At 40.9% G+C, this 59,002-nt stretch overlaps 2 protein-coding genes across 2 annotated transcripts; one reads left to right on the top strand and one right to left on the bottom strand.

The window, feature by feature from the left end:
- Window positions 1-486: 486 nt before the first annotated feature.
- Window positions 487-43,947, bottom strand: iqgap1 (IQ motif containing GTPase activating protein 1). Its single transcript, XM_030077183.1, has 37 exons — window positions 43,761-43,947; window positions 41,776-41,878; window positions 26,115-26,271; window positions 25,199-25,276; window positions 24,434-24,510; window positions 23,106-23,173; window positions 22,475-22,588; window positions 22,045-22,223; window positions 21,372-21,459; window positions 21,092-21,249; window positions 20,807-20,891; window positions 20,545-20,708; window positions 19,334-19,494; window positions 19,093-19,217; window positions 18,528-18,691; window positions 12,542-12,632; window positions 12,223-12,390; window positions 11,476-11,618; window positions 11,222-11,392; window positions 10,950-11,033; window positions 10,795-10,866; window positions 10,351-10,420; window positions 9,798-10,162; window positions 9,456-9,619; window positions 9,015-9,239; window positions 8,430-8,570; window positions 8,211-8,295; window positions 7,194-7,426; window positions 6,836-6,968; window positions 6,531-6,633; window positions 5,785-5,920; window positions 5,573-5,660; window positions 4,388-4,597; window positions 4,105-4,271; window positions 3,502-3,624; window positions 2,649-2,757; window positions 487-2,543 (listed from the first exon to the last, which is right to left on the bottom strand). The coding sequence occupies exons 1-37, from the start codon at window positions 43,804-43,806 to the stop codon at window positions 2,430-2,432; spliced, it is 4,962 nt and encodes a 1,653-aa protein (XP_029933043.1). The 5' UTR covers window positions 43,807-43,947; the 3' UTR covers window positions 487-2,429.
- cartl (cocaine- and amphetamine-regulated transcript-like) lies at window positions 43,588-50,236 on the top strand. Its single transcript, XM_030077324.1, has 4 exons — window positions 43,588-43,739; window positions 48,580-48,857; window positions 49,200-49,274; window positions 49,914-50,236. Exons 2-4 carry the CDS (start codon window positions 48,720-48,722, stop codon window positions 50,019-50,021), a joined length of 321 nt encoding a protein of 106 aa, XP_029933184.1. The 5' UTR covers window positions 43,588-43,739; window positions 48,580-48,719; the 3' UTR covers window positions 50,022-50,236.
- The last annotated feature ends 8,766 nt before the right edge of the window (window positions 50,237-59,002 follow it).

Genomic DNA, 59,002 nt, shown 5'->3' with positions numbered 1-59,002 from the left:
ACCAGCTGCAGCAGTGTTGGTCCTGTACTCTGACCTTCCTGAAGGGTGGGGCAAGTGAAAATAGATTTTCCCTACAGGGAATCAATACAATTTCACATTACCATCTAGGCTTGTAACATGCCCGTGTTATAAGTCCATTATTATGCACATTTAGAAGAATACACTCATACATTATGGGAAATATTTTATTTACTATGATTCTTGCTTCAGCATTACATTTGGGCCGACCTACACTGGATAGCTCTTTGAAAATCCAACCTGGAATGACACTTTTCCGTGTAGGGGAAATATGTTTGCGTCTATACAGCTTTATTCTAAAACAAGTAAAATATATTTAATGGACTGTAAATCCGAGCAAACAACACAAAGAGAGCCTACGTTAAAGGGAACAGTGTCTACCTCTTATCACAGAAGCTTCACAAGACAGAAAATCAACATCTTGTTCCATTAATCACCATGGAATATCATTTAAGGCCACTTCTCTTGATACAAAAAATATATTAAAAAAAAAAAAGTGTAGAGTGACATCTACTGGACCCACAAGACTAATTAACCATAATACTGCACATGCTCAAAGGGCTGAGAAGCTCCCTTACATGATCTGTCCTTAGTTTTGCAAACAACTACAGTATAATGTGAACTGACAATATATAAAATATAAATAAGGACAGGATTGTTGAATCTGTTCAACATAAGACATTTTAAAACAAATCTCTGTATTCAACGTTCTTCTTAAACTATCCCCTAGTTCCCATCCTATGGCTTAAAGATTCGCAGACATTAAGTCAGGCTTTGTTAACTAAACTGCAGTTGTAAGTGTGATGATCATCTGTGTTTCATTTATACAGGATAAACAGTCATCTAAGAAAGCCAAATGAATGAGCACACTTGCACAGCTGTGTGTGCTTCGAATGAGAGTCAAGTCCTGTCTCCTCTCTGCTGAATGTTAGTAGACCAGCAGAGGCATGAGAGGAAAGGTGAGAGGGGACCAGGAGGAGAAATGCACTGTGGGTGAGTTCTGGGTACCAGGGCTGCAGCAATGGCCAGATCAGTTGAGTCCAAGACAAGCCAAGATCATGACTTGGCATATCAGAATGAAGGTCTACGGAAAGCAATTAGTGCCAGCAGGAGCAGGATTTCAATGGCCCAAATGTGAATTTGTCATACTGCTCACATTTCACTATCCTATTTAAAATAAAACACTTTCCCAAAAAGCCACTGACTTCAAAAGCAACTTTAATGTCTTGAAATAAAATGATTTCTGAATTTAACTATCCTTGCATATTCAGTTGTCTCAATTGCAGATTGAGCTGAGACACATTCAGATAAGGAAAAGCAAATGAGCAATGATTCAAACCAACATCAGAGAGCATACTACTAACAACTAATTTTCACTCACTAACCTAATCTCCTAACTGTATGCCAGGTCAGAGAGTGAAGACCTGACTGGCCACCAGTAGAGATGGTCCCTGGATGTCTCTCGGAGAGCTCAATCTCAAGTATTAAGCCATTATAATTCAATTTCAAATTGTGCTATGCAAGTAATAAAAATGAATTAATTTTTGGAAATTCACTATGACACTTTTGGCACAAATGTCTTTCCATAGATTTCAGAATGGGAGGGGTTGTATTGAATCCAAATCAAGACTGAGACAGGAGTGAGTCAAGTATTACTACAAACCAGTAGCTGAAACAGTGGGCAAATACGTGAAAAATATTCATGACACTCCAGTGTTTTCAAACTAAAATACACAATGAAGGGGATGGAGTGCATTTTATGTTTTTCTAAATGCTTCCAGCTGTTTATGCATTGGTCTCCATTAGAATCACTAAATCAAATACAAAAAAAATTCCAAGAGGACAAAGATAAGTTTGGTCCAAGACCAAGCCAAGAGTTGCAAGATGCAGCCTCAGGTACTACAGGCCTGCTGTGCAGTGTGACAGGACCTTGGTATTGGTGAAGGAGATGGTACAATCAAGCCTTTATCAGTCAGATAAGCAGATAAACTAACAGCTAAAAAAAAAAAGAAATAAAATGTGATCTCTTTACATAAAACATACAAGTTCTACAAGTAATCAAGCCCATGCACAAGGTATTTGTAATATTCCAAGCAAATAATAAATCTTAAACCTTTGACCGCATCGCAGTCATAAAAAAAAAAAAAAAAAAAAAAAGACAGTAAGCAAAAAGATTCCAGCAGGCTTTTGTGGTGTGCTGACTGGCACACTGGACCATTTCATTAACAAAGCACATATGTTAATGCTTTTAATAAAAAATAATGCACATAAATTTGCATTAGAACATAAGAGAAGTGCAGAAGGAAATATCTAGGAAAACCAGAATGGTGTGAGTCAGGGCTTTCAGCAATCCTCTGTAAGTGGATGATCTCTTTCAAACAGTGTCTGTAGCCCCTCCCTCCTCTGTTCTTCTATTTTCCATAAAATTTCTTGTTGAGCAGGAAAATGAGCAGGTTGACATTTATGGTGGCCCTGTCAAAGAGCTTCATTACTGCCACACCTTCATACTGCAGCTGGAGAAGATCCTGAATGAGAAAAATAAGGGGAAATTAAAGGACCATCAAATCACTATTCCAGCTTACAATGACCTAATGTGTAATGTATTAAAAGAAAAGAAAAAAAAATAATACCTGATATTCTAATTGTAACGTCTCCAAGTGCACACCCATGAACTTGGCCTTAACATCAAACACTCCAACAGTCTCTGATGGCGAAATCTCAAAAATAACATTTTTGAACCTGAGAAGGGAGAAGAATAAAGAGGAGAGAGGTGAGAGAATAACTTTAGGATAGTTAATCATCCAGACAGCAGACCTCAAAGTTTAGATGCTAGATGATGTTGTGTAGAGCAGCACAGCAGGCAGCCAAACAGCAACCTGGTTAATAGTCCAGTAATTTTAGGCCAAAATTGGGGTCAACCTAGGACAAATTGCAAGAGAAGCAAACTCTACTGATTTTGTGTCCTCAGTTTGTCCTGAGTGAGGGAAAAAAAGTCCCAAGAAATCCCACTGGTGGAAAGTTTTGAAAATCACCTATTTATGACCACATATTACCAAAAAACACTGTTTTTAACACACAGGGGAAAGGCGTTCAAAATTTTACTTTCAGATATCTATAAAAATTCACAAGTTGATTACACACACAAAGACAAGAAAAAAAGTCAATTACAAGTTCTTTGACTTATTCTGTTTACACATGCATATCACACATTATCTGATTTGACATGTGCTAATAAGGAATATAAGGAATAAATGCCAGAAGAGACATTTAAACAGTGAATTAAAAGGTTACTATATATATAGCTCAGAGAGAGCGTACAGTAGCCAGTTTGAATGAACAACCAAAGAAACCAAGGTGTTCAAATGTGAGTGTCTGAAAAGGTTACTGGCCAGTGTGGTGGGAGAGCCTTACTGGTATGTCCACCAAGGACAAATTAGTCGCTTTAAATTGGAGGATAAGTGTTTCACTGATTGAAAAACTCACTGATTAGTCTGCAGATCCTCTATTTCAATCAGCACGCCCTTCTCATGGAGGCGAGAGGCGGTGTATTTCTGTGAGACCTGCTTGCTCTTCTTGGCCTTGTTGTCGCCTGGTTTCTTAGACAACCTGGAGGGAGAAAAAATAAGTGTACAACACCATAAAAAATCTAACCAGATGCACAATCCCACTATTTCTAAACTGGACTACATTGTATACACCTCTGAATAGCTTTTGTAGCAGGAATGATAATTATTTTTAGCACTCTGGCCTTCATCTTCATTCAACCTTTACCCGCTGTCAGGTATACTGATTTGTAGTTTATTTAGAGGATTTCTTGGACACACTGTAACTTGCTGTGCAGCTTTTTAATATGAATATAACTTGATTATTGGTTTTCAGCTATGAACCCTTAACACCCCATGTGAAATGGAAGTGCACTAATCCAATGGCTTTCAAACCAACAGTGCTCGCTGTCTTGAGGACCACAATTTAAAACCACTGCAAATGTCAAAACCTTTAATTCTCCATTGAATTTATGTGCCTTCACCCACTGAGCCACCATGACACCCCGAGTGTGAGATCTTTTAAGATTAAAAGGCCACTCACTTGCCCTTGCTGGCCAAGTTATCCATACATGTTTTGATGTACTGATTGTAGTAATCAATCTGCACATTGTAAAACTTGGTCTTTGAATTGAGGGCAGCATTGGTCTGCTGGAGTTTCACCAACTCCGCTTTCCTGCGCTGACGATACCGCCGCTGATTTCTGATATCCTGTAATACACACAAGAACACACATACACCATTGCAATGAAAAGAGGTGGGTGTTTTTACGATAAACACACATCTAATCTAATCTAATATTTAAAAACCTGATTGCTCATTTTTACCTTGGCTATGTCATTGATGAGGTCCTGATAGCGGTTCTCAGGGTGAACCTTTCCCAGCTCTGCCAGCCTCTGCAGGTTACTCTTGATCTTATCCTTCTTCCCCTGCAGTGTTAGGCTGTCATCCACCACTGGTTTGGCCTGCTTCATCTTCTCTGGAGTCTTGGCATCCCGGATGGCCCTTCTCTGCATGGCACGCTGGTACTCCACTTCCTGTCAGACAGGGAGTCATAGTAGATGTATAATTTCAGTTTAGGAGGCGCTATATGAGAAGCTCTATTCTAGTGATTCTATATAATATCTCTAAAATCTGGGCAAGCAGAACTTTTTCACAGCAGGAATTTTTACATAGCCATGTAATAGCCATGTAAAACAGAGGTGTCACTAAGGACATTAGAGAAGATTCTGCTCCATTTAGGTCTAACAAAGCCAGGGTCCTGGTGTTGTGCATGCAGGCTCACTGGAAAGTCTCCTGTACACTTAAATGGAACAGAACCTCAATTAATGTCTTTAGTAACACCTGTGTTTACCTGCCATTTGGCTGCTGTGTTGAGAAAAGGGTCTGTACAGTCTATATTATATGTGTTTGAGCTCTGTTAGCCAAGACATTTAATTATTTAGCAACAATCAAAATAAAATGTAACTGAAGAATGAAAATTAAAAAAAAAAAAAAAATTGAATTTAATGTATTTTACTTCATGAAAAAAAGTGTACATTCAGGTAAGGCTCTGTGTAACACAGAGTTCTGGCATTGTTCACAAAACCCATTCATATTTTCCCTACAGATTTTGGACTGCATGCAAAATGACGCAAATGTTGATTTACAGCTTAAAACATTATGCCAGACTTTGGCTTACTGTTGCGGGACACAGGAACTCTGAAAACTTAAGCTCTGTTTTCACTGCAACAATACCCTCTTTCTGTGTTGTGCTGTAAAGCAATCTGGCATATCCCTCCAATTCCAACCCGACAGCTCACAACGTTACAAGCTATGTGGAGGCTGGTTGAGGCTGACAGTCTTCTTGGCAACGGTCTTGTTTACAGTCATTATGTAAATGAATCTAAATTAATGTGATAATGATTTAGTGATGTTAAACAGCTAAAAGAAGCAGCTTTAATTTTTGTTCTAGGTCAGTAATATCAGCAGGATAGTTCCCTTGTTGTCCCTAAACCCCCCCAGTTCCTGACCTGCTCTTGGCTGGCTGTAGACTCCAGGATCTCAGTCAGTGTCTCCCCGGGCTGGAACCGGATCACATCCACAATAAGCCTCTTGGTACTGGAGCGAGGTGATAAGAAACACAGAGATGTAAGCATAACTCATATCAAGGTAAATCAGGTCTGTGAAAAATCCACATTTACGTGTAACCATCAATTGGACTTCAACCTATAGTGTGCCTTACTTGAGTAGGAGGGTCCTGGCATCCACCTCAGCGTTGGCCTCACCAGGGACATCAAATTTGTTGGTGAGTGTGAGTGAAACCTCAGTCTTGCCCATCAGCTCTTTGCTGGGGTCATCAGGGGGCAGAGGACTTTCACCTAAGCATCGAATACAGCAATCATTTTAATTTGGTGAGTTTAAATGATAAAATTAAATTGCTGTAAGTCAGTTTGTAAACCATTCCACCAAACCCAACATGTTGCATATGTTGCCTTCATGAGAGTGTGATGAAGGTAACATCTGATACATGCTGCTTCCAAAACCAATGACTGGCACCTTTTTGGGTGTGCATTTTTTGAAGAAGCAAATAATAGGTCAGTGGAGTGAGTTCAGAAAATTGCATCCTGTTATTGTGATGAAGTCAGACCAGGACAAGATAACACGTGTGTCGTATCACAATGTTGTGATATTCAAAATCCTAGATGAAATCTGGTTTCATAACACAATATCGCTATAATATTGATATTTCGCCCAGCTGTATGGGAAAGCGGTTAAAACAAAAGTTGGTGTTACAAATGATGTATTATTTTGTGTTATTATAATGTATTATTTCACAGTTAACTAAATTTAATTAAGAAAAAGACTGATTTTAGGCTGGGTGTCCAAACCTAATTTTCTATTCCTCTGTCAGTCATGTGTTTGTTAGCATGATTGGTTTGAATGGAACAACACTAACTATGAAATTATTCCCTGCTGCACCCTACTCACCGATGAGGGACTCTACAGTGGGCACCTCTCCCAGGTCCTCTAGCAGCTCGTGGATCGGGTCATTGTGCTCTGGAGCAATAGCATCCTGATGGTCCAATAGCAGCTAAAAGGGAAGCAGTACACAGTAGAACAAATTAGTCACAGAAGACAAAAAACTCTCAGAAGAAGCTCAAAATGAAGAACTTAGATACTGAATGACATGACTTATTGGGTGTGTGCATGTTAGCATGCAGGAGGAGTGATTTAGGAAAGACAGAAGGAGAGTGAGGTGTGTAAGGCTGAGGTGTGTGAGGCTTCAAACTCACTGTGTGAGTGTTGATAATCTCTCCAATAGAGATGTAGATGACAGGTTTGGTGAGGGTGACTAAATCAGAGTACTGATCCACATTGAACTTATCTTCCAGGGATGGAACGTCACACGCTGCCAGGAAGAAACGCCTGTGGTGGAAGATGCAACCATAAATTAATATGGAACAAGACAGCTGCAAACAGTGAAAAAGGAAAACAAAGGGAGAAAAACAATGGAAAAATTCTATCAGACAAACTATACTACATCAACGTTAGACTTCAGAAGTGCAGTGTCAAGACATAATGACATGACTATGGGTTGAGCAACATCATGCAATAAAAAGAAAACCAGTCAGGTGAGAAGAGGACTCAGACCTGAACTTCTGATAGGAGGCAGTGAGGTACTCATTGATGGGGTTGAGATGTGCGTTGTCACCCAGGAACATCTTATTGGAGGCGGCGTGCTGCAGCATCTTGGCAATAGATCCCAGGTTTCGTCGCTGGTCTGTGGTCAGCTGACCACCGGCTGATAGTTCAATGATGTCGAAGGCATCGGGCGCCACAATGGCTGGATTCATGTAGCGGTAATACAAAAGGTTCCCCACAATCTGAAAGGTCAAAAATTAAAATATTCAGTTTCTTCATAGTTAAATCAAAGTTTAATTGAAAACTGAAGCACTCGCTGTTTTTATGCTTTTGGAGCCCTTCGTTGAGTTAAAAAATGTTAACGAGCATAATATGTCACAGTATTGAGCAATCCACCCCTCAAAGTAGGTTAGAATTATGAATGGGACTAACTAAAATTGCTACATGATGCACTCATCAGCAACTGAGATACAGTGCAACACAGTTACAAGAATCAAGAGTTAATCCTCAGTGGCTCATCACCATGACTATTAATTAAACTTGTGTTACATAGGGGTTGCATGTTTTTATCATACACAAAATTGCCGTCATTTTCATCTGTTTTGCTGCCTCTCTATTGTAAAACCGTCACATTAATCGTCAGTGAAAGGAGTTGAGATTATAGTCCCTAGTAGGGATTACTGAGACTCAAGAAAGAGTTTCTGAGCATGTTAGGACATAGATTAGGCAGGAAAAGGAGAAGAGCCAGGAGAGTGGCATGGCTCACCTTTGTCAGCAGGCAGAGAGTAGAGCAACCCAACACAGAGAGGCTGGAGCTTGTTGGCAAGGAGTAAAGAGCAGAGCGGGAGAAACAAACACAAGTGAAAGAAGTAAGACACAGGGCAGGGGTAGAAAAGCAGGGCAAGACAAGGAGAAAGACAGAATAAACTTTCAGTGAAGAGGAGGTAAGAGGAGCAATGCTTGTCCAATCCGCTAGGATAAAAACCAGAGTAATTAATATCAGTTTCAGTGAATTTAGAGGCAAACCTTGAGCAGCTCATCCTCTGTGGCATCAGGAAACTTCTCATGGAGCGTGTCCTTCAGTACCTTGGAGATGAAACGCATCCCATATCTGAAAGGAACACACAACACAATGTAAGACATGCAAAGTTTGATCAAGAAAAAAAATAGACCAGCTGACTGGAATTGGGGAGTCTACAAAAAGTTGATCTGTACAGACAATAATGTTGGAAGTGAAGAACTTACGGAATTTTATCCACTGAAACGACTATAGCAGACAGGAACTTGTCAGTGACCATCCTCATGTTCTTGATGGAGGCCTCCAGTCTTGTCCTGACCTCTTCATGGCTCATCGCCTGCTCTGGAGTCACGTCATAAGGTAGCTTACTGTTAGGGACAGAGGAGAAAGAAAAGGGGAATAGGAAAACCAGAGGAGAGGCAGAGTGAAAATGAGAAAAGACAGCATTGTTTTATTTTTCTGATACCAGCTTGCTTTCAAAAGGTCCTGGCAATGACTGACGACCACAGCAAAGCGTAAACTGTCAGTTACGTCCATTTTTCAAGCACTCTCACATTATGGGATGAAGATTAAGTACCCAAGCAATTGTGAATTCCACAATGCGCAATGGCAAAGTGTTTTCAAAACTTCGTTGAGATATACAAGAAATGGAATTGCTGACACTGAGCAAACGATGTCCTGATACAATGAAAAAAAACTAGAAAAAGATATAGGAAAGTCAACAAGCATAACAGTAAAAGTGGTGTTGCTTGAGAAACCAGCAGACGGGATCAGTGACGTCCAGAATGCCACAAATGTCCTTTAGGCCTTACCTGGCCTCTCCAGTCTGTGTCTCCATCTGGTTGACCCAGCTCTTGTAAATGTCCACAGGGTCTGTCTTGATGTTCAGGGTTTTGTCATCCATAATCTCCTTGACAACCGGTGCCAGGATCTGCCGCAATGCATTCTGACCTCGTGCACCTCTGTTGAAACTCACAACCATCTTGATGACTGTGGGGTTTCCTGTGACAATCTCCTGGATCTGGTCCACTTTGGATCTGTGGACAAATGTTAACGGCAACATTCAAATTTGTTACCACGTATTCATGATCATGATATAAACTCTAATCAGGCTTAAGATGCCTTGTAAATTTACTGTGCACCTTATCTTCATAATTTGGATAGCCAATAGTAATTGTGTTTGGGAAAACCAATTGTCATTTACTCTTTTGGTAACTGTCTTTTGTGTAAACAATGTCAGATGTGGTTCTCACTTTATTTCTTCCTGCAGGGCAGTTTTAAAGAGCTTGAGCAGCAGGTACTCTTCTCTTTGGTTAGAAGCGTAGTTATAGAGGGTGAAGATTACAGAGTCCATGAACTTGGTAGATTTATTCTGTGGCATCTGGAAGATCAGCTTGGCAAGATATGTGGGGTTTGTCTGAAAGGACACAGAGCTCTGGTTACAAAAGATAAAAAAAAAACTGACAGCTAAATATTAAGAAAGCTGTACAAAACAATAATTTCCAATTGCACATGGATAGTAATTATCCCAAAATCCTGAGAAAAACAAGATGGCATTCACTGTCTCCTCGTGATATGAAAGAACAGAGACAGACCTGCAAGAGGTAGAAGAGGTGCTGGTAGGCCTCCAGTTTGATCCTCTTCTCCTTGCTGAGGGCTTTGAGGCCTCCCTTCTGCTTGTTCATCATCATCAGGTTGGACAGCTCGCCCTTGTTCTTCTTGGTCAGCTTCTTGCTGTGGGAGACCACCTCCTGCAGCGTGATCTTGTTCTTCACCAGCAGGCCAATCTTGATGTCCATCAGGTTCAGGTCGTTCTCCAGCTGCTGATTGGAGCGGATGTTTGTGACTACCTCCTCGCGGAGTTTCATCAGGTCCAGTTCCTCCTGGAAGTCTTGGTCACTGTGGTCTAGCAGGTGGACGAACTTCCGTACCACCGCCATTGGAGGATTGTCAGCGTTGACTAAGAGAGGAAGGCAGTTATCATGAAAGCAGTGGGTGTGATGGACATCAACTTGAATACAGATTTCTTTTTGAGTGTTTTTTTTTTTTTTTTTTTTTTTAAGTCAAGCCAGTACCAAAATTTTGAGACCCATTCAGAGAGAAAAGTGATAAAGTCTGTTTGACCACAGTCTTTGAAATTCTACTTACTCAGTGTCTTGTAGTCATCCCTGGCCTTGTTGGCTCGGATGAAAGCCTGAATCTTCACCACGTCATCAATCTGAAGAGTAAAACAGTGATTACTTAGCTGATTAATAGTCCATGATATCACAGTGCCACAGTAACCCAGTGTGAGTCAGTGAGGAAATGACTTGAGACATTTTAGAATGCTTAATGAGCAATCTGCCACACTGAAATCCCAAAGGATCAAGAGCAAATGTCAGTGGATGTGTCAAGGGAAATTTGTGTACAGGCAACACGACTTTGTGCTTTCATTAGCCTATTTACCAGGCAATTTCTTTATTTTGAGTGCTGAATTTGTGTTCTAAAATGAACAAAACTGTCTCTTAATTCTGATAAACTGACCGAAACTGAAGTAGCAGCAGTAAAAGTACTTTTATGTGACCAGGCTTGAGGCAACTGTACTGTACTTACATGATCTTTGAAATACTTTAGACGGTCTTTATATTTCTTGCGAGCTTGGTGCATCCGAACCATTGCTTGGATCTGTGATAAAATAAAATAAAGCCTTGGGTATCAGCTGTAAAAATACCACGTACGATATTAAAGGCATCAAGTGAGCCTTTTACCTTGACAGCATCTTCACTGTGGTCTTTCAAATACTGCTTGCGTTGTTTGAAATTCTTCCTCTGCTGGTAGCCTTTCCAATGGGCCTGAGAGAGAGAGATCAAGAAAAGTGAGACTTCACAGCAGCAATTTTATGTCCTAATAGCAGATATCAAACTGTAGCTGACCCTGAGGACATTAAGCACACACAAAAGGTTTAATTCTGTATTTTCTGTCACTGCTTACTATAACATAAGATTATTTCAGAGATGATGATGGATGGGGTTGACTTCACCTGTATGCATGTAACAGCTGGGTCTTGGGATTTCAGGAAGTTCATTCGTTCCTTAAGGCCATTCCTCACCAAGTAGCCACGGCAACGAGCTTGCAGCTTAGTAATTAGACTCTCATTGGCTAGCCACAGCTGCTCTCGATTGTAGGCTGTGGTTACCCCAGAAACCACTGACTGAAGGGGACAATAGTACAACTAGTTAAACATGCTTGTGAAAGGTTACGTGCATCCATTGTTGGACTAGTCCAGCAGCTTACCTGGATGTCTTCCTTGTTGAGTTGGGTGTTGTTTTGGAGGAAATTCTCTGGCTCCACCCAGGTACCCTCACCTGTCTTCACATTATAGTAGTAGTTGTGTCCGCCCTTCACCCAGTGTTTCACCCACTCACTACCATTATCACCTGGAGAGAGCACCATGAAAAAGACATAAACTTGTATCCCGTACAAATAATGCAGGCATCAGCTGAGCCAGTAAAAAGATGCATCATTCTTCAACAAAATTCAACAACTTCCATCCAAATCGTACAAATGGGGTCCAATATATTACATTTGAGTTTGAAATTCTGATATTTAATTATCGTGACTTTATTGGGCTAATCAGAGTGATCTCTAAGGACAGCTGGATGTGTGTAGCATGTTTCATGTCAGTAAGTTTACAATGTTGGAGTTAAAGGCTTTCAAAGTTTAACATTTTGACCTGTAAACATTTTGCTCAAACATGCCAGTCAATCTATGGTTTTATACACCAGAACCTAGTGCCAAAATGAATTATCCATCCAAATTTGTGAAAATTGGATCAGTGGTGGTTGAGATTCCTTACAACACCTCCATTACATTGCATCACACCTTCAAGTTTCGCCAAAATCAGGACACAAGAGCACAAACCCAACCATTTTAAACTTATGGGTGACAATAACTACTGCATGCAACTACTGATAAAACTGATTTGTCCCTCCCCTCGTTCATCAATCCATCTATCCATCCATGCACGCAACACTCTCTCACCTTCTTTCTTCTTCTCATCTTTGATCTTGGCCAGGTCATCCTGGTAAGTCTGGGCACACTCAGAGGTGACCCCATACAGTCCTGCCGCAGGGTTACGGAGAGCACCCAGGGTCTTAGCCGTATCGCCGCTATCAACTGCCTCATTGATGGCCTGGATGGACTGGGAGACTGCACAGACACAAACACAGACATTAGCCTTCAATGCACTATAATGTCACGGATATGGGGAGAGAAAGGGAGGGGGTTCTTCCATGCCATACACAGTATGTACTGTATGCACAACAGGTCAGATAAAATGGATGTTAGTGTGTATTCTTACACTGTACGGCCTCCTGAGTGTCCTTGTTAGCATTCAGTATGGCGTCCTGGATTTCATCCAGCCACAGCACAGCAGAAGGATCCTGGGTTTCCTGGAAGGACACGGGAAAATATGTTGATAAACACAACAGTCCAGAGCATGCATACACACAGACATACACATATACAAACACACGCTAATATAATTGCAGGACACCATCTCTCCTCTAATTGGCTCAGGACTGTATCTGTGTTGGAAACAATGTGACTCTACCAATCTGTATATTTTGTCCTCATAAGGAAGGTTTCACACCAAAGTTAAAACTCTCCTGGTGGTCACTGTTAGATAATTAGAATATCAAGATTATGACATCTGCAAAAGACATAATTTAGCTAAGAATTATTTATAAATATATTATTCATATATGAGCAAACACATAATGTAAAATTACATTATTTGTTTCTCTCAAGGAGAATATGCATAGACATACATTATTTGTTATGCCATATTGTGTAAAGTTATGACATAATAAAACGTTATTCTGATTCTAAAATAAGTGGATGTTTTGTATTCAACAATGCATAATTTCCATGTTGGTGGTAAAAACACAGAGAACCTAATACTGTGCATGAGAAAACCAAAGCACAGAAGTAGGCTGTGATGGTTTTTTTTTTTTTTTTTTTTTTATTCTTGATATTTGCAGCCTTTTGCATTTGTATATATACTTAATAAGAGAAAGAGGATTCTCAGCTTGCCTCATCTTCTTCGACACTTGGCATATAGGCATATGAATATCTTGAAAGTGTGATCAATCAATTGTGGGTTAAGCATATCCGTGATTGCAGCCACACCCTTTCCTCAAAACACAGCAAGTATCGTGGCTGCACTGCATCCTAGTCTACTCATTCTAGTCTATTGAAGCTGCTGTGAGTGGAAAATTGAGTATCTCTGCCTTTTCTACATGTACTATTGAATGTTCAATTTTTGTTCTGCTTTGCAAACGATTAAGAAATGAGTAAAAAGGCATTGAACAGCAAATGGCATCACATAAGATAAAACACAATACTTAAAAGCAGCAAATAAAATGTCATGGGTTTATATAAGATAAAATACAGTAGATTAAAAACAAAAAATTACACTCTAGCAAAAGAACACTACACATACCCAACCAGCCTCTGAATTTCAAGCATCTGTGCAAGATGCAATGTTGTCTGAGAGACTGACAAAATATGGTCACTGCTGATAATTTGTAGACAGTTGATCATTTTCTTGCTATCAAACTTGGGGAGATTTTTCCTGACGTTAATATCTACAACTGCTCACCAATCACTACAAAATCAATGTGTTTATAAGGCTACACCAAGAGGCTGACCATGAACCCAGCACTCTTCTATAACTATTATTTTGTACTGCAGTAGTACATAACTGCATGCAGATGGCAGTCTCTCTCTCTGTTTCAGTTTCTGTCTGTGTGTGAGTGTGTGTGTGTGCTTGCATGCTACCTGCTGGTGCTGCTTTCCAGAACACAGTGAAACAGGCAACGAATTTGCTGAGGGCCTCCCCCTCTCTCTTTCCCGCCCCTTCTTGTAGCGCTTAAGGCTACAGGAAGGAGGAGTGTGTGTGCATGTGTGTGTATGTGTGTGTGTGTGTGTGTGTGTGTGTGTAGGGGGCAGGGCCACACTTGGGTAGAGATACCTGATCTGAAGTTTCATATGCAAGGGGGGCAGGCAGCTAAGATCTGCAGCAGCACACACACCAAATGTAAAATGAGCTCTGTCTTCATAGTAAACAAAGCTGTACCCAGACAAGTGATAAGTATTTGTATATTTACAATAGGCGCTATAATTTGTATTTGCAGACGATGAGTCACTGCAGCTGGAGGGAGGAGCTAGACAGGGTGTGGTGCCAGAATGGGCAGGGGACTGGAGGAGGATTAGGGTGTAGTTTTCTTCAGTTCAACAAACATTGCATACACATCATGGAAATAGAGGAAGTGAAAGCTGAGGCAGCGGGTACTTTGGTAAATCATCCTTTCAGTATTTTTTCTAAGACACCGTGTCCAATATCATGATATTTATTGCCATACAAACAGTGAGCTCATACATGCTTTTAATTCCTTTGACACATAGAGTGTCGGGCAGTCACAAGGGAGCTTGTGAACACACATGCAGAACAAAACACATTATTAGACTGAAATGTATGCATCCTCAAATGACCCACTGTGTTATATTCAGCTTGTTAGTCAGCCGAGTCTGGGCAGGACTTCCTGCAATTTATCTAGGCCTCCAGCCCACAGTAAAAGCCGACTGCCTGACTGTCTTTCTTACTAACTGCTCTAATTGTACAAAGTTACTGAGGCAATGTCCAGAAATCAAAATTCAACAAATTCAACTGCAACACAACAAGCAGCATTTATTGGTCTTTCCTGACCTAACATCACCTGAAAACAGCCCTCACGCTACCCATGAATCTATGTGTTAGCCACATGGGTTCATTCTCATCAGTAGATAGCACCTCTATGAGGCTCTCCTTCCCCCAGCTGGGAAACACATGAGGTCCATCAGCCCTTTGAAATCCAACAGGAAGTTCACACTGCGCTAACCACTTCCTCTGTCTATAGCTGACCATCATACACAGTCACAACTCCAATCAGCAGCCAGAGGAAAGTGCATATGTGTGTGTGAATTGCCACTGCTCAACTGTTTGGCAAAATGCTTTAGGAGTAGTCCATCTAATACAGTGGTCAGCTTTCTGCCCATTTATGGAAGCAAATGACTGTGGCCCGACTTGTTATTTCCTATGCCTGTGAAATCACCAGGGAAATAGCTTGCTTTTTTTCTTTGCTCCTGTGTTGAATGTGTGATGGGGAAATGGAGCTCGTCAACAAACAGTCATCATGTTCCCACATGATAAATCCGAGACTTGGGATGTAACTGATGGCTGTTGACATTTGAAACAGTGTGGGCAGTCGACCAAGCATTTTGATACTAATCTTGATAAGGGACTTCACTTTATCTGTGTTTACACAGGATAAAATAAGACTGAGAACCAGAAAAGCATACACTGTGGGAGTATTTCTATTTAAAGGCTCTATCCTTCTTAGCCAAGAGAGAGAACATTTAACTCCGAGACTTTGGTTAATAAGAGCTCTAAGTTTCTGTTGAATGGTGATTAGTAATTTCCACCAGCATCCGCCAAGAGTGCAGCTCCTCCATATTCTGCTTTATGCATGTGGTAAAACCAAAACCAGTTACTCCCTTCTGACCTCACCTACAGCTCAGTTGGGCCTTTGTTTTTCCTATGTCAGGAAACTGTCCGAATATGGTGCTCTGTCTGTGACATCACATGCAAAAACACTGCATAGACGTGCACGTACAAGAACCACAACCATCACCATCACCTCACCAGGTCCTGATAACACAGGCAAATGAGTCAGAGAGAGCAGGGTACTGAAGCTCCTCTTTCTAGAGAAACATATGCCTCTATCAAAAGTAGACTGTTGAATTTTAAAATTTCCCTTTTTTTGTTGGAATCAAAGCTGGAGGTTTAATGAAAACATACAAAGAAGAGTTCTTTGAGTCAAGCATCAGAAAAGTGGAGAGTTAAAGCAAGAAAACAACAGCAGACATTGCCCATAGAGGAGACATGAGGAGGAAGTGAGTGGGGGTGAGGGGATGATCACACCATGACATCAGCGGTCTCGACGAGTCATGTGTGGCTGAGGGGTCTGAGTCACATGGAGCCTGCAACCCTAAGGGCCTGGGATCCCATTCACTATCACCAAACATTCATTACTGACAATAAAATACCAAGATATCTACGCAACACTTGGGTATTAAAATGACTGAACATTTTAAGTCTTGCTCTTTGATGTTAAATCGTTCAGTCGAGCGAATGAGGGGCTTTCTGGTGAAATAAAGGAGCCTACGTTGGCAATACTAGAGATCCTCAGGTCTTTGGAAAGAGCCTGTGTGAATGTCTGGTTGCATTTCTAAATGTGCAACCTGTCCATCTCAACAGAAGTGAAAAGACGTTACTCATTTCTGGGCTGTTTTTCACGTATTTATTTTGTTATTATATTACTTTGCTGACTGTTGATGAGCTACAGCTTTTTCAGTCGGGGCTATACAGCTCAAGACAAGACAGTTTACTGTGTCACTGTAACCTACATTTCAAAGCAAAGTTATCTTATTCACGTATACTCATGACATTATTGAATTGACCTACATTCACACTTCAGCAATCCTACGCTCTCCTTTTCCAATGTGCTTGCTACATATTAGTGAACAGCCAATTTTCTACTGGAAGTCCATAATGGCACCAGACACAGATGTTAGATTTGTGAAACAACTGCAAAGCTTCCACAGAAATGGTGAATGGCAATGTCAAAACGCTGTAAGATTAAAATTCTGTCTCAAGCTTGACAACAAAGTGTGTCCCTGCTCTTTGCTGCGTGTCTTCCCCTCTCACTCTGTCCTGTCTCTCCACTGGGAATGCCCAAAAATCTATCTTTAAAATACTTGAAAAAAAAACAAACAAACAAACAAACAAAAAAAAACAAACTCTTGTGACTCTCAAGGTGTTACGCATATGGATTCTTTGTCATTTACACCTCATAACAACAATATGTAGGTTCATTCTAATACCATTAATGCTTCTGCCTCCATTCAAACCATAATGCAAGTCATATAAAACACAAATTGCCAGATAATTTAACAATATAATTCAGCATCAAACTAAACTACTTGCAGACCACATTCCATCAAGGACCTTAACACGTAACTGTAGCCGAGCCGTGTTTGCATAAAATGACATACATTTGCATTGTGTTCGCCTAAATAATAGATATGAATGGAAAAAACAAATGTGTCCAGGAGTGACCAGGAAAATAACACAGCAGCAGGGAGATACGTGGAAATCCCCACACAACCCTTCCTTCTATGTATCTGTGTGTCTTGATCCTATTGGTTAATTAACTGGCTGATGACCACCCTTCTTGTAGACCATGTAAGGTGTAGTTTTTCATTCAGCTGTAAACAACCCTGAAGAATGACAAGTGTAACCTAAACATATTTTTTGTGTTCTTGCTCCATCATATCTGATAATATTACACTGAAAAAAGGAGCTTTATCCATGCATTAGCAAATTGCCTATGCTCAGTGACCCCTGTCCCCATACTTTGATCATGAAGGTGTGTCTTTGCTACATTAGCTAGAATTTCCCAGTTTGGAATCAATAAAGTAAATCTGTCTATCATTCTATTAGATAAAGTTTATTTTAGTTTAGTTTATCATGGAGAGTGGCCCAAACTGGGAATCACTGTCTAATCAACAGTAGTTCACCTGGACTTTTATCTTACAACGACATATGGGAGTGTATTTACAGAGCATCAGAGCTCAGACCAGCTGCCTCAAAGATAATTATTACCCCCAAGCAGGCAGTATAATGAACAGTAGACGCTTTACATAAACCCATGGTGATCTCTTATTTTGTAGGATATCTTATTTATTGTGTTTTTGTTTATGTATTCATGTTTTTTATTTATATATATAATTTAAAGGATGAGAGAGGAAGCCACATGCATTTCATTGCATTTGAAATTACATGGTACTTTTTAAGTGTATATGACAATAAACATGAACCTTGAGATTTAAGAGTGTATGTTAAATGGTAAATGGCATGCATTCCTATAACTGTTTTCTAGTCTACTGACCGCTCAAAGCACTTTACAGTGTTTGCCTCACATTCACCCATTCACACACACATTCACACACTAATGGCAGAGGCAGCCATGTAAGGTGCCAAGCTGCGCATCAAGAGCAGTTAGGGGTTCAGTGTCTTGCTCAAGGACACTTCAACATGCTCTCTGGAGGAGCCGGTCATTGAACCAGGAACCTTATGATTACCAGACAACTGACCTACCTCCTGAGCCCCACTGCCTTGTATATGTGCATGTACATATGTGTGTGTGTGTGTGTGTGTGTGTGTGTGTGTGTGTGTGTCTTACATGAGCCTTCTCTCTGCGGGCCTCTAGCAGCTTATCGTGGTAGTGCTGGGCCACAGAGGGGTCTACGTCTGTGAGCTTGGCTGACGGGTTCTGGAGGGCAGCCAGAGTCTTCTGGGGATTCCCCTCATCCAGAGCCTCATTGATCAGACCGATGGCAGCAATACCTGTAAACAGATGGACAGACGAACACAAACACAGACAGAAAAACACACACACACACACACACACACACACACACACACACACACACACACACACACACACAACATGAGTAAATGATCACACTTTGTAATATGAGGGGGAAAAACAGGAAGTTAGGAGAGGGAGGGTGACTGCACCTGTCACCAATATCAGAATATAATATCAGTCAAGATGTGATGGAAATACAGCAGGAGATTGCATTTATTTTTAAATCTGTGTTGATGTGTTCTTGAATGTTCATCTTTGTGGCAGCCAAATTAACTTTTTCAAAATAAAGATATATATTTTTTTAGATTTAGGGTTTTTAAGTATGTTAAGGTTAAGGCTCAGCCTTTGTGAGTGTGTGTGTATGTGAGTGCCTTACGTTCATGCTCTTCCTGCACAGTCAGGTTGACCTGGTCGATGCAGGCTTGAATGTCATTCCAGGTCAGATAGTCGCTGCCTTGCTCTCTGGCTGCTGCCTTCAAGCGCATCAGTTCATCCATGTACCTGCAGAACACACAGATACCACATCAATAGCCCTCTTCAACCCATTCAAATAAGTCACATAAAAAAGCAAACAGTACTCCCATAAGATGTCACAGATACCTGGTAGGTGCCCATACCTCTGTGCATATTCATCCTCCACATTACTCAGTCCAGTGACGGTGCTGGACAGCTGTTTCCAGAGGGAGGCTCTGTCTCCAACATCCAATGCCCCATTTATCAGCACCACTGATGACAGCATCTCCACTGCAACTAGCAGCTCTGGGTGGGACAAAGAGCCCTGCAGGACACACAACGTAATTTTATCTCATATGTCGGGCTGCCAAAAGACATTATTACAAAAAAATTAAGGACACCACTTTTCCATGGTGTTTTGCTTCCATAATGTTATGTATTTCAATTTGAAGTGGTACATCATGGAAATATGGAAAGTCACTAAGAACTAGATGCTACTTGGTGTGGTAAGTAAAGTCACCCACAGTAAAATGTATAATTTTAAGTCACCACAAAATCTGGATTCTTCAAAGTGAAAAAATTCTAGCTACGGGGACAAACACGTCTTAGGAAAAGGAAAGTGTTTCTGCAGCGTGGACTCCCATGCTGTTCTTCCCCATTGATGGTTTTCTTTAATTATCATGTATGCCTACTCGCATACCATGACGTAAACACTCAAAATACTGTATACTGCTTGCCATTATGTAAAAATAACGGAATTTTGACATAAAAATAGAGCTCCTAGCATTTTTTTTTCCATTTATTGTTTATTGTCTTACAAGAACAGTTCAAACTTAAATAAAATTTGTATAGTCCTCTATTCACCCACAGCCAAAAGAAGGAAATGGCCTATCCTGTTTACATGTGGCCAGCCAACAGAGTAGAGCAGGCTCTCTATTGGCTATAACTGTAAACAGGATCAGCCCATTTCCACCTTTATGATTACCAAAAAGTGCAGACCAAAACCCTGTCAGAAATCAGTTGCCAATTCATGCTGTGCTTGATAGTTGTACAAATAAATGCAGAATTTTGACTGACATGAGTGTAAGCGGATCATGATAATATTTTCATTTTGAGGTCAACTGTTGAGGCCAGATGTTTTTATGCCTATGACAACGCCGCATAAGGGAGGTGAGTGGGTTAGCAAGTATGAGCATTTGGGCTAGGTCTTCTATGCATAAGCACTTTCTTTCCTTTAAGGTCTGCATGTATGTTTTTAGATTTATTTATTTATGTATGAATGTGTGCTGCTGCAACAATGTAATGTAATTTCCTGTGAAGGATCAATAAAGTACTCATCATCAAGTAAGTATTTATGTTCAAGTCTTCTGGGTACCTCAGCGCTTTGCTGCTGCAGGCTGAGTAGTTCCCTCTGGTAGAGGTCTGCAGCGCTGGGGTAGACCTCAGGCAGCTGGGCATCAGGGTTCATCAGTTCCTCAACTGTCTTCTCTGGCACGCCCGCCCTGATGGCAGCATTGATACGCTCCACCGCCTGCAACACTACAAACACACAAAAGATGCACAAGTATAAGAAATACAGATATAGGCACAATCTTGAGACAATTCTGAGACCCGTGTGAGAAGATTTGTGAGCGTACGCTTCAGGTAGCTCTCTGAGATGTCATTGGCCAAGTCCACACCATTCTGCAGCTCCTCTCTAGTCAGAGCTTCACCTGGAGAAGACTAACAGGGAAGAAATAAGAGAGACAGTTATAATGAGACAGAGAAGCAGAGTTTTCTTAAAAAAATAAATGTGCAGTCCCACTCAGGGATTTTGCAGCAGAATGAGCATCTTTTCTGAAGAAAGTAATGATTGCAGCTTGTATTTCCTCATGACATGAAAACCTAAAAAATGACTCCACTGTATGTCAAGAGTTTCCTACCTGTTCTTTACCCTCTCGGTCAGCCAGCAGCTGTTTGAGGTAAAAGCCCTTGTTCTTGGCCTGCAGATTCTGTATGCCCATAGCCTTAAGGGCCTCACATAACTTGTCCTCGTCACCGCTCAGCAGGGCCTGCTCTGCCGCCTTCAGTGCGTTGCTCACTGTGAAGGAAGTATTGACAATTACCAACATTAAGGCAGATTTAACACACCATCAGTAACACGTTTTAAGGATCGATGAATTAACAAGCTGGTAAAACGATGTATGTGTTCACTTCACTTACAGTTGACTTTGTTGACGTTGCCCTGGATCTCAGCCTGGGTGAGAAGCTCATCGTACACATCTCTCTCTGCATCGGCATTCTCCACCAGCTGCTCCGAATGACAGCAGCAGCAAAGAGGACACAACAGTGTTATACATTACTCCTACTTAATGTTGTAACACAACAGGGTAGGAAATCAAACTTTTTTTGGGGGGTGGGGGGGTATTTGAGTCCTTTTCTGAGAAAATTTCATTCAGAAAATTACCACCCCATTTGTACCTCTTAATATTTGATTTATTTTAAATCATAATATACCACATATCCCACAATGCTGGTAACTGTTAGCAGGGCTTACATATTTTGCTTCTTTTGCTGCTAGATTTTTGGTACCAGAAGTTCTACTGCTGCAGGCTGCAACTCTGTTTTTTCTTGAACTGAACAAAATCCCTTAGTCATAGGATCCCATAAATCGCCTGTAATGGCCCACAGGGGATACAGTCTCATTTAAATGTGAATATAGGACAACTAAACAAATGAAATGTGTACGAGGTAAAAATAAAAAGGGTGCCCCAAAACATTTTTGCTCCTTTCAATTTTACTATTTATTTCTGACCCAGTAGGCCACCCTGTGAAACCCAGAACAGTATTCACCACACACTATGATCCACTGGTATGGAGGCAAAATATTTCGCACCCGTTTGCGAGAGCTGGCCACCTTCTCTCCCTTGGCATGGTAGAGAGTGTCATGGTAGTGCTGGGCAGAGCTGGGATCCAGGTTGACGAGCATGGCATTGGGGTTCTGCATTGCAGCTATGGTGCCTTCAGGTACTCCCTGATCAATGGCTTCATTGATAGCTATTACAGCAGCATGCACTGAAAGTGGAGGAGGAGAATGGTAAGGATCTGGTTTTAAATAAACGGGAAACTGTTACCGGTTAAAAATTGATGGATAATATATTCAAAAAGAGTTAGGTATCTCTTTTCAAATTGAAATGCGAAGAAGACTTAAACATTTTATGATGTATGATGGGATAACAAGAGAACCAACCAAATTACACAACAACTAGGTAGGGGATCCTGACTTTAGTCCCACCCACTCCCAATGATATCTGAGCCCTTCTTACATGCAGCTTCATCCACTGAGAGCTCATTGGCCAAAATCCCACCAATCTTGCTGAAGGCGGGCATCTGGATTCCATATTTTTCCAGCTCACTCTTCATGTTGTTGATCTCCTCCTCTGAGAGAGGGAAGATAGAGGAGAAGGAACAGATCCATGGATCACAGCAGTGAAAAAAGAGGGAGTGTGAGCGGGGCTTGCAGATGGGGGCAGGGTTAGAGAAGTGAGAGACTAGGGCCCTCAGTGGGAAAGAGAGACAGCCTGTTCCTGGCTTGTGTGTGATAATCAGATCCCCGACTCTGGCTCTGGGACAGGGAGCTGAGCGGGAACTCGAACGACAGGAAAAGCTCTCACAATTACTAATGACTTTCACATTGCCAGCAGCTCCTCCACACCAGTGCCTGCTGAAAACTCCTCCCTTTTCTTTGCTCTCAGCCCTACTGCTCTGCTTTCAGGAAAGCAAACACATTTAACAAAACTGACATCTTTTCTTCTCTTGCCTCTACATTTTGTGAAAAGTGTGCAAAGGTTATGAGATATCTAACAGCTTGGACATAGAATGACATTATTGGCTATCAAAGACAGAATGGGGAAAAGAGCTGACTCATGGACTGAGGCTGTTCAGGCTTACTCTTACCCGTAAAATCTACTTTTCCATACAGGTCCTGGATCTGGGGCGCCAGGCCCAGCTTAAACAGGTACAGGCTGTAGAAGAGGAAAAAGAAAAAATGAGCGATGGAAAACACTGCAATAAATGGAGAACAAGGAGTGTTTCAGGTTTTATATGATGGGAGGGATGGAAAGCAGAATTGCTCAAAAATATGACCATATTATTCGTTGGAATTTTTACATGCACCTACTGCTACAGTATGAAGTAAACATTAAGATATCTCATATTCCATGAAATAAAAGTAAAGGGGTTTTGATATAAATAGGATGAAAATAGAAGTATATGGAGAATAAGCTACCAAGGTGAAAAGGTCATCTTTGATTTCACTGTGACTTTCATTTATGAAGCCAATAAAGGACACCCAGCCGACATGAAAACTGTGCTGAAGATGTTATTATGAGCTATCTAAGTCAAATAACATGACACGTTGCTTGATTGCTCTTCTTCTTTGTTGTAGTATTGGTATCCAGTTTGAAAAACTTTAACTCAGTAATGCAATCAAAGTCATATTTGTGCATCACAACAAACACGAGCTGGAGCAGCTGCTGTAACGAATAGCATGGCATGTTCTCTGCTGTGGCCTTTAATAGGTAATGAACATACATTTGTGGAGGCATCTGGGTGCCACCTGGTTGTGTGTATGTGTGGGTTGGGGGGCTTTTTAAGCCTAACAAACTATCAGTCATGTAGCTTGGAGCATGGGTACACACACACACACACACACAAACAAAAGGTGGAGCATCTCCTCCCTCTACCATGCCCTTCCTCTGCTCTGTTGGTTGACTTCCTGACTCAAAAGGCCTCTGGACGCTGCACCAATTTTACATTTACTGGAATGCTCTATTAAAAACAAACTACTACATCTTTTGGCGTAGGTAAGGGGGGGAGGGGGTGATCACCTTGCAGTGCTCAGTGCCTCTCTGCTGAAAAACTGCACTGATCACCTCATAAAAATGTCAGACGTGAAGCATGCTTAGACCACAGATGCAAGGGAGTATATACATTTTTAAGTGTTCATGCTTGAGTAACGTGAGCAGTGAGAATCTGATAAATGAGGAATTCCTGTAATTCCTACAACAGGGAAACATTTACCTCCTAAACAAAATATCCGATCTGTGTTTGATGGCCTCTAAGCTCTTAACCTCATGCTTTTCAGTCTATTGAGTAAACTGGCAGCAGAGGAATCTCACCAGTTGTGTGTTTTGACTTCAGCATATTATCATATTGCAGGGCTAGACGGTCTGGGGGCTGACATTACAATAAGGCAAAGAGACAGAGGCAGAAAGAGAGAGTACCTGAGAGCATGTATACAGTAGATGCAGCGCGGCATGTTCTTTCTGTCATATATGTCTGTGGTTTCTGGATAGAAGATCTGAAACAGAGGTTGGGACAATGATTCAATCAAGGCAGTGATTTCAGCTCATTCCCAAGCATGGTAACATACCAGCATGTCCCAGCATGTTGTACGGGAGTAGTCCGGGATATTAGCTCAAATGGGGGATTACACAATATAAATAGGAATTCACATGTCCTGGCATTGTTATTGGTAGTTCAACCAACACAGGCTGCTGAGGGCAATGCCGATATTTTTTGCACTAAAGCTGCCTCTGGCTGTCATTTTGTGGTGATACCTCAATATCCAAAAAATGTCTGAAATATTAAATGACAGAAGCACATAGTGCAAAGACTGGAGAAATAACATAGTTATCCTATTAATACCACATGTTTGTGAATTTCAAATAGTGATAAAATTTTTAAATTAAAATTTCCAACACCATGAAGAATAACTAAGCTTAATTCTAAAGAGTTGTCTTGCAGAGTCATTCTGCTTTGTTTATGGTCCCATAAATTCAGGTTGCAGTCCAGGGTGGGGAGTGTGGGTCTGATTATCTAAAAAAATATATATATTACATATAGCCACTATTATCGTAATACTCAAAATGATCAGATATCAGCTCCAGCGTTTTTTGAAACTGCACGTAAACATGTCAATGTGTTGGTGCGTGTGTGTGTCTGAGACAGAGACAGAGAAAGACAGAGGGACCGCTGGCCATGCTCACCTTTGGCAGTCCCTTCTCTGTCATGGCATTCAGCCACTGGATAACATTGTCTGTGTGTCTGAAATGGAGACCCGTTGCCTGTAAGAGAGAGACCAAACTTCAGCAAACAAACGCATCATTCATTCCCACCTCACAGAGTCACTCTGGACCGACTCACATAAGACAAGAGGCACAGTGAACTGAGGCCCTATTCAGCCGACTGCTGCTGCCAAGTTCAAAGACAAAGGAGGGAAGCACATACCCTCGGGGAATATGTGCTTAATGAACTGTTCACCTCCAAGTCAGAATTCAGTCATTATCTACTCACCCCACCATATCTCAAACTTCTGTTTAAGTTTGTAGGACCACCAAATACAAAGCGAGTTAGTCCTATTCTCAGTGTTCTCCTAAACTATCAATGGTAACATCTTTTTTACAGCTCAAAAAATATGAAACGTCTATAAAATTCCTCCAAGTGTTATATGGTCAAACAATTAGACTGTGAGACTAAAAATCCAATAGAGGCGTTTTGGCCAAAATGTTGGAGCATTCCTTTAACTACATTTTCCAGTCATGTGTACCATACCGAAGACCCCACATTCCTACAACATCTGGGTGACTATTGGCGCTTTCAAAAACAGGCAATGTCAATGAGGCAAACATTCCACTTTTGGACCCAAAGTGCAATTGTTTGTGAGAGCTGTTTTGAGAAATCTGACAGACATTTGATGCTTTTTGGCAGCTGTTAAAAGTTGGTCCCTTTAACTTCAAATGGTCTTTAAATGTGCCAATGCACACCCTACCATTTTTGTGACTGCATGCAATTTTGGCATAGACGGCCCCATTGGGAAACAACCAACACCAAATCAAACTTCTGACACGACCAACATGGTGAGAGGTTATCATGTACAGGCGTGATGTATGCTTTTGTTTTCACCTTGTAACGTGTCTGCTCACGGTCATAGATCTTCTTGAGGGAGACGGTGTGTGGAGCAAAGAAGTGGCCCAGTTTGGCCAGATAAACGCCGTTCCTCAGCCCCTCCTCCAGCTCTGTGGTGGGGGGTAACTCCTCGTCCAGACATGCCTCCATCCATCTGCAACGAAAGCACAGAGAGCACACGTCACAGATCAGAATAACAGCATGCAGAATGCGTACAGATATTTATGAAACAGACAGTTCATTTTCCCAAACAGAGGAATAAAAATTACATAAGTATAAAAAATTTACATAAGTTTTGTAAATAAATATCCTTGATTAGACTTGATTTATGTGGCATGGAGTCACTTTTTCTACATCTTTGCACTGCTGATACAGCTTCTAAATAAGGAAAAATACAAAAAAATAAAACAAACCAAAAAAAAAAAAAAAACAAAAAAACAAAAAAAACATAAGGGCCATAAAACAAAACTGCACTTTAAAAGTCAACATACAGAAAAGTACCAGCAGATTAGTCAGTACATAGTAGACACGTGCATACACTTTCAACTACACTGCTGTGACCTGAAAATTATTTAGCAGTGTAGCAGTTTTCATGGCTCAGTTTGTGCCTCAGTTTTTAGGCCACAGATTGCCTCAGACTTGAACTGACTCTGAATTTGCGTACTTAGAAAAAAAAAAAAAAACTAACACAAAAAGCTAAGTAGGGTTTTTGCCAGTGGTTTGTAAAAGTTGTGCAATTTAGCTACAGAAAGCCTTTGTATGTAGTTCGTGAAGAAGGCAAAATGTAATTATTATTAATCAAAAACAGTGTGCAATGTTCTGCATCATGAAAAGTGTTTCATATAATGCTAAAAAAAATTTCAAAGCCACTTTATTAGCTCCTGGTACAAAAAATCTTCCATTAAAATTTTATTTTTAATTAATAATAACTACTTCAGTATACAGTACATGTAGCCTATTCGTTTTACATTTACATCCTGAAGGGGGAAACATGACATAAATACAAAAAGGGATATATATACAGAATGGAGAATAAGTCATATTGGTGATTATATTGATTGTGGAATAAATCATAATAAATGTGGACAGAACTTTTCACTTTTCGTACATTATTTCATTTTCAGTGCTTAGAACATGAAAATAAATAAATATAAGCAGGAAGCAGGTGGAAGGTGACCAGGTGGACGGGGGCTGAGATACTAATAAACAGGACCTGCTCAAGTAAGACAGCATAGAAGTAGCCTGTATAAGAAGCTGTCTGCAACAAATTTTGCTTTAATAAATCAACTGAAATGTTGAAGGCTTCCCTTGGGCCAATTGGTAACAGGATAGATCATTACCTCTCTGAATTTGTGTCTGAAATATTACCAGAGGTTCAACAGCCCAGTCTATAGGCTATCTGCTGGCCCATGTGAAATCTTACACTGTAGTAACTAAGGGACCTGAAGCCATTTCCCAAACACTTTGTTGTACCCGCAAAAACAAACACACATTAATATCTGGCCTGTGGTAACCTCTCGTCCTGTACGGTGAGTTCCCAGCATTCCTCCTGTGTGACATTTCATTTCTTTGAGGTCATATTGTGGAGTCACATTCCTGCTGTGTGCCCATGTCAGCTGTGGGCCACAGAGTAGATTTACTGAGCTCGCACACTGAGATGGAAATGTTCCATGGACTAGATCCATGCAATTAGTTTGAATGGAGTGGATTCCACCACCTCATGTCTTCACCCTGCAGTAACTATGGATGCAGTTATCATATTTTTTTTTCACTGCCAACACTAATTCAGAATAACAAACTTTAAAGAAAAAAATCTTCTGTGGATCCTCTTACTTTGCTGTATATCACAAGTCTATGCATTCCAGAAGATATTTTCTTGTAAAGTGCTAGTATACATTTTTTTTTGGTGCACCCACTTTCCTTAATCTTGCCTCCCTTCTTTTGCTGCAGTTCCTTGGATTCCCAGAATGCCTTTCTATAACCCTCAGACAGGGGACAAGATTGTTTTGCTTTCAGTCCAAGGTGGTTAAATGGGCACAAGGCTATAGCTTGATATCAACTAGTTTGTGAACACTGGGGCATGTCTATGATTGCAGCTGTGCCCCATACTCAAAACATATGTCTTGTGTCTGCAATGCATTCAGTGTATTGGGGCATTTATGGGTGCAGAAAATGGTTTATACCTCTTCCACGACGGATAGGTTGTCGAATACTCACACAAAATGGCGGCTATACACCAAGAGGCCATTACTCTTTGATGCTGAGGGACTGATATCAAAACCTGGTGTTCAGCACTGATGTTTTAGATTGCTGGAATTTTCTTCTATCACATTCCCTTATAGCTGTGCTGGAAATATCTCAGGGTGCCCTCACAATGTCTACATTTGGTCACATATCCACAGGAATGAGAAAAACATTCTAAGAAATGACAAAAGATAAAGTGACACAATGGAAATGTTCCATGGACTAGATCCATGCAATTAGTTTGAATGAGCAATGGAGACAACACAGACCCCATATGACAAAGCCAACTAAGATTTTTTTTTTTCTGCTATGCCACACACATGTTGGTATAAGGTTTTAGTTTTGGAAGAAATCTGTGACATAAATGCCTTTTTTAACCTGATACAGGCTGAAAAACCCAAGCTGGTATTAGTATCCAATGTATGCATAGTTATAGCTGCCCTCCTCACTTACAAAAATCATTCAGCATTTAAAAATAACTATATTATCCCAATATGTGATATATCCATGTACCCTATGCAGGAATTGTATACTCCAAGTTATGTGCAGTGGTATGTGTCTGTGCTGGTTAATGTGGCCTCAAGTATCGTTCTCTGATATGAAAACCATGAGTTTATCATTGGCCATGAGGCATTTCACTGTTGGAGAACAGACAGAATGAGGTCAAACACAGCCTTTTTAAAAAGGCAAACACTCTCTCTCTGTTCATTTGCTTAGAAAACACTCTCCCTCCTCTGCAACTTCCGTCTTTGTAAGGCAACATCGAAGTTAACTACATCATGAGTAAGATTAAGAGACCCCCACACACGCCCATGTGTCTGTATTACTGGTGAGAGCATACACTGACTGCACTTGCTCCATAACTTTACCCTAATTCTTATATCAACCCCCAAAACCAAGTCAGTGTCTCTACTTTGGAGAATTTTCCTCATCTTTTAGAGGGAATTTGGTCCTTGCAAGTGTACAAATACACAAACATACACATACACACGCCTTGCAGCACACAGGTCGCCGAACCCCCAGCTGAAACAACTCCCCTCCCAGGAAGTCGTGCCATGGGGTCTCCAGACACAGGCCTGCTATTGAGGGCAGGGTGGCTGGCCCTGAGGCAAGAGGCCTGAGCTGGCCAGCTAGGAACAACCCCCTCCTTTCACTCCACACTGGAGCAGTGAAAGGCTCCATAAAGGCTCCAAACTAATGGTTCTTTTATCAGGCCAACACACCCTTTCCAGCCTAGCACAAACACAGACACACCCTCCACTTTACAGGCAACTCCAGCAGCTATGCATGGGATTTTAGACTGCTGACAATTAAATTCCAACAACAGAGAATAGCTGCAAAAATAAATGTGAAAGTGTGAACATGACACTAAATGGACATGATTAGACATGGGTCTAGTGTGGAAGACAGCGAGATAAACAAGAGACTGGAAGGTTCAAGAGCATCCTCTGAAACAAGCTTAGACTGATTTAGACTGACTTTACAATTTCTTTGTGTATGATTATTCATGATTTTGGTGTAAAAACATGTTTCAGCAGGACTGTAACTGTATAATGTCCGTAGAAATCATCCAGAACTGAAGCGCTCATGTCTGAAATCAGCCTCCAAACTTTTCTGTTAGATGTTCCGGTTAGGACAAGAAGTTAAGCTTAGACTTTAGGATTAGGGATGGAGTTTCTGTCAGAAAGCCTCAGGTGCTGATTGTAGACATGAGCCAACTGATCTTACGCTGTAGAGGAACTGTAACCCTGGCAACAACTTTGTGACCCTATAGCAGAACTGCACCACAGAAATGTAAACAAATCCAGTAAGACTGCTATTTAGACTTTAACTAGTGATCAGTCCTCTCTGAATAAATTAAAACGTATATTGGAAAAGCCTCGGTTAGCCCAGTGTTTGTCAGCAGTAACTAAAGAGCAATGCCATTTAGACAAAAGCAGTCGCTAGGTCATCCAATTACAAATCAAAAATTGGACCTTTGACGATGGAGTGATGATTATTTAGCAGTCTGTTACAGTGAGGAATAAAGTATTCAATTAAGCACCACAACAATAAATTATAGCAGACCTTTTCATAGCATCCATTTTGACATGAAATAGCAGGGTAAACTCAGGTGATACTAATGACATTAACTTAGGTTACATTCCAATTAAGTTTAGCCGAGCCTGTCCAATGAACCAGAATGCACAACACCAAGAGCCTGGCTCTGTTAGACCAAGATGGATACAACAGGAGAAAGGATGCGAGACTAACAACAGGCAGAGATCCAGAATGCAAGAAGCAGTATCCTGTCCAGTGTCACATCCTGAGTGCTGGCAGGAAGCCGAAGCTGCTTCAGAGTTCAGAGGTCAGGCTCATAGGAAGAGGCCTGCTAACTGACCACTGTCTCTGCAGGAAGACATACAGACACCTCGCCGCTGGTCACTCTCAGGGCTGCTGTCTAGGTACATCCTCTGCTCTACTTGAAAAGGTCTATTCTTGTCAGTTTCAATCCACACAGAGCACCATAACTAGCGTGTCTTATCCAGCAGAATTACTTTATTGGTGCAGTTTAACTGTAGTCAGAGCACACACGCGATAACAAAGGTGTTTGGCTGCAGTGAGTCAATGAATAACGTTTTGTCTATGGAGGTGGAGAATCCACTGACTGACTGCCTGGCTTCCTCTTTCCCAGGTATTTCCTGAGCCACAAATATACAACTCAATCAGGGCTTCCCCTGAACTTCTTCCTGTTTTATAACAGATAGCTAGCTGTTTATACTAACACACAACAAGCCTTGTCATTACAATGTAAAGATATATTGTTTACTTGTCCCTCTTAAAGAGCGGCTTAATGGATCTCTGTTCACTCAGTAGAAAGGCTGGGTCATGTTGATCCCTGTAAGGAAACACTTCTTCCTCTTGCAGGTCGTCCAGACTTTAGGTTGCTCTGCTGCCCCAAAGTCATTGCAGGACTTTCTGATTCTAGCCAAATATTCTGATCCATAACAGAAATTATATATAATTAAAATGACATATGTTGTTGTGTTCACTGAATTAAAATAAAAAAACATCCACAAGGTAGATTTGAGCTTTGTCAATGCATTGTGCTATTAATACAAACTCATCACTTCCTGTAAACATTTCAAACTGAAAGGCCGCTAGCATTTCTGTGGAAAGAATCCCTTCTTTTCTTAGCAAGGCTTTTATTGTGAAATATTTGCAAGACCATGTTGTGGAAAATTCAGTGACTTGCACAGTACCACAAAGCACCACATCACGCTTCACTGGCATGCTTACTGTACGATAGGTACTGGGAATTTATCCACCATTGTTTTAATCCCTGGTCTGTATTTGGGGCCCAGCCTTTATTTGTTTGTGCTTAACACGCCCCTAGCCATTCCTACTTTTTACTGCATACCGGTTTTTATTTGAGGAACATACAGTAGGTTCAAAATGCACTCTGTGTGAGGAACTATAGTGGCAATACTTAACAGTTAATGTATCCACCGATACTTCCATCCACCATCTTTGCAATGGTTTACAACAGCCTAGACAGTATCTCTGACCAGTTACACACAAAACAGGCATTACAAAGACAAACATTATGCTGCCTTTGGACACAATTCAACAGCAGGACCAAAGGGAGAGGAAGGGGGCAAAAAGTAAAGTGACGACAACCTCACGCTGATATGAACAAGCTGTCAGTCCTTTTGAACAATGCACTGTTTTGTATTGTACTTGGCATTACGTATGTGAGTGCACCCATGCGTGTTTGGGAAAAGGAAGCATGTTTACAGAATAACTGGAAGGGAAAGGCAAATGTGCGGAGTGCCTTATCTGAACACAGCAGAATGTCAAGGTACAGACTAGGGCTGGGTGATACGGACAAAAATCAAATGTCATGATATTTTTGACTGAATGCCTCAATATTAATACTGTGATGATATTATCGGGGTGACTGTTGATCCTTGTGCAAAAATATTTACACAAGAGATTTTTGATTAATAATCATTAGTGATGGGAAAACGATGACTAGACAGTAAGAGGCAAATTACAGAACTAGAACAGCCTAATAAGTTCAGAAATTTGCATGATTTAACTGTTGAAGCCTTTAAAACCATGGCATCCCAATATGACGATATCCAAAATCCCTGACGATATCTAGTCTCATATCACAATATCACATATGTTATCAATATATTGCCCAGCTCTAATACAGACACACTTTTCTATTTGTTCCTGCTGCCTTTCCTCCCCTCCCTCATTCTATCCTGCTTTCTCTCCCTCGTTACCTCCCACCTCTTCCACTGTTATGCTGAACTGGTGTCTAATTAAGAGGAACTCGAGAAACAGGGCCAGTTTGTGCAGCACCAGGAACAGGGTAAAAGAGCAACTATGCAAAACTCTGAAATTACAGGGAAAAACACTCCAGAAATCTCTTACTAGTCCTGAGGGAGAGTACACTCTGAATCCAAACTGGGGATTCATGAAACATGGTGCTGTTTGAGAAAGACAAAGCACAAAGGGAGAGAGGCATAGAGAGAACTAGAGGAAAGATGACAAGAGGGAGCAAAGATGAGTGAGAGCCAAGTTGTCCATTACATGCTTTACTGCAACACTGGAATCCTGCACTGACTGACCCTTCCCCAGCCAGCCACACTCTTCCAGTCAGATCGCAGCTGTGCTGACACTGTTCCCCTTCTCTGTGCATGAGCACTCCCACTGTGGTAAAATGTGGGACAATAATCAGCCAAATCTCTTATTCCAATGTGCTTCTTGTAGGCCTGGGCGGGATACTGAAAAATGCACAAATAGATTGTGATTCTCTCACCAAGGTAATTTTCCACACGTTGGTATGTTTGGTTAAATCCCTCCTCCACAGCTTGCAGTGTGCTCTGGGGCTGAATGATATTGCAATTATTTTGAAAGATATTGTGGTTTCCGTATGAATCATGATGTCCATGGGAACGATCATTTTTGCATCATAATTTTTATTTTCACTAAAAAAAAAATATGAAATGATGATGTGATTTTCACTAGGGTCTATACCAAACAAATGTTACGTTACATCTGGAAAATACAATGTATTGGAATGGGTGTCTCTGTAGCACCACAATAATTCATTTAATGATATTTTATCATACATTTTTTCCTTTATCACAAATACTGCAGCTCCTGCAATGTGGATATTGCACATGGCCATATTGTGATTTCAATCATATTTTGATTGTTCAGCCCTTGTGTGCTTTTCAGAGAAACAACAACATAAAGTCACATCAGGTCCACATCTGCCTCATCCAGCCTACGTGCCTCAATAAAACAAACTTTACAATATAAAAAGACTCACCTATAGTTCTGAATGAGTGTCAATGCCAAACCTGAGTTCAAACAACTTAAAATATCACTATCTTATTCTACATTGTGAGTGTATGGCAAGGACAAATGTGACATTTATGAATCAAGGCAAAAAAAATAAGCTTTATCATTAGAGGTAAATGTGGCAGTGTACAGTAACATGGATTTCAGCTGTTATCACTTGGCCACATTTCCAGTGAGTTTTTAGGTGCGACAGGTTTTAAGACTTGTTCTGACTCCTTGGTAAAAGCATAGCGGCCCTACTGATGTGGATATGGTCTTTGCCCCATCACAAGAGACACTGGCCCTGAGGGCTTCTCAGTAAGTTGAATTACTAATCGGCTCCCATCTGACCTGCAGGGTTATTACTCATTATTATCCCCAATTAGGTCATCTTAGGGACCAAATACCAGCAAGGGCTGACATAGTAGGAAACCAAGCACGCCTGAGGCAGTCAGGGTAGCATGGGCCTGCTGATAAACCACGGGGGTAGGGGTGCGGGTGGGAGAGGTGTGGGGTTGGGGGAGGCAATAATACAGGCTTTCTACCAACACGTCTGCCACTCAGCATACCACCTCACCTCGCTACTTTCTCAGTTTAATCACCATCTGTGAGCCAAACACTCAAAACAGTTTGCCCATGACGGATATCCAAACCGGAAGAGTAAGTTCTAGTCTCGGGTTTCACAGGCGGCCAGGTGAGAGACTGGCTGGGGATGGGCGCAGGGTGGGCGGGGGGAGGGCTCTTGTGGCTGACAGAGCCTTTATGGAGCACTGATCCCTTCGTTTTTCACAGCTCATTCAGATACAGCAGCCTTTCTGTACAGTATACTGACTACTTGTGCTTTCACTGCCGCCCCTTAGCAACCACTGCTATTCAGGCCGACTTGCAAACGCGAGCAGCCCTATAACATTTACGCCAACCAAAATACAGCACTCAGCATTGTTGACTTTGTAAGGCACACTGCACAGTGAAATGCCACGGCCTTAAAGTGATAACTACGGCAACTTTGGTGTGGTAATTGCTGTGGTATTTTTGTGCTGCGCTTGCCAGAGATCACTTGTCATTAAAATGGTGTTGCCAAGTACTGTGACGTCTTTTTATCTTAGAATTTCTGTTGATGGAGTTTTAGTGTCTGCAGGTGGCGCTCTTTTATTTGTATGTGCAGCCATGGTGGCTACCACTGCTCATGTTAACTATCCAGTTCTGCTTCTACTTCCTCCACACAACCTGGAAAGGTAAAATAAAAATACATCACTTCCTGAATGCTGGTGGATTTTTCCTAGGAGAGGAGCTACCAAAACCAGAGCATTCAGAACAGCAAATGTAAGCTTTCATGAACTGGACATGGGTTAAATCACTACTGTGTTAAACCAGTAAGTGACAGAGAGTAGAAACATCTAACTGTATTATTGGGAAATTGGATTTTACAAATAAAGTAAAAACCCTTTAGCCCTTTATCCCAATACCATGATACTTGGAGCTAGCAGAGCAGGATCATGCTCAGGATTGCAGCAGTCACCTGAGGACAGATCCTATCAGAGTTATCAGAGAGTTTCACCATGAAAATGTTTGTACACATCACTCTTGAGCTTTTCTGTAGCACACCATGTCAGGCGTGACATTACAAAACATTTATTGCAGCAGCAGCTATACACAAGAGCGGCTGGAAAATATTTGAAAACAGGAAACTAGCAAATGGCCAACAGTTTAAGGGGAAATGGCCTGCTGTTGCAGTGAGACTAAGTGAAGATGAAATTCATTAAACTGATGAGAAAAGAGAGCGCTCTGCTTCTGTTGTTCATGCCATGAATGACGGCTGTGGTCCAACATTTGTGATCATTTATTCTTAAAAGAACACAGGTGTCATTTACTTGTCTATGTCCAATGTCCCATGATATGGGTAAATACAGTTTTTAATATTTACTAGGTTTTTGTTGTTTTTAAAACTTGACAGTGTAAAACCTATCTTTAAAGTGACTGTTATCCTAAAACACACAAAATAAGAAGACATGGATGGGAGAATAAAGTTTATTAGGATACATGTTTTTGAGGAATTATTTCCTGGAAGACAATTCTATTTTTTCCTGTAGGTGTCAGCTACTGAACGTGTAACATAATGCAGCACTGATATTAAAACACTCAACTCAGCACAATGACATAAAGATACAAGAGAAAGCTTGACCAAACCAAATGAAGGCTTCATGTCCACTGTGATGGATTACTTCACTCTGGAAATTGTTTTCCAAACTGCACAAGAATGAATGGTAGCAAAGGAATGGCTCATTTTCCCTTCTTGGGACGAAACGGGCCCTGCAATCTCCAACTATGCTGACTGTGTGCAAACACCAGGGAGGACAAATGGAGAGCAGAGGAGATGCTGGATCACTAGCACAAATTTTAAAAACGGTTAAAGACAGTTTGTTCCTTTAAAGCAGTTCTCTAGAAACTAGAGTTTATTGACTCTCCAGCAGGCGGGCCTGACAAGACAAAAACGGTTAGAGCTATGCATTATCTCACAGTCAATGATGTAACCCAATAAACATGCGAGTACTCATCTCAGTCCCCTCTTTGACTAAATTTTTATGTCAGGCATAGTTTCTACTCACAGGCTTCAAACCTCTGCAAAACAAATTGGAGAAAAGGAAGAGCTGATTTTACAGACGTCAGCTTTTCTTTATCTCTGACTAAAACAAAGTGTATTTTTGGCAGGGGCGGTGTGTCTTACTGTCACACTCACACAAACAAACATGATGACCTAATGAGAAAGGATTGTCTGTAAAAGCAGGGCGACAAAAAGAATTCTGCAAGTCAGGCTGCCTCTATGCCCAGAGTCACGACGACAGCATGCTGTCTGTCAGTCTGTCTGTCAGTAAGAACTGGGAGCAGATCTCACCAAGTGGTGCTATGAAGGTGGGGTGGATACAGCTGTACAAACTGAACTGTCACCACGACAGATTCCACAGTGAAAGATTTTCTCATGCTGCTAGATTAAAATATGCAGGAAAACACCGCACAGATTCAAGAGCCTGGCCTGCTGTCACAGTGAATGCTGTATCTGTGTGTGTGTGTGTGCGCGCAGATGAACATTGCACTAGTAAATAACCTTTGATCTGTACTAAATAAGGTCATTACAAACCCTATCCACTTCTCCGTTCCTCTCAATGTGGGAAGTAATGGAAAAGTTCATCACCAGGGTTAAATAAAGGGTAATTGCTTGACTCGCTTCATGTACGAAATGTCTACTTCTCAACTGGCTTAGATGTAATGGCCATAATGAATAACCTTGGAACAATTATGTGGGCTACACACTGCAAATGGTAAGTGGCTGTCATGGAAGATGTAGGCGTCTTTGCAATTAAAAAAAAAGCAATGATCAAAAAAAGATTTGACTAATTTCAGGGTTTACAAACTCAGTTGTACATCAAATTCAATAATATTTCAATGACTTTCAAGGTCTTGTTTGATAAATTTGAGGACATAAAATTGGCCTGTAGGACACTGACACTAAATATTGTATGGGCCTCATTTTTACTCTCTACTCAGGCCCAGAGAGCTGAGGTGTGTTGCTGAATGTTGGCACTTCAATTTAATTTTTTTTCCAAGGAATTTGTTCATTTTCAAAAACATTTAACCCTTATTTCAAGAATTTTAAGACCGTTTGGGAGTGCTAGCATTTGTTTATTCAATGCAAAACACTGTGATGTAACTCCAGACAGCTCTGTGTGTGTCTGTTCACCTGCCGTGACAAGACTACTTGGGTAAATGTGCACCACCCCCTCAGAAAAAAAAGGTACAACTCTTCACCTTTTTTTGATAGTGCTTTTGGCATCTCACCATTCAGAGAGGGAGGATAAATACCACAAATAGCAGCTTGCGGAAAATGAGCGATGTGCAGTGACGTGGTAAATGAAATACAGTTGGGGAGTTGTAAGGCAGTGGAGGAGGGAGGGAGGCTGATTCACAAGTGCGTAGCTTTCTGAGACACACTCTACATCACGTCCAATGGGCTGACACTCCCTCTGCTGTAGATCCCGCCGGCTTAGCTTTTATCTCGCCTTCACAGAAACAAAGCAATCATTTACCTCAGTGTAGTCAACAATGACTCCTACAGAATTACTACTCTGTGAACCAAACACAACACATGCTCACACACGCACTAGGATTCGACCAATATGGGTGTCTGAATGGCAATACTGATGCTGTTATTTTAAGACTGAAGTCACAGGCACACAATATCCAGTACCATCAATATCTTTAAAATTGACCATTTTCATGTATTTTAAGCATTCAGTATTTGTCCCCAGACTTCTATTCTATTCTTAACACCTCTGAAACAGCATTTATACATTCACAGGGGAAAAACAAATGCATTGAAAGCCAGACTAATGTTTTTGTTTTTTGTGGGCTAGCAGTCCTTTAAAGGTGCACGATGCAAAACTGCATTGAAGTGAGGACACTTCAGACTCAGCTGGCAAAAAAACATGGAATAAGCATGACATTTTATGGTTGAGTCTACATGGTTTTTACCTCAGGTGCACACTGAGAACCCTTTAGACTCAACTAAAACTGAAAAAAAGTGTAATAAGCAGGAAATTTAAGACGGAAAGTTTTTTGACAGTTGAGTTGACAAAGTCCTTACCTCAAGCAGCCTTCAATTTTGCACTGTGCACCTTTAAGGCAGGGTGACCAAATTCACCTACTCAGTGGTAAGAAAACTGTGGAACACATACTATCTTTAAATATTAAAGAATTACTTTTACTAAAAAACACACAGGCGTAATTAAATGGAGAGATAAGCTAGCCTCCATCAAATCAGCAGTGGATGACAATGAATGGCTGATATCTGATATCTTATAAAACACCAATATTAGCCAAATATATCAGTTATCTAACACACAGCGCACAAACACACAAGGAATTATATGCATGCTCTCTCATTTGCCCTGCAGAGGCAAACCAAACTCTCCTCTTACACTTTCACTCTGCTTTCAGCCTCCACGCTGTCAGATCTGCGTTTCCAATAAGGTGTGGAATCTGGTTCACCTTTGGGCTCAACACCTCTCTGAGTGCTACACCCAAAAATCACTACAGCACCCTCTGAAAATACCTGCTGCTGACAGAGTGATATGTAACCTGTTCCCAGCTTCAGACTGACAGAAAACAAGGAAGACAGAAACGTGCACAATGTGAGCCAGAGGCTATGAAGCAGTCATGACATCTTGACAAAAATATGGTTAAATATGGACCAGTCTCAGTGAAGGCACTTTGAAGCCGCATGGAAATATTTGTTAATACTTATGTCATAGGGTTAGAATGCTCAACCAGTACTCGACATAGATCAATAAACACAGGTATCGTACAAAAAACACGCCCAACCGCATTCCCAAAAAGAGAGCGAGAGAGGAGTTTGAAAGTAAGAAATTAAATAAGAGATAAGAAAGAATTTCACTTATTCATTTCACTAGGAGACGTTTGTTTGCAGTTATGAAAAACAAAAACACAACACTGAGGGCACAAACCTAAACACATATACACACATATGAAGCCAAAGTCTAAAAGAGGGCACTCAGCAGAGCACCAACCTATGCCAAGTTCACAGCTGGAAATTACAGCACAGATTGTGCTGAGCCACACCTCCTTTATGCAATGCTGCTGTCACAGGAGTTAGATTTTTCAAATTATTTTGCTGACAGTCAGATGGACAGACAGACAAGAGAGATCTCATAACCCCTCTACCAGAGGGTTCACCTCCTAGGTGGAGGTAAAGAGAAATGGGCAAAGAGAGAAACTATGTCTTCTACTGCAATGTCTTCTACTGTACAGACCAGAGGGGGTGAACTAGGTACTGAACATTCAAATTTTACACCATGATAATGTGCATGGCAGACAGCATTAGCCTTAGACTCTAAAGCTGCCTTTGATGGGAACATGAAAATGAGAGTGATAACACATCGTTTGCATCCCTTAGCTGAGAGACAGAGAGGCAAGTGATGATCAAATACAGGCCGTGCCAAGTAAACAGCACACAGCCCTGCTGCACCGAAATCAGACATTTCAAAAATGCAGTGTGGCAGTGCTACAACTGTGACAGAGTCACAACACATTCCTAAAGCAATGTCTGTTTTGCACACAGACTGACACACACACACAAGCCACCCAGGTACACACTCTCACACCCTGCTGTGCACCTGTGAGACACATTCTTGCCATACCACATGTCCAGGCACTTTGCATGAAAACACACTCCTAGTATTCATCCTACCAGTGTTACCCTGCAGGCTCATGTGTTCGCATGGACCTTGGCGTACCCGAAACTTATTTTGCACCTGTCAGTGACAACATGGGGCCGCAGAAGTCTGGCTCATAACATGGAAGCACAGCAATCTTTCAGGAGCAAAATTAGTTTACATAAGCGGCTAACTGTGGTGTGGTGATATGGTAAAGGCACAGTTGAGCCAGAAGAGGAACATGGAGAAGCTGGGAGGAGATACAGAGTGTAAGAGAGGAAGTTAAAGGGGAAAAAATATCATTTAGCCTCAATAAACCAGAATCAAATATAGTCACAAGACATGTGTTTTAGGAAAGGGATGGGGGTATATCACTTTTTTTCATGACTGGAAACACTCTCACTCTCTGGATGTGTCATCACTGCCTATCTCCATCAACATGAATAACCTGCAGCTGAAAGCATTAAGCTCACACCTCTTGTTGAAAGGCATTCTGGGAAACGCAGGAATTCAGTATCTGCGGATTTGAGGAAGAAGTAGACAATGCAATGTGAAAGAAAGTGAGACTAAAAAAAGTAAAAAACAAATAAAAAATTGAAAAAGTAAATTAGAGCACATGATCACAAACTAACTCCTGTCACTTAACAGTGGAAGAGAATGTGAGGGGAGTTTGTTCCTTTCAGTGATTAGGTGATGTGAAGCTGCAAAAATAATGCGGCAATTAACCACTGAGCTTTTTATCTGAGTGTACAGTCTCACAGCTGCATGCACACAGACTCCAACACTCACACCGGAACCTGTTACTATGACAACTCGGGGTTTCTGTGGCAACAGCAGGAGATACTAAAATCAACAGGGACTGAGTCACTTCCTGTCTCATTCAGTCCTTCCTCTTTTAAATACGTGACTCCATGCTGGGCTTTACCCCAGTCGTATCGAGAGCAAACATAGATGCATGCACATGCACAGACCCCAACCCACACACACATACACACACACACCCACCCACCCACCACTCATACACCAAATAATGAGCCTAAGCTCTTTCTAAAGATGATCTTACATTCTACACTCACTTTCTATACCTCCTTTTTCTGCTCTATAACATAAAGGATTTACATCTGACCTAAATAATCTGTGCTGCCAACTGCAGACCATGAAATCATCAAAATCTACACCTAGTATATTTACTGTTTAGGGAGGGTCGTTGTGAAACAATGATGTAGCACCTTGTTATGTCAAATAGAGCTGGGTGATAAGGACAAAATGAATATCACAATAAGCAAGAGAAATTATGACTATACTGACATGTATCACTATGTCCTAACATTATGAGCATCTGCCCAGTTACAACTGCACATCCACAAGGTCAACTTTTCAGGAACTGAGAAAAAACAACTTTGTTTTTAGCTTGACCACAACGCATTTTGACATCATCAAACAGGGTTTCAAAAGGGTTTCATAAGACCAAGTGTGGTGGAATTTTCTCAACTCATGGCCAACTCAAATGACAATCACAAGTCAAACGGTTTTCACAGGGCAGCGTGCAGAACAGGCAAAATAACATGTTTAATCACCACACTGATGCTCTTTGCATTGATGAAGTGTGGCTTTCATTAGACTTCCATAATTTGCTTTACATCTAATTTTAATTTGCCTTTTATTAATTTAGACATCACTCACTTCATGGCCCAGCACTAATGTAAGGAATTACATGTCACCAGCGCAGTTCTGAATCTGTTCATACAGTATGAAATGAATAAGGGGCAGCCCATATTGCTGTAGGTTCTCTGCCCAACCTGCAGATGAGAAACCAGGTGAGCACATGGTCTCTCTTTTTTTTTTACCTTTTTGCCTCCTCCAGGTGGCACAGGTACTCATAGGCCATGTTCTGCTGCCGCCGCTCATCCATCTCCTCTGCCGTGAGCCGCTCCACCCCATCCAGGACAGCTAATATCCAAAACACACACACACACAGGGAATACTTGTAGACAGCAGCAAAAAGAGCAAAGTAAGATACTGGATCTGTGACACTCCCCCTATTTCTCTCAGAAAGTCACTCTCTTAAACATACAGCAATAAATGCTAAATACTAGGGCTGAATAATATGGTTAAGTAGAAAAGTAGAAATTTTGACAAATACAATGAACGCACTATAATTCACAGTTTTATATTTTAGCACTATTTTCATTTTCACTGAAAAAAAATCAGTGTCTGGTATGTCTGCAGAACACCATTTGTAGGGCAGGGCATATCTGTACAGCACAGCACTTTATTTATAATACTATGTCACATACTTTACCTTTTTCAAAAAACCTCTAATACCTTTCACCTTTTTATGATTCAGATCATACAGTATTTCAGTTAATTGTTCAGCCCTACTAAGTAGTACATATTATAAAGATGTGTTTGTCTTGCTATTCACTGGAATATGTAGAGGAGCTCTAACCCTGACTTTCCTGGTTCAGTCTGGCTGATTACATAACTCTCTTGCCTATTTTCCATAAGGCTCGCTGGCCTCCAAAAAGTTCCACATATTGAGATGCCTTACAAAAGTTCTACACCATTTCATGCAGAAACCAACTTAATTTAGTCATCTGTGAATATAAAACAGTTACATATGAGCGTAATAATCTGGAACAAGGTTAATGGAATATATGATGTGGTCACTGCATTCATCTTTGAATGACAGCTCATTCATAGACAGAAAACAAAAAACAATGCAGTGGACCTTGTGGAGGGATTCCCATGGGATTAAACAACGTGGACCAGATCCTGCCTGCAAAGCAATGCTGCCACAAGTAGGTCTGCTTTTTCGTTTTTTTGGGTTTTTTTTTTTTTTTTTTTTTTTTTGCTCTTTTCCCCTAAATTATGGAGAGGGGGATGGGGACAGCAGGGCGCGCAATACAAAGAGGCCCATTTTCTGCCTCCTGTCACATCTGAGGCGGTCGAAGTAAGCCTGTGGGATCACAGGCACACCTCATCAGCCTGTGAAATCCTAATGTTACCATATTACTACACTGTGCTACACTGTGCCTATGACTAAGTGCACTGAGAAGGCCATTTTTCTCCTCACTGACACCGTTTTCTGAGATTTTCACCACACCTCTGCTCACACATTAGGAGCAAATCATCTGTCAGCTCAGCTATGTAATTCTTGATTTTCACAATGAATGAGGCTGTAAAGGCCTAATGCCTTACAGTGTATCCCAGTGCTTCATTTTCTACAATTCAAATAAGTTTTAGAAGCTTTGCCTCAAGCTCAATAAGTACAGTTTCTGAAGTCACTGGGTGTCTTAGGAAGTTTGTAAGATTGGCCAACTTTAAACGATTATAACTTCAGCTTTATTCATATGATTCAGCACTTTAACAAAATATAATATGTAAATCATTAACTGATAATCTACTAATTTGTCCAGTTTGTGTCTTGTTTAAGAACTTTATTGTCTTTTTTAAAGTTTGTCTGCGTCCTTGTGCCCCATGTGGACAAAGTAAAGTTGTACTGAACTGAACTAAAACGTATTCTCGTTTAATTTATAAGCCCGATGATGAAAATATTACATAGCATGAAAAATGAAGGAGGCCTCCCTCTCAAATAAGCAAGGCATGATATTGAAAACGCGGAAGTCGTTAATAGGCTTTACCATGCTGTCAGAAAGAAAAGCAGTCTCACTGCAAGCCGTTTGTAGGAATAAAAGTCAGCGCTTTTTTCTAAGTTCGGGGTTGTGTGCATGAGCAGCGAGTGACCACCGACCCTCAGCTGCTTATTCCTCTCTAGTCTGAAGGAAACTCGGCAACCTGGCATCTCAAGGTGAGGACAATTTCAACTTACAGCCATATCTCGGCCGGAGCCCGTCTGTCTCGTCTGAAGTTGACATCCTCTCTTAAGAAACTTGACTCTCCCCACTCCACGGTTTGCTTTAGTGAAAAGTTACGCGGCGTCTGTACAGATTCTTCTCCCTGTATCTCCTGGGCAAAAGCGCTGAAAATGGGAAGGACCTTTCGGCCCTCTTGTTCCTTCTCTGCACAGTTTGAGTTGGGACTCTTTTTTTCCCTTCTCCTTCTTCAAACCTCACTGATGTCACTGGGTGTGTTCTTCCTAATCCTAAAGTATGCGTTTCAGGAAACAGAGCTCAGCAGCCTCCCGGGCAAAATGTAGGCACAGCGCCCCCTGCTGTCCTCTGAAGGCAGGACACTCCTCTGGTGCCAGGAAGAGCAGTGGTCCCCAAACGGGAGCTCTGGGGCCTGCTTGAGCCCTTGATAGGCTCCGAAGGAAGTTCACCAGACACATAAAGACTGGGTTAAAGATTCATCTGTATTCAGGTTACATCATTTTTTCCTTGATAGTTTTGCAAGTAAATGTAATTTAGTTAAAAGGGAATTAACTGAATGTGTTTGAAAACTAATTAGGCCTACATGCTCACATGCTGGTGAAAGGTCTGACATCTGGTGGTGTTATGTGATGTGATGGTGTTACATGTATGTACTATTTTGTGGGCAAATCAAACCCAGATGGCAAACAGCGGACACACATGGTTGTCATGGAAAGGATAATGTGGGTTTGGCTGCTTTTTGTTGCAACTGCTGCAGTGCTACCATTTTTTTTTTTTTTTTTTTTTTGTGAGTATTAGGAAAGAAAGTATACCTGATGTGTCAGATGTGAGAAAGAAAATATTAAATATATTAGGTAGGCAGATAGATAGATAGATAGATAGATAGATAGATAGATAGATAGATAGATAGATAGATAGATAGATTTTTTCACCCCACCCATCCAACCACAATGTTGAGAAAGTTAAAGGTTATCATAAAGCAAACTAACCCTCCAACTCCATCGTCCTTTGCATGGCATGGTTCTTGGTGAAATTTCAAGTGGAAAATTATTTTTTCCAGTGTACCTGTTACCATATGAATTCAAGTTGAGTACTCCCAGGCAGAACAGGCACAGACCCTGGACCCTGATTGGCTGCAGCACCAGTCCCTCTGATTCAATTCAATTCCAGTTCAAACTCTGTAATTTGGCCTGAATGGATGGGTTTTACCTAGGGGACCAATCAGTTCCAAGTCCAGTTATAATGACTTTACTTTATAAGCAGAGAAACAGTTTGAATTCCTTTAAGGTCCCCCTAATGCCACTATGGAGAATATACATGAAAGACAATTATCAAAGCATCAAACCCACCCTGCTTCACATTCATTCAGATACACACACTCAGACTGGTCAGTGCCCAGTACAACCACAATCATCTAGGGCAGAGGCCATGGGCGTTTCTTGGACCTCAGGACATTGGGAGCTGAGCCCACTGCCTTGTAGGGTGGTCCGGGGGTATTCTCCCCCGGAAAAAAAATGATAAACAAGCTCTATTTTTATGCTTTCTCATGCATTTTGGCACCTTTTTTTTTACTTGCAAAAAACTGCAACATGTACTTTAAAAACACCCATTTATTTTCAGAATTAACAATGAACAATATACAAATGTCTCTCCAAACTTCTGCTCTCTCTCAATCTCACTCTCCATCTCCTCCTCTCCATCTTCTGTGCTCTCTCTCTCTCTCTCTCTCTCTCTCTCTCTCTCTCTCTCAATTCAATTCAATAAGCTTTATTGGCATGACTGTAGTACATAGGCCTACAATATTGCCAAAGCATTTTTGGACAGACGTGTAACAAACAGTAGTGATATACATAAAATAATACAGATAATAATAAGTAATTAAGTATATATCCTATGTATGTGTGTGCGTGCGTGGGTGTATGCGTGTGTGTGTGTGTGTGTGTGTGTGTGTGTGTGTGTGCGTGCGTGCGTGCGTGCGTGCGTGCGTGCGTGCGTGTGCGCGTGCAATGCGTGTGTGTGTGCGTCTAGGTCACTCACTGGTCACTCTCTCTCTCTCCACCTTCTGCTCTCTCTCAATCTTACGCGCTAGCTGCAATGATCTGCTTAAATGCAATAATTGAGCATTAGAAAATGTGTGCTTCCCATGTGATTGGCTGAGCCGCGTTCCATGCCATTGTAAAATCAGGGTAACCCACTGGCAGACCGCGGCACAAAATATCTCCGCGCCACTGTAAACGGACATGGCGTTGCCTAGCAACCAACTACTCTGCGCTCAACTTCCTCCTTAGGTTACATTTGTTTCAAGACTTTGTAAACAAAATGTCAGACGTTGTGGTGAATTTTGATTTGCTGGGTGGCGTGAGCCTGGATCAGTGGTTGGTGTCTGTTAAAGGATGCTGAATTCACCACCAGCAACAATGTTTTCGCCGGTTTGATAAAGAAACTCCACCGAGAAGGACGTGACAAATCTTCCCACCACCAAGCCATAACCGAGGCAGAGTGCCAGAAGATGAAGCCCTTTCAGGCACGAAGTTCAGACACACCTTGGGGGCTTGTCTGTAAAGTCTGTTTTGACGTGCAGCTTCATATGGGACGCAGGGCGAACGAGGGCAACCGCAAATTAAAGCCCGACTCCTTCAGCATTCGCCACTACGAAAATGGCCTAAAATAGGCCTATGTCACCCTGTCTTTCAACGAATGCACAAAAAATCACAAAGATGCTGCCGAAAAAAACATAGAAAGCCTGCGGGGATTCATATATGAGCAGCCGGGTAACTGTGTCCGGTGGCCTCCCTGGAGAAATAGCCTACCTCTCCCTGCTGCCTCCTGATCCACCTGCCTTTTATCTCCACCCAAAGCGGACACAGTGTGACAGTGCCGATGTATGGTAAATTAACAGTATACTTTTATTATTACTGTTATTGTTACAACCGACGTTAGGCATACGTTTGCGCAAAAACGCACCTGCCGCGAAACGCACGCCACCGTCCCTGCAAAGAGGAGTCCAAACATAATTGAACACTATTTTAACAATTGCACTATTAATGGAAATATCCAATCCAATTTTATTGTTGCATTATTACCAATACATTATTGATTTTTTTCTTGTGTGTTTATTTTATGGGCTATATGTAGGGTAACCGTTTTATAAAAGCAATAAGCCCCTTGAAGCCGTGAGTTACAGTGATTTTACAACGGCGGAGGGGCACTAAGGCACTCCGCTGCGCGTCGTGCCGTTGTAAAATCACTGTAACCCACGGCTTCTCCGGGCTTATTGCTTAATTGTGTGACAGTGAGTCTGAGATTCATATCACAGATCCTGTCAGCCAATAAAACACGGTGTTGCCACACAACTCTCATATTGGTCTGAGGGTCTCGCCGCTGTTGCGTTAACTGAAAACGGGAAAATAAAAAAACTGTCTTCTTTAGTGTAATGCGCTTGAATAGCGCACGGTGATATTATATTCCTACTCCGTAGTAAACCGCAGAGAGGACGAAAAATTATCCGGGGCTAAAGAAAAAACATTTGGGGCTAGAGCCGCGGATGCCCAGGCCAGGCGACGCCACTGGCGGTAGCCACTGAGCAGCTCCACTGGACCAGCTGGGTATTCAGTGCCTTGTTCAGGGGCTCCTCAGCTGCAGTAGTTGGTGTAGGAGTGTGAAGTTGCTGGCATCTTTTGTTGCTTGTCCATCACCTGCCCGAGCAGCAGATTCAGCCTGACTTCTGTTTTTAGTTAACCCCAACATGGCTGCCCGTAAATAGGCCAACCTGCCATTTTTTCCATTCATTTCTAGTCTCAGCGAATATTGTGAATTATCATAGGTAACAGGAAATCTGCAGGTGGAAACGTAAAGGTGTCCTCTTTCATTAAACATATCATCCCATCCCACACGCACGCACGCACACACAGCGCTTACTAGTGCATCGTTTAGTTGCAAGCTATAATGTAAATCGATATGTAAATTGCCCCCCGCCCGCTGATAAGGAGGTTCAATAGAAAGCTGGTAAGACATGATTAAGTATCATAATCAGTGGCTGCGTTATGTTTTGTGGTTATAACTTTAGTTCTGCCTGACAACCTCTAAGATCGACCGGGTATGGAAAAATCGCTACAATGTCCTCATCTTGCCATAATATTCTACTATAATTTTCTTATATGCTGAGTTTATAGTGACATTAATCCCTCTTGACGGTAATTTTGTAGTATCAAAGTGGTGTCACGACAATATTCAATATGTAACCATCTTACAGTTTTGTTGTATAATTTAGAAATAATCAGTCTGAAATGTTTCATACTGTATCTGTTTTTCTTGTCAGAAGGCTCATTTATTGTAAACACAAATTCTTGTTATAAGCACATGGGGTGGGGGGGGGGGGGGGGGGGGGGGGGGGGTGGCTGGTGGATGGAGGGTGAGGCAGAGTCTTCAACTTCCAGTGAGTGATGAAAGGGGGTAAATTACCACCTTATCAAATTTCTCTCTTTCTCAGAGAAAACGTTTTTTAGGCCTAATTTACAAGAGAGATTACTTACTACACAACAAAATTGTTGGTATTAATTTAAGAGTCTACATTCGTCTCTATGCTTCTATCACCCACGCCCGTCAGAGTTAATTTAACACTTTTAGCACAGAGTAATCTGTGCACGAAGGTTACAGGCTGATTGAGACATCGAACCGAGTATACAAAAGTGGGAAAACTATTCTGTAAGTAAAAAGGTGGGTAAATTAAGTGTTGGTAGATTTCCAGCCAAGCTCTTTGAAGACAGACTCCTAATTATGCTGCATGGCCTTACGGGCGGGGCTATGACTCCATATAAGAGAGAAGAAGGTCCGGTGTGTGGAGGGAAAGTCTTCTCTGGACCTGCGACCCTCCAGTCCACCCCGCCAGGACCTCAGCCGTTCTCCTGCTCTTTCCTCCTGCCGGAACCTCCGCCCTCCTCCACACCGGGACCAGCACCATGGACAGCTCCGGCATACTCCGCGGACTGCTGTGCGCCGGCCTGCTGATCGCCCTGTGTCGCGGCCAGGCGTCCCAGGAAGTCTCCGCCGAGGACTTTGGGGTTGAGAAGCCTGATGCGGCCGCAGACAAAGACCTGGTCAGTATCACCAAAGCCTCTTTCCATTTATATCAATGGAAAGGGAAAGGTCAGTCGTGGTAGGTCAGCTCTCACTGAAAGTGAATCAATGTGAAGACGGGCTCCTTAAGACTTAAAAACAACGTGATACCCATCTGAAAGTCTAATTGATTTTGTTTATGCTGCACATGAATGCAGAAATCAATGCTTTTCCCCAAGCCGTGCCTCCTTTTTAACCACCACAACTGGGTAGCATGCAACAAAAGTTAAATCTCTTTCTGCGTGAATGGATGTAAACATGTTTTACCTGTTTTAATTTTTATTATTTAACTTTGTGTCCCAACTTGTCTGTTTACCATGTAGTTAGAGGCGCTGGAGGCTGTCCTGGGGAGGATGCACAGCCGGGTTTCCTCCACCGAGAAGAGAGGCATCCCGATGGTAACTTACAGCTCGCCTTCTCTCTGCATTACAGAGTCAAACTCCTAATGGAAAACACTGGATTTCTCCATATAGGAACCGCTTCACCCACAATTAATCTCTACATGTTTTTTTTACACATTACTGCGTGTAACATAAAGCAATATCAGGAGCATAATTTAGTGTTTTGCTTGACCTCGCTAAGTCCATGCTTCTCCACCGCTGTTTAATTAAACCAGTTAGCAAGCGATATGCCGCAGTAATTAAAAGATAACAGGGAATAGTAGCCTAACAGCACACTGAGTGTAATTACAGACGAATGAAGATTGGGGCCTCCAACTTAAATTAACTGGAGGAAGGAAACTAAAAAAAAAAAATGGGAGGGGGGATTTACCCCAATCGTCATGTCTCATTACCAAAAACAATTAAAGAAAGAAAGAAAGAGAACTATTCCATCACGTGGAAGCCCAACTGAGCCAATTCAGTTTAGAGGATTTAATACTTTCATTAAGACTGGTGATTTTTAGGCTTAAGTATCAAGATGGCATTTTATCCCACAGGGTTAAAGGTTAACTGCTGATCACTGGTCTCTCTCTCTCTCTCTCTCTCTCTCTCTCTCTCTCTCTCTCTCTCTCTCTCTCTCTCTCTCTCTCTCTGCAGTGCGGGATGGGTGATAAGTGTGCGATGAAGTTCGGGCCCCGCATCGGGAGGCTGTGTGACTGCGGCAGGGGGGGCAGCTGTAACTCCTACCTTCTCAAGTGCATCTGAGGCACCGAGGCTCTGCACAGAAACAGAAACAGCAGCAGGGCCGGTCCAGAGCAGCCAACACCACTCACCTCCCCTACAAGTTATGCAGCATCCTCAAACCAGACCGACAGTCTTCTTTTTTTCATCTCCTCCATTATCATTACTGTTATTGTGCTGTTGTGTTTTAACAGTTGTTTCCTGAGGAAGAGCATGAATTTTTGTAGCAGCACTGATTATGTAGCATGTCTATAATTAATGTCTGATGTCCAATAAATATCTCGATTCTTCACCTTCTTGGTTGATGATTTTATACTCATATGGTCCTTGCTCCCATGCTTCATTTCAAGGACAGTCTTGAAGTAAATAGCCTAGTAGCTGTCATCGGTGTTAATTTTGCTGAATTTGTGACGCTCACCAACAAGTTTAAAATGGAATAACACCTTGATATTCAATCTTATAAATAAAAGTTTATCATAAATTACAGTTATTATCTCGTTTCTTGGATATCTTGGGTTTAAGCTACTCTTGTCAATTAATGCCTTGACTTTATCAGGCCAAGCTATGAGAAAACAAAAAAATGTATTATTTTACATTATGTTGCTAAGTCACATGATGTGAATGTGGTTTTTGGACACATGTTGGTGATTGTCATATGAGCTATTTTTTTCCACATTGTTTTCCACATACAAATAGACAATTCATAAGCGAGTTTTAAATTTATTTATGCATTTATTTATTAATTTAGTTACTTAGTTTCAATAAGGATATGTGCAATGGCACACGTACATATGGAGGACAGGTTTTTGTTTTCAAAGTTTTGGTCTATGGTGATGTTGTCTACATGCCTTTTCCACACTGCATCTTTTAGATTCAGTGTAGCTGAACACAAGCTCTACAGTTTGTGACAAACCCTGGTTTCCCATATACACTTTGTGATTCAGTAGACTGGTCGTTACAGAGTGCATATAATAGAGAAAATTTCATTTGAATATTTTTAGGCAAGGCTGGTTCCCCTCATGTATCTCTTGAGGCAGACCTCCTTACCATGTTGCACTGAGCTCTAGGTGAAAAAAACTTCACCTGCTTTGCTCCGTGGACTTGGAATAATCTGCAGAGCACACTACATAATAATCTGGTCCCCTTGGAAGAATTCATATTAAAAGTCCACGTAACTGAGAAATGCAACTGCCTTATGTGAGCTGGATTTAGCCTTTGATGTTTGGATTCCATGTCTGTTCTGTTTAATTTTATTTAAACTGTAACTGGTGTTGGCCTGGCCTGGTCTCTCTCAGAAAAGATATTTCATTCTTGAGTGTCTTCCTGGTTAAATAAAGTTAAAATACATACATACATACATACATACATACATACATACATACATACATAAAAACTTGCCGTGTGAAGGTCATGTGAGTTTTCACGTGACTTTTTTTTTTTTTTTTTTTTGCAAGAGTTTGTTTGCATCATTCTGCTTGTGTAACACCTATCACAGTATGCTCAGCTGGTATGGAGAGCACTGTGCAAATGAAGCTTTTCACAGTGACAGAGCTCTGTCACTGGTCCAGCCACACATCTTTCTCACAGCGATAATTGCACCTATACCTGCAGAGGAAAGCAGCAATCTTGTTTCACATTAGTATTAGGACACAGTTAACTGCAATCAATAACACTATAAATTTCAAGCACTGTGATAACAGCACATTGCCAATATGTGTGGGTGCTGTTTTTGCACTTTTATGGCCTGTCTAATAAAGGCTTTTTATTATTCAAATCTATAAATCTAAGTGCATGTTAAAGGTTTTATTCAGTACATTATACACCACTGGTTGTCACTGATTGCCCTCACTTTTCTTTCAGTTCTTATTGTAAATTTAATTTGAAGAAAGGGAATAAAACAAGGTATGGCTTTTGAAGGAGCATTGCCAATACTGATCACTTTAAGACCTATAGGGTAAGAGACAGATAAGCAAAGGGAATTTATGGCATTTTCACTATATGCTTTTCAGCCCTGGTGCACATTAACTCTCATCAGGAACTTAAACTGATTAACATTTAGCATTTAAGACACTTACCTCCAATCCAATCTGTGCAGAAACTACATCTGTAGCTCCTTGAGATGGCAAAACTGACAAAAGTGATGTGAGAAGCAGCTATTAAAGCTTGAAAACACAATTTTAAATCCAGGGCTACATTTATTTCTCTGGTCTAATTTTCTTTCTTGTTAACTGTGTGATTACTTTGGGTTGAATGTCAGCCATGTTTGTGAGATAGAGCTCAATCAAGATCCGAATCTCATAATAACTCTTCACCTTCAGCAGCTTTGTCCAGATTCACTTGGAACTGTGGAAGAAAAAGAAATGAGTACTAATTTATATTCCGAGAATAGTGCAGTTTCTGGATGATGGATGGGAAATTTCAGTTACCAACTCCAGAAATTTTGCATAAATACTTAAGTGACATAATCCATAAATATTAATATTTCAGTGTTTAAAAAAAAACAATTTTAGTGCTGAAAAATGGAAATGTTGCTTTGATTGAATTGAGTAATTTTTCAAAGTTACTTAATTTCACATTACAATTAATTTTATTTTCTGCAGTGTTTTCCTTTGGTCACATGGTAATTGTGACAGGAGGTCAGAAATGGAGTTTCTTCCTTGAAAGTATTTGTACAAGGAAAAAATAACACCACAAATGAGCTTTTGAAAAGCAGATTTTTTTTAAAGCCTTCTCCCTGTGGAAGCATCAAGCCCCCTGGAAGTGCCCTTTTAAAGATGTTTTATGACATTTCTGCTTTATTAGATGGTTTTCAGTGAACAGAAACAAAAAAGATGGGTCAGTGGGGTGATGACAAGTTGCTGCATTTGCATGGTATACACCACAGCAAATGGAGCTACCAGGACAAATTGACCTTTTGGAAGAATGCCGTCCATGCACCCCGCTGCCGCACACATGTATTCACAGCTCAAAACAGTGTTCTTTTTTCTGTATTGCACGACAAACTGTGCCCATAAATGAAACCAAAATATCCAACTGTGACAAAAGCCACCGCTATTTAAATACACAACGTCAAACATTTGGAAAAACAGAGGAGACTCGGTCCTCTGATACACATGGCCTGGAGCCAGCAGATACATACTTGCTATTTGTCCCAAGAGACTTAATTCAGAGGTCCATAAAAGGCTGCAATAAGACAGAAGAGCTCATTTAAAGGGTGCTTTTGACTGCTTTGGGCTTTGTGGAGAAGATAGGAGGCAAACAGCAGTGTGATGATTCCCTCATTCAAAGCCTCAAGCAGTTCAGCATGCAATAAAAACAAGTCAATGGTGAATGAAAAGCGTATTCACTGCTGAATTCTGCTTGGCCCCAGGTATCTTTTTTTTTCTGCTGAGAGTGAAACCTTACCCACAGTTCAGTTGTGGCCTATACTGTGCCAGAGGACAGTGCTGTATCAGAGGATACACGTAAGCAGTCAAGAGGTTACCAAATTGTAATCTTTAGCATCACTCCTCATTAATTTAAGCACATTCTCTGCAGAGGAGTTTGCACATGACACTCCTCTTGCTCCATGTGGTTAAACTCATATTTATCCATACATACAGTATCTTTATATGTATATCATAGCAAATATGTTTGTACGTGCATGCATAAATATATTGCGGTAATGTATCTCTTTCAATCTACTTATATGTACTGTATAGCACGTATAGTATATCTATTATTATCCCATGTTTAAAGGTATATTATGCAGTTTCAGAGTGAAGGATACCCCACCTTATTATGATATGGTAAAGAATGACGAATGACCCTCAATTTCCAAAAGAATATAATTTAGAAATGTCTCAGGAGTTCAGAACAACTCTTTTGCCCCATCATAACCAAAAATGTAAAATAATTTGTGTACATTTGTCATGAAAACATTTGACTCTAGACAGGTATCTAACAGTGTTAGTTTAATTCCACGGGATATTAGTCTTAGCATGAACCTGAGGGATTTTATCCTTCCTCAGACTCATCATTACAGTTAGTAACCAAAGTGGTGTGCCCTCCCATTTGAAACTGCATAGTCTGCCTTTAAATAAGCAATTGAGACTTTTAGTAGTGTCTGTAAGTAACTATGCGTGTAGATCCATGTAAGTGATGCTCACTCTTTCCCATATCTCTTGATTTGCTATCTGGCTTGTCTGATTCTGCTGAACTAAACAGATAACTCCTTCCTCTCGGTGCTGTGGTTGTTTGTTTCCATTCCTTTGACTCCCTGTGCAGGGAGGATGTCAAACACTCCTGTTCACCAGAACTCTCTTTGCTTTATTTGCAGCATGTTGACAGCCCCATGTCATCCTGTGCTTGTGCTAGCAGCTGCCACACAGAGCACAGGGGGATGTGTTTTTGCTGCAGAGACATCAGACTGTTGTTTGCCATGTTACATCTATGTTACATCTATGTTATCTATGTTATGCAGCTGCTACCAGAATCGCCAGACTATGAATTTTAGATGTGATGATGTACTAGAAACAGCAGTGAGACATGATGTAGCCAACCCTTGGACCAATCTAACATCCTTCCAAGGTTTTTGTCAGAACAGACGAGGGAACAGCAAACGTCGCACCAGTTTCAGCAACTGTACCTCTTTATGTAGATGTGAATCCAGTGAAATGGATCCAGTTTCTCATTCAAACATTTACATTTTGAAAATTCAGCAGTCAGTGAGAAAAATAGTATGCTCACTTCTTCCTTATGCGATACTCAGTCATGTTTGTAACTTGCTCACATTTCACTAACAACTATGTTTCTGAGAGCTGTTGTAAACATAACACACATGAACAGGGAGGTAAAAAAAAAAAAAAAAAAAAAAAAAAAAAAAACAGAAGATCTATGCTATAAAGCGGAGCTTGTGGTGAACCTGAGAGTCAGAATATCAACTTATATTCAGCTCAAGAACATATACAGGCTAATGTGTTACTAAACGTCCATGTTGCTTTAAGTCATAATTGTGAAAGGGAAAAAAAAACCATCTAAACAGTACCAAAACGCTTCATCTTTCCATGTTTTGACAAAACCAGACTATTACATATGATTTAAAATTTTTGACCATTAATTGCAGTGCCCCCATTCGGCCAGTTGGTTTAGTTTCTGAAATGTTGCAATATTGCATGCTGGTCCAATTATCATCCACATCAGACCAGTGGTGTTTGAGCTGTCATGTTTGATGGACAGACAGACACAGCTTGATCTTTAGTGCAAGACATAGTGTCAATAATGGAAATTCAAAATGGATTGGACGGACACTCATGCTTGTTTAAACATTAGACCGTTCATATAGAGCTGAATACGGGAATACATTACTCAACTTGCTGACATCATTGTTGTTGCTTTTATAGGCTAATATTGATTATCTGAGATTTCTTTTTCATTCCAGACAGACAGCACAGGTTAGTGCTTCCCATGAGATTCAGAGATGTATGGACCAATTACCAGCACATAGGGGTTATATTAATTCGTTTACAGCCTCACTCATGTACCTACATACACAGAGACATAGAGCAAGAGAGAGAGGGGGGAGAGAGAGAGTCATTTAGGGATTGCCCAGAGGTCCTGTTTGGAGGATCAGCAGTTAACCTTTAACCTTGTGATGAAATGCTGCCCTAAAGAATCTGTATGACTGATGTCCCCAATCGCCTGCTGTTTTCCCTCAAGTTGCAATCGAAGTTGAATTCCCCCTCCTGTAGTGAATCAGATATTGGTGAATCCTAAAAGGACCTGCAAAATTATATTAACAGCATGCTCTTTCACCTGACGGCGAAGGCACAGCAAACCATGTAATGCCATGTTAATTCAGTGTCGGTGCAAAAAAAAGACTGTTTTACCTTCCCATTAGGCTCCATAACTGCATGGTTCTTCGATGGTTTGACTATTGCCATATTGACTTTGCAATGGCGACTTTTCAACTACTTAATTTTTCTTGCTTTCTGCACTGAAACCCACTGGACCTCAGTGACAACTCAGCCATTAAACCATCAAATTCAGATTTTCAGCATAATGTCACTTGTCACTGATACAGTGTCTTTCTGTAGTCACGCTGTAAAACTTGGATAAAGATGTTTTTCAGCTGTGAAATTCTTTGCTGCATGCTGTGTGATGCGCAGTGCATGGCAGATTTTAATTACACCGGGTTACAAAGTAGCTATACCATACTGTAAGTTGTGATAAGGTTGTCTCATGTGAATGTCGTAATGGGATTAGTGACACACTAGTGCACCAGTGCCACGTTACAGTTAATTAATTATGCAAATGAATAACTGGGGATGGACTTTACACAACTCATCAGAGAGAGAGAGAGAGAAAGAGAGAGAGAGAGAGAGAGAGAGAGATCCCTTCATAGAATTAAAACAGTGATAGTGTTTAGAGTGTGAGGAACTCCTAAGTATCTTCGCTGATGGAATGGATGATTTATTTGTAACATATAGACAACATGTTATTATCCTCTTGTTATGACTTTCACTGCTTTTGTCACACTGGATTAACAATCTATGAATGAATGAACTATAGTAGCAAACATGACGCAGGTTACTTCATACACACGGTGGAGTATTTTTTACTGCATACACTTTCATTCATATTTCAAATTGTACAGTGTGTCGGAGCTATTTGTTTACAAACTATAGGCCTACAAATGTGAGCAGATTTTTTTTTAGCTTCAAGTAAAGTGCATTTTAAAAAATGTCATCAGATACTTTCAGGCTTTGTATGAAGTAGATTTCATTAGATTTCAGTTTGCTGTTATATTTGGTAAGTTTTGGCTTTTCAATTAAAAAAAAAAATCAGGTGTGTGCCACTCCGAGTTGTCCACTGCTAATATGAGGGAGGTGAAGATGTGATTTTATTCAACTAGCTTCTCGGGGGTTATTTTGTGAACCCTGCAATCAAACCAGCATTAATTTGCCTTAATTAGCTGCTAACCCGCCTAGGAATGTCATTAGTGTGGATGTCAATGGACAATTTTCCAGCGTCCCATGATGCTGCTTCAGAGGCTTTTCTCTCCTGACATGTATAAATTCTGCTTGAAACACTGAGTTTGTAATTTGTTTGCATGAGAATAGTCACATTTAAATAATATGTACATATGTGTCATCAATTCTACATCAAAATGGCTTTCAAAAACCCATATCAGCTGAACAGGAACCGTTTATTTTAAAACACAAAGTGTAGACATGCTCCAGAGTCTCTGCAAAACAGATACTAATTTCACTCAGAGTCTGCGAGTTTAAAGATTATGAGAAGTATCCATCACACATAATCTCTGAACAAAAATGTAATTGGGTTCTGTATTTTTCCTGTGAGTGACTTCAGTATTGAAATAGCGTAGTGGCACTGGAGGTAATTCGTTAGTTTGAAATGTAATTCAAATATAACTCAGGGCATTTTAGGGGGATTTTCATTTTTAGATCATGCATGAGTTGGATGTGTCATTTATTCTATATCAGAGCACTACGCTAGCACTTGGTGTAAATGGTAACGTGCAATTACTCGGAGTTCTCAAGGTCGCTGTTCAGACTGCAAGTATTTTTAGTGGAAGGCCAATAACTTGAAGTGAAGAATAATGAAGCAGGCTGCCTGGCCCTGCCGCTCACTGGACATATTTCATCATGTGCTGAGAAACACTGAAGTGAGGTCTGATTTGTCCCTGCCTACAGCTGCAAAATCTGACCTTTGAAAAGCCAGTCTTAGTTTTTCTCAGCATGTTGCTTTCAGGTGTGTTACCATAGATAGTGCGGCTGCAGATGGAAAGCAATCTTTTTGATTTGATTTTGACATCTATTTTATTAGCATCCCTCCAATGCTCCAGTTCAGATAAAAATAACTTTATTTGTACATATATAATATAATAAATATAATACAGGTGTTGATTGACGTGAGGGCCTTATAGACTCAACTGATAAAGGTGTAATAAGTTCACAATATGATGGTTTAGTCTACATGGTTCTCATCATCAGGCCAACTCACTGATATGATTTCCATTTTTCCTACACTTATTCCATATTTTTGCAACTTGAGCCTAAATGGTTCTCCCTTCCATTGACCATCTGCAGTTTTTTTTTTTTTTTTTCATTGTGCAGCTTTTTTTGGAAATTTGGAAATAACAAAAAGTAGAAGCAACAAAGCAGAATGAGGTTCCTCTTCTCATCTTGAATGAGCTTTTATTGTGAAGGGTTCCACAATCTGTCACTGATCATTTATTTTGAAATGTAGTAAAGGACAATACTCAAGCAAAGGTGTACGTAAGTAAAAGTAAAATCACTGACTTTTTTTTTTAAATACTCAAAAATTTACAAGGAGACAACAAAGCTACTCAATTACAGTAGCTTGACTAAATGTGATTAGTTTCTTCCACCTCTGGAAATTAATAACAACACATCAGACAGGATGTAAACAGTGTCTACTGTCAGTCCTTGTATCGTGAAATGTCAATTAATTTGAAGCTGACAACATGTTGACATTTTAAAAACACTGCAAATGAGCTATTAAAAACATGTCTCCAAAAATTCCCCTGCTCTGACAGCCTGCCCACAGACTGACCTCAATAACCACTCCAGTGCCCTCCTTCAGATCTCTGTCTCTGCCCTGGGAAAGTCACACAGTGCAGCCCGTTTTCAGCCAGAGAACTGGAAGTTATGATGGTTCTTGAAAAGAAAAACCACATTGTGGTATTTGCAGCCTTATTTATTCATCTTTTTTTTTTTACTTCAAACTGACTGATGCGTAATTTGATCAGTCCTCTCTGTGTTTATCTTAATAGACTATCTGTAAAATAATCAAATGAATTGCATTCACATGGCTGCAAAATGAATATTGGCTCTACTGTAACATGATAATATCAGGGTGATCTTGTACACTAAATGAACTGTCCATCTACATCCATCTTTGTCCTTTCTATGTGTAAGTGTTTGTCTTGGTAGACCTTACTCTTTCCTAATCAATTATTCCAGCCAATAGTCAGCATTTCA

Source organism: Myripristis murdjan, chromosome 3 (assembly GCF_902150065.1).
Source record: "Myripristis murdjan chromosome 3, fMyrMur1.1, whole genome shotgun sequence".
In the NCBI taxonomy this organism is placed as follows: Eukaryota; Metazoa; Chordata; class Actinopteri; order Holocentriformes; family Holocentridae; genus Myripristis; species Myripristis murdjan.
This window is presented reverse-complemented; position numbering and strand designations above follow the sequence as displayed.

Excerpts from the sequence above, each read along its gene's own strand:
- iqgap1 (XM_030077183.1), bottom strand. The coding sequence starts at position 43,806 with ATGTCAACTTCAGACGAGACAGACGGGCTCCGGCCGAGATATGGCT. Across the intron at positions 12,633-18,527 it reads CCCGCAGAGAGAAGGCTCAT|GAAACCCAGGATCCTTCTGC; the intron begins GTAAGACACACA and ends GTGTCCTTCCAG. Across the intron at positions 12,391-12,541 it reads CACTCAGGAGGCCGTACAGT|TCTCCCAGTCCATCCAGGCC; the intron begins GTAAGAATACAC and ends GTGTCTGTGCAG.
- cartl (XM_030077324.1), top strand. The coding sequence starts at position 48,720 with ATGGACAGCTCCGGCATACTCCGCGGACTGCTGTGCGCCGGCCTGCTG. Across the intron at positions 48,858-49,199 it reads CGGCCGCAGACAAAGACCTG|TTAGAGGCGCTGGAGGCTGT; the intron begins GTCAGTATCACC and ends TTTACCATGTAG. Across the intron at positions 49,275-49,913 it reads AGAAGAGAGGCATCCCGATG|TGCGGGATGGGTGATAAGTG; the intron begins GTAACTTACAGC and ends CTCTCTCTGCAG.